This window comes from Cyrtonyx montezumae, unplaced genomic scaffold (assembly GCF_038088225.1).
Source record: "Cyrtonyx montezumae isolate F1298 unplaced genomic scaffold, pur_monq_1.0 scaffold_3, whole genome shotgun sequence".
Lineage (NCBI taxonomy): Eukaryota > Metazoa > Chordata > Aves > Galliformes > Odontophoridae > Cyrtonyx > Cyrtonyx montezumae.
Window position 1 is genome coordinate 71,710,856 of NW_027072034.1, and position 60,948 is coordinate 71,771,803.

The following is a 60,948-nucleotide window of genomic DNA, read 5'->3' on the forward strand; positions in this document are numbered from 1 at the left end:
CCTCTTAGTAGCTCCCCCACAATATTTTCTTGACCATTTTTCACAATGCTGCATAAGAACACATGGAAGTTTGCTGTCTAAAATGCCTGCTTTGCTTAAATTTTCTTTCAGACAAAATCCATGGAAGCACCAAAAGCGTGCAATTAAGGAATGAAGCGTGGTAAATGTGCTCATATAAACTTTCTCAAGTTGATTATTTTTCAGACCAAATTCCTGCGAGAGACAAAATACACAATTTGGACTATTCTTTGGATTACATCCTTGTGCCTTCCCTGTTACAAAACCAGCGTGACAGGAAACATCTAAATGATTTTCTTGTTTTCAAAATATTCAGCAGATCGACTTCCAAATTAAACCCAGGTGGGAAACAAGCTCCTTCTCAGCAGCCTGCCAGAAAAACAGGAACTGGGCAGGAGCCAAACAGCAGCTTACAGCTGCATGGGGAGGGCTCCTGCATCTCCCCTATTGCTCTGGTCCAGCAGCTGAGCACTGCTGCACATGGGTCCCAGCTTCTTGGAGGGAGGGAGCTGACTGAGATGGATTGAGGTGCGAGCCCAGCTCAAGCCTTTCCAACAGATGAGGAGTTGGCTAGCTGCTGAAGTGCTGCCAAATCTTTCCCTTCTTCCCCCTTAAGGTATGCATCTCTTGGCCTTTAGTTGTTTGGTGTGCAGTTCATATGACCAAGAAGAACGACGGTCCTCTATTAAGCGTCAGCAGAAAGGAAAATAACAGAGTCCATGTATAGTTTTGACACTGTGAAAAGAGTGTGGAGTGCTTCCCATATGACAAAAGCTTGTCCTTCACCAGTCAGGATCAGAAATAAAGGTAGCCAGTGGCAGCCAGAATGAGTGGAAAAACCAGTCAGTCACACAGTTAAGTACCAAGCTTCAATAACCCAAAATTGTGCTTGCTCTCAGTCCCTAGCTGTCTTGGTCCCTACTGTCAATTCCCTTCTCCAATCTTCCCTGTTTTCTTCACTGCTTCCATACAGACTTGCTCACCTCACAGAACTGTGTGCCTTGCCCCAAGCACCAAGGGCTTCCTTTCTGAGCATCCTCACAAGCCCATTGCTTGGCTCATCCCATCTTCCTCCTGTCAGTGACTACTCCCTTAGAAGTGCTGGCAGGTCACTACCTGTTGGCAACTTGGATGTGATCCAAAAGCTTCCATGAAACACAGAAAACTAACTTGACACAAATTGTGTATCTGAAACTACTTGTCACTTGTGCTGTGACTGTAACACATTTAAAGGATGAGCAGAAAAAATAAAGTCATAGAATCATAGAATGGCTTGAGTTGGAAGGGACCCCAAGGATCATCAAGTTCCAACCCCCATGTCATGAACATGGACACAATGTTTTACAGCTCTGTCCAACTATTATTCTCCCAAGGGCTTTCCCAACATAATCGTGCCCCTAAATTTTATTTCCTGCGTCTGCATTAAGTCTTACTGTTCAACATTTCATATGGTGCAAAGGAATCATGAGAAGTTCTTGCACTGCACACTAAAAATCATCTGACACATGGTGGTCACTGAAGACAGACCACTCCACAGCCTAACTCTTCAGGTTTGACAGCAATGTCATCCTGAGGTCTAGTTGCAACGGTTCAGCTTCTGAATAAGACAAGCCTAAATCGGTGTAGCTGTCAGAGCCCTGGTTTAGACCCAACTGGGCAAGTTCTCTAAGAAGCAAGAGATCTTTCTGCTGTTTCAGAGCCTTCCAGACACAACTAGCTCTATGACAGTACCCTGCCTGTGAAAGGTCCAGGCTGATGGGGAGAACAAAAAAGGATGCTGAATTGCGCTAATTATGCACTGCCAACTACAGGCCAGCAGAACTGGGAAACCACTTACTACTAAAACAACGCTGTCAATTTCACTAGAGCTGTAATATGCTTTTCCAACTAGCATCACTGAGAACCTGTTTTCACCAATTTAAAGCTGTCACTTATTTCTCCTAGAGGCTGTATTCATGGTAAGGTACATCTCTGTCCCCACAGATGACATGAAGAAGCTGTACATAGCTCTGAGGTAGTGACCCACCTCTGACCTTCAGCACTTCATGAATGGCTCCATCTGGTTACCCAACAGGCATGAACGGACTACCTTCTGTAGGCATTTTCCACGAGCAAAGGAGTTGTTCTTCATGCCTTTGTGCTGTGATTGATAGGAAAGCCTGGAGTAGTGTCAGCATGTGCCAACCCATGCCTATTTAGAGCTGATACAGTGAAGTGCAATTAAAAGACACTGAGGGATCATCATTCCTGAGAACTCCTCCAACAGCTAGCAGACAAAGACCATTCAAAGTACACACTTAAGTACACATTAATGCTGCATTATTGTTTCAAAAGGGTTTCAGAAGCCCAATTTATAAAAACAGAAATTATCAATCAGTGTTTTTCTACAACTTAGGGAAGGGAGATGAGAAGAAATAAATGGCTTGATTAGACTGCTTTCAAACGAACACAACACCTGCCTTTTTTACAAACCAGGTTGTAATCTTGCCTCCTAAGAAAATGGCCCCGGAAATCCTTTTAGATAAATATTTGCATATTTGTATATTTATTTCAAAATGAACCTTAGAAAATTTCCCATTGCTATTTCTCCTTTCCACATCAAGTACAAACTCAAATTGGCTTTCTTCTGCCATTAACAATAGGAAGTTAAATAGACCAATAAATACATTTTTTGAAGAAAAAAAAAAAAGTTGAAAAATACCAGATTTTCACCCGCCACATGTAACTATCTACTTAGAACAAAACTCCTTTATTCTTGTATTTCTGCCAGATAGATCATCATGTCCTTTATTTTAGGGTTCCTTGTGTCACTTCCTGGTTTCCATCTTGAAACTGGAAAGAGAATCTGGATGCTAAGGTGGACTACAAAGAAGTGCTACATTTTCACCATGTCTTTTATTCTGTCACAGAAATAAGTCAACTATTGATTTGAGGGAAAATGGCACATACCTCAGAGCCCACTCTCAAATCAAAACCAAAATGTATTTCTCCAACTCAGCCTTTACAGGTTTCATATGTTTTAACAGCTGTACTGATATTTATAGAAATATATATAGAGGAATCAGTGACTTAAACAGGTTGCTCCCCTTGCTGCTTTCACATCAGGAAGGACAAAAGTTTTTCTTGGCCAGTTTACAGTATTCTGCTCTCCTGTCATGCATAAGGTCTGAGACTTGCAAGATCAAGGATACATTCATGTAACTAAGTATAAATAATAGTTAAGCTGGTATGGACTGTTAATGCCTACATTGTTAATAGCTCATTAATATAGCCTGTGGTTTATAATTCTGATAAATTTTCTCTGGTGAGACAGAATGGTCCATCACAGGCGTGTTCATATGCGATGGTGTGAACCTGAAGTTTTCAGTCTGCAAAATAAAGAAAACCACAGACCACTATATTATGTTGAAGAATTTTTTTCAACCTCTATTGAGGCCAACAAAACAATAGAAAAAAAACAGGATCAGAAGAAATCCGGCAGGCAACACCACTTTTGGAAAGGAGCTGTGAAGGTATTTCTCTAAGCTATGCCAGCAAAGGGGTGGGGCATATAAGTTGAAACCTGAGTTGGTGGAGGCACACAGCTGCCTTCACAAAGTCTGAACAAGACAACCTTTTGAATCTCTTCTTCTTAGAGATTGAAAACAAATGTTGAAATGTCAGTATTTACAGCAAAATAGGTCACAATGACCAATGATAACTTCTCTGAAGGAAAAAAAACAAACAAACAAGAAAAAATAAACAGGCAGGCAGGCCATGGGAGTTCCAGTGTAGGCACTTAAACTTAATGGAAGTTTTGACTTTGATATCAGCAGCTTCCACTCCTGTCAGTCAAATTGTGCAGGATACCACAAAAGAGTATATCAGGAAATAAATCATTCTGAATTCAGAGCACCGTTTGACTAGTTCACAACAAAACACATGGCTGTTAATTCCACTGTAAGCAGAAAACAATTTTCAGTGTGCATTAGGTGAGGCAGGAGCCCTGAGAGGAGCATGCTATCATGTTGTCAAATATGTATCAGGACACCCTGGAATTAGAGAGGAAGTAAAACTTGCAGTGGCAAAGTTAACACTGCTGTTTCTTGTCTCCTGCATATTTTTACTACAACTTAAAATACAAAAATTTCATAGCAACTTGTCTTGCTAATAGGGCATAAGGATCTGCATCCTTTTCTCTCGTTGTAAATGCTTCTCTGTTTCCATCACATCTTTAATCACGCAGGTTTCTGTCATCAAGAGCAACACATATTTTTAAGCAGAAGATTGGAGCTAAGATTACATTGCGAAGCAGCACTGTGAACAGACTAATGTTGGGGAGATCTAAAATTCAGCTCGAACATTGGCAATGGAAATGTAATTTATTGTATCCTTAGGCAGGAAATGCACTATTCCGTCCTTCATCTAGAGCTTAAGCAATTACTCAGATACTCTGAGTAATGAAGTTATGGCCACCTAAATAATAGACAGCCTTCCAGACACATCACTCCTCATTCCACTCTCACACAGAGATATGCTGGATTTTTGTCAGAGCAGCTGCATGTTGCAATGACGTTACGTTACATGTTTTGATGAAGAAAAAGACAAATACACACACCCAACAACAAATAACACCTTCCCCCCCAAAAAAATAACAAAGCACAAAAAACAGATCCACTTACCCCAGCCTTTACTGGCCACCGATGTGCCTTCTTCCGTAATCGAGAGGCTGGAAGTATACCAGGAAATCAAAATGGTTTGACGGAACAAGGTACACTGCTGTTATATCCAGAGTTCTTCTCTAGCTGCCCTCAGCATCTGAAGCTTCATTATTTTTGAAATGCTCTCACTGGTTAAGTTCTCACCTCTTATGCTCTCCTCCTGAATGTGCTATTGTTTTATTTTCCCCTTTGCTGAAACATTTGGTTTCCCTGGGAGATGTGGTTGAATTGACTCAGTAAGGTGTACTTTTCTGAAGGGAAATAATGGGCCAAGAACCCAACTAAACACATTTTCCCCTCTCTTTGCCTGCCCCAAAGGAGCTCTTCACTGTGTGACAGCGACGTGCTTCTGTCAGAGTGCTGTAAGCATTGGTCAGTGCCACCACCACTGACAGCAACTGCCCTTCTGTTTCATCTCCTGCCTTATCTGATCTTTCAGTCTCCCTTCATAGTTCTCTCTTGCCAACCCCATCACTTCCATCTGTTTGGACCTGATTTACTAATTACATCTGAAATCTAATATGGCCAGTGGGAGGAATAATATGAGTGACACTGAGCACAAAGAACCCGAGGAAAGCAACAAAGATAGAATCAAGGCAGTGGAGGGGAGTGAGGTGCTCTGGTGCTCTACAGTTTCCCTTTACTTACAGTTCTCCCCCTTCTAAGTTGCCTTCTTCCAATTCTCCATACCCTTCTCTCCCCAAAACACTCTTGCTTTCTCTTGCTCTTGTTGTTTTCTCTTCCTCCAACTTTTAGCCTTTGCTTAGGCTTTTTCTCCATCTCTACTTCATTACAGCCATCTCAAGAGTGGAAAGCATCTTACGAGCTCTCATTAATTTATTCAGCATGAGTTGACCCAGTGTCAATGACAAATACACACACTGAGAAATTATCAGTGTGCCCAGAGGGAAACGTACATTTGACCTATTCTTACATTTGCTCAAGGGAAAGAATTGCCAGGATAGGGTTTGATTGTTGGTAGCTGATTGTTTGTGACTAGCCATTAGACTAGTGTTTAAACTAGTCTGTGAACTCCTCATTCTTATGTATAGAATTTTATGTTGATACATTCAGAATGATCAAAATAATTCTAAAAACTCAAAACCCGCCCTACTTGCAGCAATTATTTTTTTCTTCCTGACTCTTTGCCACATATGTAATGCATTAATAGTATAATAATAATGACTCTTACAAAACTCCAGGGTTGTTTAAAGGTTCCATCCTCCCTTTTGTTATTTCCAAAGGATCAGTGCACCATATATCAACATTTTCCTCAATCCTTGCCTCCCAACCCCCTCTCAACCACAAGGTACACATCCTAGGATCTACACTTAGTCTGCAACGGAATGTAAAACATTTCAAGCTCATCAAATTACTTACCTCTGCACCTTAAAATCAAGTATAAAGTCACTCCAGCACCACTGGCAACAGCAAGTCCAATCAGGAGGTATTGGAGCCTGGAAGAATCATCTAAGGTGAGGAAAGAAAGCCAGTTACAGAGCTAGATGTCCGTATCCACTGATTATATGATGCTGGTATCTACATTAATCAGAAAAAAAAAAAAAAAAACAAGCTAATGCTCTACCCCTATAGCTCCAATGAGAGACAGAATGGGATGTCTAGGTGCCAATCTGCAAAAGGAATTGCTTCACTCACTCAGTCTGTACAAATATACTTCCATTTTCAACCTATATATCTGCATGATGTCTCTTTGTACAAACAATACTAAGAAGTGCATCAGCCGAACTAACCAGACATCCCTCCAGAAATTTGTAATTAATGACTGGTCTGTGTTAATTTCATGCCTCTGCTGAGATATTTTATTGATAAAAGCATTATTTAGATTTCCGTACAAACTTTGCTGTCAGAGGCATATCAGGTCCAGCATAGCCAACTGGGAAGCTAAATTTTACCCTTTGTTACCTTTGTCTCTGGGAAAGTTTGCTCAAGAGTAACACACAGCCACTCTCCAAGCAAGTTTTCTCCAGACCATCACCACTGTGGGGAAGTGAAAAAATTCATCTCCAGGGGTTCAAAGTTTCACATCAAAAATGAATCACAGTTACTGCAGAGGGAACTTCTCTGTCATCACTGATTAAACAAGGATAACTGAAACAGAATAAGGAGCTCTTGTAACTTCAAATGGGGATACAAATAAGCTCCCACTGGAAACTTCCTCATACCATGCTGTGAAACATGGTTTCAGTTGACTAACTCTGAATTACTAATTTCTCTATCAACATGCACAAGAACTTTGGCATTTCACCCCACTAAATAATCTGCCGAGCCCTGGCATTCGGTGAGAACAGCTGCAAAGAAAACCACAGTCTCAAGAGTACGATGAAGAGCAATTACAGAATTATGTTCTTTACATGACAGATCTAGGGAGAGAGTCTGGTTCACAGCTGGGTGTGTAACCAGGCAGGTGACAGTAGGATGTGTGCTGTTGACCCAGCTTATGTAGCTGATCCTGGTCACTGTTCCATTGAGGTGGTGGATATCTTTCTCAACGCTGTGATTACTTGCAGGGATCCAGGAGATTTTGGCAGCTGGTTTCCCAGCAGTAGCTTGGCAAACAGCCACTCTGTTCTTGTCAGAGGTCAGAGTCAATGTAGGAGGGACTGCAGAAGAAATAAAAAGACTACAGTCATTATTTCATGGTAAGATCTCTAACTGAGAAACAGAAAAATTGTACTATTTTTTTAGTTTTTGTGTGGCCAACTTAAGATATTTTAAAATAATTCAGAACATTAGCACCAACTATCCTTAGGGGAAAAAATACATCAAAGTCTAAGTTAAATATCTCTAAAAATTGGTAGCTGCACTTAGAATTTTGTTACCCCAAGTTGTCCAAAAGATGACTATAGTTTTAACAGAAGATGGAATGTTGGATTAAATGAAGATTTAAAAGTATAGCAGTGCACATACTGAGCAAAACACCTCAGCTGTCCAAAGCTACAAGCTAAGAAATTCGTAGTATGGACAGAAAGGAGGAAGTGAGAAATACTATTCTGCCTAAAGCCTAACAATTTATGTTCTGCATTTGACAAAGCAGACTCTGCAAGGAAGAAGGAAAAAAAAAACCCAATAACAAGGGACAAAAAGTAACAGTAACAGTTAGTGATTTACAGATGAAGTTTCCCATAGGCCTTCTGAGTATCACTAAAAATATTAACTAAGATGATAAGAATAAGAAATTTTCTCATAAGTAAAATGCTTCTTGCAGTTTAAGGAAAGCTAGAGATAATCTACTTATCTCAGAAAGAGTGTCTGATTGGTTGAAAATAGCCTGATTTCATTTTTATTTTAGTGAGGCATTCCTACAGACAACTTTCAATGCCTCTGGAAGAGTTGAATATTTCCAGATCATGTCCTGAAACTCTTGCTTCCTTCCTTTTTGGTTCTTATCCAAACAAAATACACGTGTTCGTTGTGAAATTTGGTTTAGCTTTAGGCAGCAATATTTATTTAGTATCATCTATTTGCATTAACTTAACCAGCAGTGTGCACTCCTGTTCATGTGAACATTCAACACAGCATTCAAATTCCACGTTCTGTCCAAAGAACTACATCAGAATCTATCCAGATTGTTCATTTGGAGCATCTAAAAACAGTCCCTGTTCATGAAGCAGAACAAAAAAACACTCAACAATAACTGATTATTTCTCATTAAAACAGCCCTATGCCTTCATATGGCTCCTTCCCCTCTCCAGTCAGACTAAATCAAGTTACATCTTTATCTTTAATCTCAGCATGCATAAAAAATGATTTTGGTATTTTAACAACAACTCAAATCTGTTTTATCTCTACACAACAATGAAAAAGCACCACATGTGTCTTACCTATGACAGTCAGAGAAAATATAAAAAGAAAATTCCCCTCTCTGCTGACAATTTCGCAGGTGTAATTTCCCTCGTCATTCAGGTTCACAGGGTAAATACGAAGAGCGGGGTAACGGTCAGGTGAATAGTTCCACATCATCCTCTCACTGCAGTTTAACATTCTTGTCTCATTGAGATCCCATCTATAAGCCAGAAAGCAGGAAGTGCTGGATTTCATCTTCCATGTCACCATTAGCCAGGACAGCTTGGAGACTGACGGGCAATTCAACACAGCTTCATGACCAGCCTCCACATTCACCGTGCTATAAGCTACACGGGAAAAAGAGAAATTGAGAAAGAAAAAATTAAATATTAAATATGATGCTTCAGGTTTTGTCAAAGCATACGCAGCATTTGGCTTCACCATATTTAAACATTTCTGCTTTCTTACTGTACTGGAAGCCTTGGGAACACATTGTTTTTGCAGACACTTATGAGCACTATTCAGTTTACAAGTCCTGCTTCCCTTTGTCAGTCTTTGAGATCTGGAAATGCAGTGGAGATTATACCTTTCCACTCTATGTGATGTGTGCTGGTGAGACAAGTTCTCAAATATTTTAGCCACTAGATTCCTATCACTTTAATACAGGCTCTCAAAAACTGATGGGGAGGCCAAGATTCGCCCTCAAGGGAAGGGAAACTACCTTTTCTAAGAAAAAAAAAATCATATTATTGAATTAGGTGCACTGCTTACAGTGTAAGAAAAACCTGGGTTAGAAGTGGAACAGGAGTTGGACTCAAGGATCCTTACGGGTCTCTTTCAACTTGGGATATTCTATGATCATATACCAACAAGGGTGAGCCCCAAGATCATCTGACATAGTAGTCAATGGAGCATATATGCTATCTCTCTCTTTCTGCCAGAAAACATTGGTCTCCTGGTGTTTTCTCATCTGAGAAGGATTTGGTTCTTCAGATGATTTGTGTTAGATCCCTATCAGATATACTATCTTATGCCACTCTGCAAAGCACAGGATTATGTTGTCAGCTGATGTGACATCACTCTTTGTACTGGTGAACTGTGAAATTTCAGTGGGTCTGTGAGTTGGCAATACAGAGTATCAAACAGTGCTGAGTGCAGCTTGAATCTTCCTCACTTACCTGACCCTCCAATCAGGTGGATCATCAAGAAAAGGACTGCAGCCAGAACTGCCCATGTCTGTGTCATCTTCAGCGAAACGAATCAGCACTGCAGTAAAAGCAGGCAAAGGAAACGATGGGTATTCACAGGCTGTGGTGCAAGTCCCTTCAAAGAAAACAGGAAGAAAAACCTGTTTTTTCTGTAAAAGTAGAAGTCATAAAAAGGACCTATGTCAAGTATCATCCTTATGTTGAAGGAAGAAAGCAAAAAAGGCTTTGGAAACAAAAAGGATTTCTGTTTATAAGCAAGATTTTAAAACCCAAAATCTCATTTTCCAGTCATCTCCAGCCGCTCACAGTTCACAACCAGCTAGCACAAAGATAACTACAGACATCTTACTGCTGCTTCACAGACTTACCCACAGAAGATGAAAAAAAGACTTTGCAAGAACAAAGATGCATGCATCAAAGTCTTAAAAAAAAAAAAATCAAGGTAATGTCATTAATGGGAAAATTCAGGACCTAGACTGAGCTATTTGAGGGAAGCAACCCAGAGAAATGATTTAAATCTTTGCCCAGCTTTTAATTTCTCAAAGGGTATCTCCACTTCTGCAGTGAAAGTGAAAGGTCAAATAAATTCTTGTAAGAGATCACAAACATGAGCTTGTTTCCTGCTTTTAGAGACACTAAGGACTGAGGAACCATTTAGTAATTACATTATTACACAATTATGTATACTTTTTAACAAACTGTATCTTACTAATTGCTAGCTCCTTTTTGACTAAAGGGCTGTTGCTTGAACACAGACTTGGTAAGAAACATTGCTGGTAATTTCTGTCAGTCAGTTAATCATACATAAACATACACAAATTTTTGTGGCAAACTTGTACTATGCTGTACTGAAAAATATGGATATGTATTCTCACAGTCAAATTACCATCCTTTTCTGCTCAGATTTCCCTACTGCAGCTTGCCTTGGCTCGGTCACAGAAAAAGGATTCCCAGCCACTGCACTGCTGTGCCCCCATTGCTGAGAAGACAAAGCAGAGGTCTCTGTGTGTGCCTCTTTTTTTGACACTGCAGTTGCCATACCCTGACTGGGATTTTCTGATGTTACTGCCAAAGTCTGCATCCACAGTTTTGTCTCAAGAATCCCTCCTACCTGTCCATGAAGTTATCTGATTTCCCTTCACTCACCTCTGCATTTCCTCAGGGTCTTCTTGGTCCTTTCTTTGTTCTCTCCCTCATACCATCATCTGTATGACTTCAATCTTCCTCACACAACTAGACATGATTGGAAAATGGTGTTGCCATCCTATGGGAAGAATTGATATGTCATTCTCATTCCCATGTCAAAAGCCAATACACGTCAAGCTAGCAAGTATCTCTGTGACACCGTTGATTTAGAAACGACAAATGTGTTGCAACAGGACCCTGCTTTTTGTTTGTGGTCATGCACTGTTCACATTTATATTACCCATATTTAAATACATGTTTCATAGTAGGTACTGAGAGGAGGAGGGACATAAATATATGTCCTCCTGTGTATGTAACAATATATAAAGTAAAGAAGAAACAGAACACTGCCACACTTATGGAACTGAAAAAAGCAATAGTGCTACATTTATGATCTGAGCGCAAGAGGCAGTGATACACACATGCAAGATGTAGGCACGTTCTCACAACAGCTTGACAGATTTGCACAATTTGAACAAAACATCAACGTATCTGGATGAAAATCTTTCATTGCAAACTGAAAACACCGATGCAAGCACACTCATTGGTATTCTACAACTAACATGCAAGTAACAGGCAATATAAGTCTTATATTACCAAACTCTCAAATTCCATTTTTGTTCACTTCACATCTTTGCCACAAATGACAAAATTTTTGTGTTTCATGTTATTCACTATCATTGAAAAGGTTGTTTTTTTATGTTTAATTTAGATAAATTACGCATGCAAAAGTTGCTTTCAATGAAGACGCTTAATTTTTCCTTAATAACAACAACAAAAGATTAATTTTGGCCAAAAACATGCCCTAAATTAGACCCAATTTGCAAATTGTTTTTCTACCTCTTTAAAAAAAAAAAAAAAAAGTCCTCCACAATATTTATCAGCAAATTCAATATTCACTAATGTTGATGGATCCATAAATATTCATACACAGCACACTGTGACACTGGAACTTGTCCCAGAGAACTATCATGTTTTAGAATGCATACAAGTCATATACACACGGAGCTTATTTGCTCAAAAGAACAGACATTAATGATTAAAAATGGGGCCTTACGGAAAGAATAGAGAATATTACTCTGCTTAAATATTCATGCATGAAACAGTGAATTTAGATTGCAGTTTTTAAGGTTCACAATCCTCAACTGCTTACGCCTCTGAGCAAGAAGTAAAAGTCGAAGAAGAACCCCCAGAAGGAGAAACCAAGCACAGCTGAATCAAATTCATTTAAAAGTAGAAAATGAATGTATGTAGATAGCTTTGTGTCTTTTCCTTTGATGGAATTAAAATGCCCCAACAACTGCATTAAAATAAATTAAAATTTTAACTCAGACTTGATGATGGTGGCTGGCTCAAGACCCCGCAACACGTACATCACTACTCTCCCATTACCCTCCACATTGCAGCTGGGAATGGCACCACTCACGCTCAGTTGCCTCTCATGAATGCTGTGGGGAAGGAAATCACTCGGTGTCAGCCTGGAGAAGGGACCACCAGCTCCAGAAGCCTGGGAGATAAAAGGCAGCCGTGTCAGCACACTCTGGTCCTCAGATATTCTTAGTCCTGAGGAGGAGAAGGAAGATGTTAGCACAGATGTTTGGTCCAGCTGGGATGCTGGTTCTAGCTCCCGCACACCAGGGAATGGCACTGGTACAACTGTAGATCCCTCCTGGCTATCCTCACGAGAACAGAGAAGTTAGAAGTGGCTCAGCTAAGGACAACTTGTCCCAGATAGTCCCTGTTCTCATTGCACTGTTCACGAATTTCTTTCTGCTGGTGCTCCCAAGATTGTAGCATGCAGCCTATTTGTCTCACAGACAGACAGAGCTCCTTGCCCCTTGCGACAGCTCAGTGAAAAGAAACCATCTGGTGGTACATTCCCTCAGAGGAGGATGTGACACAGTTAGAGCTAGGGAAATACCGCATTCAGACATGAGGAACAAACCACAGCCTCTGGTTGCCTTACACTACACATCAAATACAAGCTGCAAGCCTTGAGCTATGCAAAATGACAACTTAAAGTGGATTAAAAACAGCCAAGTTCAACGTAACAAAAATATATTTAACACAAAACGAAGAAAGAAAAGGTGCAGCTCATAAAGAACCAGTGCAAGCAATGCGTCAGTCATCACCACAAACCTTTGTAAATGTCACATGGCCATTGCCACGATTACCTGGAAAATATGACTGCTTTGCGGTGGAATCACATTTTAAAGCGTAGCAAAGACCTTCAGAAGCCTGTTCCTTCCTCTGGGCAAAGGAGGGGAGGAAGGGATGGTACAAAGAGTTGCACACAGCTAACAGCCATACCACAATGAGTCAAAAGGCAGAAGCCAGCCAACGCTGTCTGACGCGAGAGGTGCAGGGACAGCCCCAGGTCAGCCTTCACCTTCAGCTGCTCTTTGGGGCCTCAGCAACTCTGTAAGATGGGATACCTTCTGATAACATACTGCAAAAAATAAAAATAAAAAATAAAAACAGAGCAGTTCAAATGGTAGTCTCAAGACTCTCCCTTTTCTCCTCCAAGTTTTCACAGCAGTCATCAGACATGACAGTCATAGCAGTTACCTGGGGAGAGAAAACAGCAATCGTGTCTGTGCGTCTGCATTTTCTGTGCATCTTAGCCACAGGCTATTTTCATGCAGACTATTTGCTGCATGGGAAGTTTTGCAGAAGGTCTGAGAGCAGCCTGCAGCCCCCACTCAGGGACAGACTCTGCTCAACTGGTGTCTCAAGCTGCTCCCAGGCTATGATGCACCCTCCAGGTCCCACAGATGAAAATAAAGCTATAAAATACAGGAAACCTTTGAATACTCTGGAAAATAGACAAATCCCACAGAATTATAGAATCATTTGAGTTGGATATGACCCATAAAAGTCATCTAGTCCAACTCCCTTGCAATGAACACTTACAGCTAGATTAAGTGCTCATCCAACATGACCTTGGGAGTCTCCAGGGACGGGGGCATCCACCACCTCTCCAGCTAACAAGTTCCAATGCCTCACCACCCTTAATGTAAAAAACATCTTCCTTACATCCAGTCTAATTCCCCTCTCTTTTAGTTTGAAACGATTTTCTCTTGTTCAGTCACCACATACCTTGCTGAAGAGTCTGTCTCTTTCCTTCTAACAGACTCCGTTTAGGTACTGAAAGGCTGCCCTCAGGTCTCCCCAGAGCCTTCTGTTCTCAGGGCAGAACAGCCCCAGCTCTCTCAGCCTGTGCTCACAGGAGAGGTGTTCCATCCCTTAGGTCATTTTTGTGTCCCTCCTCCATATGCACTCCAACAGGTTTATGACCCTCCTATACTGAGGACTCCACATCTGGACCTCCAGCTGAGGTCTCACTCACCAGCAGAGCAGAGGGGCAGAATCACTTCCATCAATCTGCTGGCCAAGCTTCTTTAGATGCAGCCCAGGATACAATTGGTTGTCTGGGCTGTGAGGACACATTGCTGGCTCATGTCCAGTCTCCCATCCACCAATTTCCCTAGGTCCTTTTTGTCAGAGCTGTGCTCAACCCTTTCATCCTTCAGCTTCTGTTTATTCTCAGAACCTGAGATGTATTGTGGGGTTAGGGGAGGTTGCTCTGTCCTTAGCTATCCTCCATATCTACCTGCTGCTGGCCACTGCGAATGGCACCGTGTAGATGGGTCTTTGATTTGATTTCATAGTCTTCTGGTATTTTTGTTCTCTGAAGGATATCCTAACACAGAAAATGCATCCATGAAGCCCTCTCCTAGAACAGCAAAATTTGTTAGTACTCTTAGAGAATGGAGGAACTTTATCTTCTGGTCTAACTCCCTGTTGGTCTCATACTTGCTGGCATCAATGGAAACCACAGATAGTTCGTAGCTACAAAATTCAGCCCCTCTGGTTCATAAGCCAGCCTCATTCAGTTCCAAATAAGCAACACTGAATGAACTTTCTCTATGAACTGGGAAACAGAGGGTAGGTGGCTTCCTGAAATGGAGAGAACTGCCTAATAGAAGGAGCTGTCAAAAGAGTTATGAAGTATTTCTACTGAAATGTAAAATTACTGTTTTCCAGTAACTTATGTCTGGAAGTAAATAGGCTTGAAAATTCCTCCTCAGCGGGGTAGATGTTTGCAGTGTCTGTGTGTTCAATTTGTCAAGATATTAACAATTAGAATAACGCTAATACTAACATTACCACAGTGTTTTTTTTTCCCTAGCTGGGATAAAAACAAGCTAAACAGCAGATGAGTGTATTTCCTGTTTGTTTGCTTTCATATTTGCCTTTAGTAGTTGTAATTCAACAAAACAGGTGCAAATTGCCTCTCCTTTCTGAAATGTTTACATTCTTAGCGCCTGCCAATCTAGAAAATAGCCTAGTCCTGTGAAGTTATTACCTGAGCTAAATTGTACACCTCATACCCATAGCTGCCTCGCAGCCAACCTGTTCAGAATGCACAGTAACCCCATGTTGGGAGCAGGACCAAAGGATGAACAGCAGTAATAGCCTCTGGTAAGCTTACTCTCTTCCTTGCAGGAAAACAGATGTTTGCCTTGAAGAGGAAAATATAAAAACATATTCCTTGTATGTAACACAATTTTCCTAGGTACAAACATCCCACTGATGTCAGCAAAAGTACAGTGGGACAAATGCTGCTGATTATAAAACCTTTAAAACCTGAAACTTCCAAGTTAAAATGTCCAGAGGCAATTACATTGCTATTTCCAGAGACTATGAAAAGTTATTTATATTATAACTACAGCTAATCTACACTCACTGGACCACCACAGTCATGCTCAGCAATTTCTGATCCTGAACCCATCAAAACCCCCTTACTAATTTTGGGTCACAAACCCATTGTTCAGAGGTTTCTCACTTGATCCCAATGCTCCAGCAAAAATATTATATATATATATATATATATATATATACATATCTTCAAGAAAGATGTCCATTATTTTGGCTACTTTAATTCCTGACTCTTGTGGACCTACTGCACCACTTTGCTCATTTCCTATGAAGAACCAGGGAACTGACAACTCAAAAGTACAATTACCAACTACCAAACTGTGGGATAATCCAAGAAATAGACTCCTAAATATTCAATAGCAAACAGAAAAGAGATTATTCATGGGCGGAGACAGCTCACAAAACCCTTCAAATAAGGGTAGGCACATACCTTAGACTCTGAATGAAAATTTCTCTCCCATCCCAGACTCAGGGATTGGTCTTCCCTTCCACAGCCAAACATTACCCAATGTACTAGACACCCTGAGCTTCTTTTAAAGAAGACTTCAAATTTTTTATTACTTCAAATAATTCCCACTTTAAAAAGAATACAAATAGCAGCAGAAACTGACATGTAGCAGAAACAAATTAGTCACTAATTAGTCAATCTTCTGTCTGGGTTCACTGACCACTGTTTAGGTAGTTCTGAGCATGGGTAGAGCAACGAAATTACTAAGCCTCTCTACTTCAGTTGTTTGCTCCTCCAGTTCAGCTTGGAGAGGCTTACAGGAAGGGAAAACTTTGCTGCCTCTCCTGTGTTTGTAGAGCAGTTAGGCCAGCTCTGCCAAACATGAAATCTGTTATCACATAGCAAAGGAGAAGGTTCAAAAAAATACATATATATATATTAAAAGAAAAAAAAAATGTGGTTTCTTACCAGAATGGAACAAATGAGTGGTAAAAAAGAAGCATACAAAGTCATCACACCAGTGTCACAGTGATGTTTATCACTGCCTACAATCTTCTCGTGCCACCAAATAAGATGAAGAGGATGCTTCTGTTTTATTTGTTTCCTTCCTCACTATACCAGCTTCTCTGCTGTCATAAACTCCCCCTCTCATGAACTAGCCTAATGCTCATAGCTCTCTGTGTCACTCAGAGCAGCTTCAGAAGAAGCTGGTGGCTTCTAGTCCAGCCTCATATCCCAACTCTTGTTCATGCCTTTAGCAGTACTTCTGGTAGCATTGTGTTCAGGGTGCAGACGGGTGGTACAGCCTACAGCACATCCTCGTTCAGGTTTATGTTGCTGGAACTGCCTGACCCTTTCACAGCCCAGAGATTTGCAGGTGGAAAATATGACATGAATTCAGGTCAGCCCCCACAGATGTTGATGCTATCAGTATCTGTGCTGTGGTTGTGTCTATGCTTGTGCTGTTATGTATATTTAAAATAGAAATAATAATAATAATAATATAATTCACACAAGCTATTAGAGCTCTTTGCATTCAAGTGGCAAAGCATTTAGGGATGTTCAGCATTGCAGAGGTGCTGGGAGCTCAGGGTTTAGCACCAAAATGAAGGTAGGAATGCAAAATGGTGCTGGCAGTACTTGCCCACCAGTTTTCCTCACCTCTTTTCCTCCTCACTTGGAGAACCAATAGATGCATACCTCACAGGCCGCCTACTCAGCAAAAGGTCCTTGGGCTATTTGCTGAGTCTCCATCATCAGAAATCTGGGTTGCACGTTGTCTCTACATGGTTTATTGTCAGAGTGAGTTTATGACCCTCTAGCTAAAGGAATTTCAAAATGCATCCAAAGGGATTTACTGTGTGTGCCTTTGAACTGCATAGAGTTTCAGCAAGCTGCTGTCAGATGATGATTTTCCTGAATGCACCCAGTAAAAAGAAGGGAAGCTGTGGACATGCAGTGCAGTTTGCATGGGAGTCCTTGCAACTGAACAAAGAAGGAAAGAAAATTCCAGATTCAGTATTTTGGAATGTAGTACTGCTGCTCAACCAGACCTACACACTTGTGCTGCAAGGCTGGTATGGCTGCAGCATGTGTGGACTTCTCTAAGCTAGTGTTAATGCAGTTAATGAGGGCAACAGTGATCTCATTATGCCTATAAGCAATCCTGGCTGAATGCATACTTGGTCTACTGGCTTGAAAAACAGTTTTTTGCTGAAGAAACAAACAAACATCAAAAGCTTTAAACAAGAAGCCTGCAGTTCTTTACAGGTTCTAGAAATTTGATCTTCACTGTCTACTCAAACTTGCCTCTTTCCTCCTCACACAGGGCAGTTCTGAGAAAGGAAAAGGACACTACAAATTTCTGATCAGCTCCTCAGGTAAAGCCCAGCTTCACTGTTGCTGAGAAAAGGTCATTTTGCCCTGTAAAAAATACCATTTTCTTATTTCAGAAGGGCATTTACCTTGCAGAATGCCTACAGTCTTCTATTCTCTAGACAGAATGCATAGCTGTTACAGAGACTGAGAAGTCATACTGACTGAAGCGCATCATAAGTGTGTTCCTTCTTATATACTGTGGAAATACACTCATCTTCCCTCCCTCAATATAAAATGTCTGTCTTCTGTCTTAACTGCCTACAGTCCTGCTGCAAGCCCCTTGTATTTATGACTTCCTTCGGGTCAAGCACTCATATTAGTTACAAAGAGATTCTGGAAACAGTTTCTATATCCTGTTTTTATGTAGCACAGGAAACTGAACAGCTAAGCTCTTTGAGCTCAGGAGAAGCGCTTCTTTAAAATTCCTACTTCTATCTTCTAGTGTCTTAACAAAAAAAAAAAAAAAAAAAAAACATATTTCTCATTAGCCTCTTTTCAGTTGTTCCTTACATTTGCCAGGAGGTGGAAACATAGCTACACGGACGAGCAGGAGAAGCATCATGTTGGTGTGTAATTGTACAGCATGCTGCCTGCTGAATTATAGCTCTAAAAATATCTGCAGCCTGAATTGGCTCAGTGGAGCCCAAAATGCAGGATTCTACAATGCTCTTCCTGGCACCCTCTGCTTCTCCCTTTCCACCAGCTCGCGAGACATCCACGCTGCTTATTACTGCCTCTCAACATCAAGGATGCCCTTTAAGCAGCTGGTTCTGTCAGATGTGGCATACATTTATTTCAACAAGAATCCCAAATCAGGCTGCCTTTGATGGATAGGCTCACAAAGCAATAGCAACTGCAGTCCTTTACAGCTGATAAACAATCAGATAGCTGGCAAAGGGACAAGGAGATAAATGACCACTTGACTTATTTATTTAGAAGATCCTTGTCTGCTTTTACTGTCAAAAATATTACACACACATTCAAATATGAAAAAAAAAATCAGAAAAGCTCATCAGATAAACTTTAGTCACAGAAATAATTCCCAAATATACAGATACAAATATAACCACATTCCAACTGATAACCTGGAAGGAAATTTTAAAACTCAAGATGAAACTGCTTACAGAATCACATAATCACAGAACCGCAGGGGTTGGAAGGGACCTCTGGAGATCATCCAGCCCAACCCCTCTGCTAAAGCAGTTCCCTATAGCTGATCACACAGGAAAAGTGCCCAAACAGATCTTGAATACCTCCCAAGGAGACTGCACCACCTCTCTGGGCAGCCTGCTCCTGGGGTCTGTCACCCTGACAGTAAAGTTCTTCCACGCTTAAATGGAACTTCCTGTGCTCAAGTTTGTGCCTATTGTCCCTTGTCCTGTCACTGTGCACCACTAAAAAGAGTCTGTCTCCATCCACTTGACTGCCATATTTCAGATATTTATAAACATTGATAAGATCCCTCCTCAGCCTTCTCTTCCCCAAGCTGAACAGTCCCAGGTCTCTCAGTCTTTCCTCATGCAGGAGATGCTCCAGGCCCCTCATCATCTCTGTGGCCTTCCAGCAGTTCCCTGTCTTTCTTGAACTGTGGAGAACTGGACACAGTAGCCCAGATGCGGCCTCCCCAGCGCAGAGTAGAGGAGGAGGATCACCTCCCTGGACCAGCTGGCTACGCTCTTTTTAGCGCACTCCAGGATACAATTATCCTTCTTGGCCACAAGGGCACAGTGCTGGCTCATGTTGTTCATCACACCCAGGTCCTTCAACACAGAGCTCCTTTTCCGCAGGTCAGCCCCTAACTTGTCCTGATGCATGTGGTTATTCCCCTCCAGGTATAGGACTCTACACTTGCCCTTGTTGAACCCCGGCAGGCTCCCCTCTGCACAATGCTCCAGTCTGTCCAGGTTGTCCAGGTCTCACTGAAAGGAAGCACAGCCTTCTCATGTGGCACAAAAGGCAGAAAGGAAAAGGATAGAGGGGCACAGTATTGCTAAAAGATGTAGGCAAAAAATAAATGAGTCCTTCGGTGCAAATAAGAAGAAACGCACACAAACCAAACAAACGCTATTGGTATTCAGGAGAAAAATGTCCAGATTAAAATTTATAAAATTCATCCTTCTCCCAAGAAGTAACTAATGCAAGATTACATCTCAGAGGTGGTATTGAAGGATCATCTGGACAACAGAGACTCTCACACATCTAAACCAACTGCCTGAGCTCAGGCTCAGTACTGAAGCTGCAAGGCACCTGATGTCATATTAGCACTGATATACACAGTCCCAAAAGGCCATACCAGCTGCACGTCAAGCCCATAACACAAGGGCCCTGTGCTAACTCAATGCACTCTGCCTTCACATGCCAGAAATCAAATAATGAGACAGGTGGTTTCTTTTCATATTGGCCTGAACTCAGCTCAGCAAAAAGCTGCAAAATCTCTCAAATCAAAACTCATGCACGTTAGTTGGGATCATTTCACTTTCCTGACTAGCAAGCGTTAGCCTCCTAATTTCTAGAGAATTATTATAACGGGAAAAGGGGGATCATAAATATCAGGACCATGCCAGAAATCCACCTGGGTGAGACTTGTGATTTTATAAAGCAATTCATAGTCTTTATCTTCACAGAAGATGTTTGCATCTCTCTTACCTCTGACATACACAATCATCCAGGTTAGGATGACCACAACACAGATCTTCTCCAACTGAGAATCCAACCTCAGAGTTCCTTCCCAGGTTATCGCCAGTCCTTTCTGTGGCATCAACAATGCTCAAACCTGGTATAACTGCAACGAATCAGCAAATGAAAGTCTGCAGAACTGCACCTTCCCATACCAAAACTTGATGAAAGCCCAGTTGAAGGGGTAACAAAATATGCTGAAGAAAACTTGAAGGCAGCAAAATAAATACATAAAATAAATAAATAAAAAGGAATATCAATCCCTATGGTTTAATAACACTGGGAGAACAGTTTGGAAGGAACAGGAGCTGGTTCCTCAGCTTGCCCCTCATCAGCACACACCCATGAAGCTCCAGTAGCTCACCACCACCACAGCTAACAGATGAGAACCTCAGCTATTAAGACCAGTTTCCTGCTGGAAACTGAGAGCTGTAGTCACCGGATGCAAGCAGAGGGCACCATACCATGCAATCAGTTCAGAACGTTGCAAAAATGATTGCACAGGGACACTGGCACTGTGTGTTTCAGCCCTCAAGCTTTTCTGCACAATATTTTTTTTCCTCCTTAGTGCAATGAAGCAAGAAGAAAAAAAATTGCCTCAATACAATCCACAGTGGTGACTGTTGTACCTTAAGCCTCACTCGCCCTAAGCACCAATTCCCCCTGGAGCCCACACATGTTACAAGGCATTCAAGGGGCAATGAGATAAAAACGTTTGCATACACAGACGTCTCCATTTAAGAAAACGCACAGATCTGTTTTGAATAAAATAACTTCACCATCCGTGAATTTCACTATGGTTATAAGCCTGCAACAGATGCCTGGCAAAATGAGACAGACTTGTGTCTTCCTCAAGACTAATACTCATTTTCCCACGCTGCTTTTGCTACGCAGTTCCTTTCAGCTCCAGGAGGGTGCTAGGAGCAGAAATCATGTGGGAAACTATTCACATTAGCTCAGAGAAATCTGCAGCCAATCGGAAACAACCCCAAATATATTTCACATTAGTCACACATACAGCACGCATAGACTGAGAGATGGTGGAGTATGAAACTTATTCCACGTGTCACGAGTGTGGCAGCAATCAATTTTAGTCTCGCACCCTAGAAGGAGAGGAAGACACAACCTCACCAACACAGTTTTTATCAAGAAAAAATTCACATAAGAGACAGCCATGTGATCTCACAACTCCCTCTGCAAGAAAGCCCATAAATATTCAAAGCTTGCCAATTACATTCACTACAGTGAAGTATAACTCATTTTGGCCATGTACTGACAGTGGCCACTGAGTAGACCTTTCTGAGTAGACCTTTGCAATGGGATCTGTTCTTTGGCATAGACATTAAGTGATCCACCTCTTTTCCAAGCCCAAACTCATTGTGTTGACTATTTGTTTTTTTGTACCAGTAGGCCTCCATTTGGGAAGATTAATCCTGTTGATGCCTCCTGGTGTTGTTCAGGCAGGTTCTCACCTTCTCTCAGGTATTTTGTGGCAAATGAATCATAGAATCACTCAGGTCAGAAAAGATCTCAAAGATCATAGAGTCCAACCACGACCTAATGATACTACCCTAACTCTAACAACCCTCTGCTAAATCACGTCCTTGGGCACCACATCCAAATGGTTTTTAAACACATCCAGGGATGGTGACTCAATCACCTCTCTGAGGAGCCTATTCCAGTGCTTAACAACCCTTTCTGTAAAGAAGTGTTTCCTGATATCAAGCCTAAACTTACCCTGGCACAACTTATAGACATTTCCCCTTTTCCTGTCACAAGTGAGAAGAGACCAACCCAACAATGAATATATTATTTCCAGCATACTGTGCTAGGTGGTGGGAAAGAGAAGGTATTAACTAAACTAACCTTTGTGCCAGGTCATCTCCCCATTCCCTCATCATACTTCCTCTTACATTCATGAGCTGTGAATACAGAGATCAACTCCAGATAATGACACAGCGTGCAGAGTAACAGGTACCACAGTAAAAATAATGACTTTTCCCTCTTGTGAGGCAATGTTAGACCCTCTTTCCTCTGTCCTCCGGCTTGCTAAAAAGGTATGAAGCAAACAATATTTTTTCAATAAGCTTTGTTGCTTTTATAAAAAAAAAAAGAAAGGTGGTAAGAGTATTCTATCCTTCACAGAAGCTTTGTTTGTGTGTTTCTCCTCAGCTTGCAGGTTTTTGCTATTTTACGGAAAATATTCCATGGAACTAATCCATGGAAAGATGGCACAAAATGTCCACTGGCTCTCAATACTGTTCTTCTGGCATCAGATTTCACCTTATAGCTGCCTAGGAAAAAATCAGCATGGAGAAAACAAAAGAATGAAAAACATGCTGTACGCATCATACTAGGAAATTTAGTTCAACAGATATTTTTTCTTTTCCATAACCCAGGCAGCACCTCTCAGTCACACCAAGTAATTCCTACGCAGGATTAAAAAGCATCAAGAGCACGTTCTTCCTCACGTCAGCTGCCCCTAACTGGTACCTGTATTGCCAGCATGGCAATTTGAACCACCAAATGGGGCTGTTGCCTCCAATCCACTGGGGAACCTTGTGATAACAATCATCTTCAGCACAAAAAAAGGGAAACGACTGAATCACGAGAGCATGACTTGAGCAGATACAAGCTGAAGGACAGAGGCTTGAATAAATGTACGCTCAAAAATGAAACCCAGGAGGCGGCTACAGAGGTTGTTGTCAAGATAAGAAAGTAAAACAGATGCCCTGTTTTTGAAGATAAAATGGCAAAACAGATGCCTCAACTCAATGTAACATCAGTGGGAACCAGTTCAGGCTACCCCCCCTTAAAGGGTTGGAAATTTACAGCAAAATGACCAGAGATGTAACCATTTCTTGGAATTTCTGTCACGTCCTTGGAATGTAATTAATATGTAAACACTATGCCTTTAAATATGTAGTTGCTTCTCTCTTTGGTGTGCAAGTTAGGCAGGAGATTATCCCCCTCACACCCGGCACCTTAATAAACATACCTGCTTTATAACCTTATGTGGGTTATAGAGTTCGATACCGCAGATCAGGATCAAAATCATAGGCAGTGGTCAGTGTGTTCTGCTCAGGGTACAAAAGAAAGCTAATACCACTTTGCTTAGCACATATCTGCCCTGGCACTTAACTGAGCAATAAAAAGTACAGAGACTCCCTGAAGCAGTAAGCCAGTAAATGACATAAAAGAAACCCTCCACCTTTACATCAGACAAAGAGACGTCATGAAACAAACCAACCAAACAAACAAACTAGATGACATACTACAAACCAAAACACCCCTATGCACTTATTATCTCTACACACAAGAGGCTGGCAACGGGTTACTGAGGCCAAGGGGATACTAGCTAAAACAAATTGTTGGATATCAGGAAAAACGTGCTCTCAGAGAGAGCAGTAAGGCAGAGGCACAGGCTGCCCAGGGAGGTGGTGACACCACTGTCCCTGGAGGTGTTGAAGAACCATGTGGACATGGCACTGAGGGACATGGGTAGTGAGCATGGTGGGGATAAGCTGACAGTTGGACTGGGTGATCTTAGAGGTCTTTTCCTACATTAGTGACTCTGTGATTCTAGGAAGTTAGGACTTAAGCCACAATCACATAATTATTTCTGGATTCTACAGTGAATTAAGTCAAGAAATACTCACTGTTTACTAACCCCTTAGATCAAGACATGGAAGAAAGCTATGACAGGATTAGGTTGTCCCATATTGTACAGTACCTGTAATCTGTGTGACATTTTTTATGCTCTGATCTTGTTTGTAGTGAAGGGCAGAAAAACTGTGGTAGAGAAAATGATGAACAAGCATTTATCTACATTTTCTACTCTGCAGATAAATTCCCATTCACGTTATATCTGCAAAAAAGTTGAATGTCGCATTGTTGACTGTGTTATCCTAACTGCAAAATCTGTTCTTCACAGATTCTTATCGTTCAGCTCTTTACTGGCTTTATTGTGGATCCTTTCAGAAAGTGTCCCCGTACAATTTTTGGTGTCAAGCCCTCAGTTAAGAGTCAGCTACAGAGCATCATGAAATTTTATTGGTTTTATCAAGCCAAATTCAATTTCAGTAGCATTTCCTATCTTAGATGACCTAGTAATTTTTGGACACTTAAAACCTTCAGAAGCAGATTTAGAGCCAAGGGAAAAAACACAAGTTCAGCTGCTCCTTTAACAGCTTTAGAGACAAACAAAAATCTACTTGCTGAATACATCTGAATAGATACACATTTGTTTCAGGATGAGTGAAATCTTCTCAGATGTCTCAGGGTTAGTAAATCCATCAGATTCACTATAACAGATGACAATTTCTCATTATAAGTTTACATGGCATATGTCAGAGCTGAAAAAAAAAATTAGATGCAAGATGAGAGCACCTGATCTCCAGTGTCCTGATATATCAGATGTATTTCCTGCTTTACAAACCTCTGAAAGAAAGAGAAAAAAATGCTTTCAACTCTTGTTTATGTTTATCTTAAATCAGAAGTAAAATTCAGAGGTAAATTTTAGCTAATGGAATTCTATTTTCCCTCTATTTTGTTCAGAAAGATAAAGACAATACTAGAGAAGTATATGCCCTAGAAAAAAAAAATAAAAAAACATGTCCCAAGGCTTCTTCAGACTGTTGCCTTCATGTATACATAAACATCTGCATCAATAAAAAGAAACATTCAAATACAGAAGATTCTACTATTTCTCTTAGTGGTGTGGAAATGATGTTCAAATAGCAAAAGAAAAATCAGGGTTGACTTAAATCATCTGTTACAAAGGGAGAACAATATAGTCAAGAGGAAAAATATATATGAAAGATATGCAGGTTAGATTAAGCACACTGATCTGTAACTGGATAATACCACATTCTGTATTTAAAACAGGTTCCAAGAATCATTTTAAGTCTGTTTTTTGTTGTTGTTGTTTTTTTGTTTTTTTTAGAAACAATCCCATGCAGCTTTAGCTTTCAGCTCTGCAGATAACATGGTGGGAAAGCCTGGTCCTCATGAAATCTGTCTTTTATCACTTTGGGTCAGAACCGCATTGGGAACAGGCACGGCACAGCTCTGGATTTCCAATGGCCCTCTTGTAATATGTGCTAGCTGCTGGTCTCCATCCTGATGACTCAGTTTTGGATCTGTTGGTTTACCACTCAGTACCAAAAGGCATCTTTTTATCCTCCTCCTTTTCCACACTTTAAGCCCCTGTTTGATGGATCTGTTTTTGTTTATCCATTTCAACATTATATATCTTAACACACTGGTTTGTATAAATGATAAATGGTTGTCATTACTGCTTTCTCATACCTAGAACAACAAAAAAAAAAGTTATATACTCAATTAAAGCATAAGGCTTCATGCTGTGAAGCAGTACAGAACTAAATTTGATGAGAACACACAGAGTTTGCAAATGTTGTACCTCAAGATGCAAATATTTTGTAACTGTAAAAAGAATAAGTCCATGTGCTGATAACTGAAAAGATGCACCTTCTTTTTTTCTGGGGAATCTGGTACGTTGGGGGTCAGCCTCTTCTCCCAGGTAACAGCAATAGTATGAGAGGGAACGACCTCAAGTTGTACCAGAGGTAGTGCAGGTTGGACATTATGAAACATTTCTTCCCAGAAAGACTGGTGAGGCACTCAGCAGGAAAGCTGAAGCAAAAGTTAGATCCTTGGCATGCAGGAGTGTCAAAATGATTCTCCTGACTTCAGTGAAGCTACGTCACTTATACTTGCTGAGGTCAATGCAGAACAACCTTCAAGATGTTACTGCAGTCTCAGCTTATGGCAACAAAGTACACCTCTAATGAAAAAGTAAAATAAAATACTCAGTAATATACTACAGAAATTAGGAGTATTTCCTGGATGTATTACAGACTCTGGTGGCTGGTGACAGTATTCAGACATCAGGAAAAGGAATAGAAGGTGGAAAGAGATTCACATTTGTTATTGCCAGAGTCTTAGATGTAGATACTCTCTGTCCCATGGAACTATTTTTTGAGGAAGAGCATACAGATTCATAGGATCACAGAGTGGTGTGGGTTGGAAGTGACCTTAACAATCACCTATCTTCAGCCCCCTGCCACAGGCAGTGCTGTCAACCACTGGACCAGGCTGATGTTTCTGTGTGGTACATATGTACTTCTTCTTCATGCGCCTTGTACAAAATAATGAAGTAGATAAACTTATTATCTGTAAATTTCAAAAGAAAAGGAATACAAGTTACAACCAACATCAGAAATCCATCTCCAGAGAGTGACAAACATTCATGCAACCAAGATCTAGATAACTTATTATGTTCTTTAGATCAGAAGGGAAGGGAAAAAATAATAATAAAGCCACAGTTTTATCAGGGCATCTACCCTAAGGAACAGAAAGATGCATGTGCTGAATGGAAAAAGCTGAACTAGACTGGTAGAACTACATTATTTCTTATGTCATGGCAAATGATGTAGCAATTAGAAATCAGAAGGGAGGAATGACTTTGCAAAAAAATGCCCAACATACAGAGCTAGAAAGAAAAGCCTTCCTACTTATTATGAATGTGACAGGGAAGAAGAGATTGCCGAAGGCACTGTCCTTTGAACAGCATTAATTCAATCCAGTTGTTTTTATCCGCAGTCCTGTAGGCAGTCTGATTTCTGTGCATGCATGTAAATACATACACACACACACACATCCATTTTGCAGGATGCATGCCTCCACCAGAAAGCCTACTCAACTCACACAACTCCTCATTTTTAAGAGCACTGAATTCCTGCTGTAACAGAAATTTCTGTGTTTGAACATTGATTTCAGCCTGACAAAGCAACAAAAGAACCTGCACAAGTACACTTCGTAGTTAACTCTAAAAAATTCTGCACCTAAAAGCACCAATTCACTGTCAATAGAGAGCATTTATGGAATAACTGAAGAAGGAAAGCTTTGCTTATAGTTTAGGCAGAAAAGACATTGCAGAAGACATTTCAAAATTTAAAATGTGAAGAACAAAGCCTGGGGGGAAGAGGACTGCCACTGCACCTCCTCACAAAAGGCCTCATGGATAACTGAACACCTTTTTTTTGCTGTACATGAAGAGACAGCCATTGATTTATTTATCCATTTGGGGAAAAGCCCAATACAGTAGGAAGGTTATTCTCCCCTTCCTCTCCCGACACCAGCATGATAATGTCACTCCTGTTCGCTTCTCCATTTTTTCCCTGGCTCTTTTCCCTGATTAGTAGCATGTGGTCACCAGAAAAGGATTTAATTACCACATAGCTATGTGCATGACTAATGAATATTCATTTGGTGTATCAAATGGACCTTGCCTCATGATTACAGAGGACTTCAGTGAACGAAATATTCCTGTTATCAAATCACATGATGTTTTTTTATAATGCTCGCCCAACCAGAGTGGAAGAACATCGCTGTAAAAGCAAGGAGCAAAGGGACAAGGGCTGTACTGATTCTGAACAAATATAAAACATCTTTGTATTACTCTGTGAAGATCATAGAACATTCCAAGGCTCTGATTCACAGCCTCTGTCAGACTTATCTGTGGAAAGACTTAGCTGAAGAAGCTACTGCTCTCTTGCATGGGAAAACAACTTCTTCAGGTACCTCTGTGTGAGAGAACACTGCCTTCCACCGTTAACAGTTCACAGCCTTGCATTTTGGTATAAATTGGAAGCAATATTTCCTTTTCTTAATACATTGGGATGTGGTGGCTTAGAGCTGGCATCTCATTTTCCTGGACCCCAGCTACAGGGGCAAAATATTCTGCAGGGAGCAGGGGTCAACTTCACAAATAGAGGATATAAGAGGCCTCATTCTCCCAACATGCTACATTTGAAAATTAAATTTGTATTAACTAATTTGTGTCTGCAGAACCCAAGAGAAGGTTGGCCCTGTACAGAGATGAGTGAGATTGTGTTTTGCTGCTTTTACTGGTGGAAAGCCAGGAAGTTTTGATTTTTTGGCCTCAAGGGATTGCTAGTGTTGGACACACAAGCACACCTTTCAGGCAACTCACACTTCAGACGTGAAGATGTGCTCTAATAGTTGTATGGTCCTTAGCACACATGGAGATACATCCATCCCCCTTGCACCCTACCACAAAAATACTATCCAACCTCCTGTCTAGCACTAACAACCTGCCTCAACACAAAGAATCTTCCTCTCCCAAACCTCATTTACCAGCCTATGTATTTCACCATGCCAGAAGCTCCCAAGTGTTCTGCTGACTGCTAGGCCTTCTTCCCTCAAATCTCTCTTCCATATCTTTTGGAACAGGTATATAACATCCATCTCCCTTCTTCTTGGAACATGACCATACTTTCCCTTCTAAAACCCCCAAATATTTCTGTTTCACCAACATTTTAAATGTGTAGCACCTTAACTCTCAAAAACAAGCAAACAATCAATCTTATCTGGATCCAAGATGACCTTAAGCAATGACCACAGTGGCACTGAAATGAAAAAATACCTTCTGACATCTTGTTTCAAATGCCATGTTGTTTCTTTGAATGTTGACCTGAAATCCTTGCATGGGTTCCCATGCTCCCTGTGCTGCGAGCTGCAAACTGCAAGCTGCTGGGATTCCCCTTCTCTGCGTCCCTCCTTATCCAATCTTTGTCTCACACCTCTGAAAGGCTGTAAACCACCCTAGGCAGGGTCTGACTATACTTGTCTGGTGCTTACAACACTGGGGCTCACTTATACAGGTTTCTAAATTGCTATAGAAAGAAGAACATCTTATAGTCACAACAGGCTTGCAAATCCACTTAGAGTAAGTGGATTACATTAAGGCTTTTATAACACTGATGCCTGTTCCATTACAGCCCCATATAGGTTATGCTTATTTTTATTACCTTTCCTTTGAATTAAACAGTTGGAGCAGACAGCCATGAAAAACACAGGCATTATTTCTAATAATCCAATTCCACAGCAAGCTAATGAGGGAAATCAGTCACTTTAAAGCTTTCCAGAACCGAATGAGACTTTGGAACAAGAACTTCACACTATCATTTCAGCAAGTATTTTGACATACAAAGATCACCAATTTGGAGGCTTCCCCCAGTTCAGAAATACCATCGGTTCAGTCCATGCCTATCAGAACATCCTGAAGCTGCTTATGTCTGGTGGATAAGACATGTTCAATGGGTTGACCTCACCCAGCAGCCAAACATCCATCCTGCCTCTTTCCTACGGGATGGAGAAAAAACAGAAGGGAACGCTTTGGGGGCTGAGATAATGTCAGATTGGTGCACAGAAAATGTTGTGCATACATGCAACACAGAGTGATTAATTCACCCACTACCCCCCACCAGACTACTCACTGGGAAGCAACAGACTTAACAGTTGTTTGGGAAGTCAAACACCTTCTTTCTGCAAGATTTAATGCTGAGCATGATGTTAAATGGTACAAAATTTCCCTTCAGTCAGTCTGGGTCAGCTGCCTCTGCTCTCTTCCTCCCCAGCATCTTGTTCACACCCAGCCTACTCACCTGGGGGTGGGGGAAGAGGGATGGAAAGAGTAAGTCTTGGTAATTTGCACACCATTCAATGACAGCCAAATCACTGGTGTGATTTGTTTCAGACAAATGGAAAGAACAGCACTGCACAAGCTGCCATGAAGAAAGTTAGCCCTGTCCCAGGCTGATTAAGTATAACCTCACCCCCTGATTGCATATAATTTGCACCAATCTTAGGTTCCACATTATCTGATGCATCTACATATGCTCTGGACTTTCGTCCCACTTGTCAAGGCCATCACTAAGGATCGCTAGGCACCAACACCAGCTTGGGCTGGGTCATCACTGTATTCATACACTTCCTTGTGAAACTCGCTCCCTTTTAGCTCAGGAGGTTTCTGCTGTGGTACCACTTGTACTATACAAGTCAAATCATGCACTGTTTTCCAGCAAGCATGGATCTCCTTGAGGTACACAACAAATGTGTTCATCCTTCCATACTGACCACCAATTACACTTTGATCCTTGAGCAAAGACAATTCCACTAGGGGATCGTCCCTTTCCAAAGGGACAGTGATCCAAACTGTTTTTCCCAACCACTTCCCTACAAGCAATGTAGGGACCTCACCTCTTCTCACTATATGAATGGGCTTTCTTTGGGCAGGACCAGGTCTGTTAGATCCTCTGGTGTTAATTGGTCAATTAGAGGTTTGGGATTCACCTAATTGAAACATTCACTCTTGGCCCAGGGATATACGAAGTTAGTTTTGGAAGTGACTATAACTGTCTGACTCAATTCTTTCTGGGGTATTGATCTGCAAGGCTCAGGATGGTGTTTTAGATGATGGCATGGTTTACAGGGTATGCTTCCAGCTACCCTTTAAGCATGTAGTGCTTGCAGATTCACCAAAGTGGTCCTGTACAGCCAATTGGCCAAGCCTCAGCACATCAATACACCAGCCTCCGTCCTCTGTTCCAGAGAGGCTTTACTCTCACGTGTTCCTTTATTGCAGTGCATGTTTCACATCTGCACGCGGCCCGTGGGATGTCCTCAACAGTCAGGGTCTACCCCTCAATCAAATCCACTCTGTACATTGCATCTCTCCCAATTACTGTCATTATTTCAGATTCTCATACTTTTACATGTCATTTTCTTCCTTCATCCTGCTGAGGGGAATGAGAGAGCAGATAGGTGGGCATCTGACTGCTTGCCAAGATAAACCCATCACAGTCTTTCGTTTGGCACCCTACATGGAGCACACGGGTTTGAACTGGGAACCTCTTAATATGCAATCAGACACTAGCTAGCCATGGTCAACACACGACAACCGAAACATGCTCCTTTAAGACACTTCTTATAGCTGGAGAAGGCTCTTGCCCGGAACAAAGATCAGGCTTCCCTCAGATCACCTCCTTGACTCGGTTTTTAAGTATAATTATAGTAGGATAGAATTCAAAGCTGCTGAGAAATGCATGTGATCTGTGCTTCTGCAGGCAAGGACAAGGCAGCTTATCAAGGCATTGAGCATATTCAGTGAAACTTGGTTAAATAAATCATCTTTTAAATCAACCTTTGCCCAATCAAAGTCCAATTCTACCTATAGGTACAGCTACAGGAGGGACGGCAAGAGAGAATTCCTGCAAAGGCTGCTCCACACAGGCGTACAGGTAAGTTATTCCCTTTTTTTTTTTGCTATATAAAACTGCGTTTTATGAGCCTGATAATCTTGCATGTAAAGCTTTCATGAAGTGAAATGCTGTTTGCAGCCCACTCTAATCTTTCCTCCATTTCTACATATGAAGAAATAATCCCTCCTGTAAAAGCTTACTGTTCCTTCAGCTTTGTGTAAACTTCAGGAATTAACGAAAATTCCCAGTGTTGGTCAAGAAAAGCTGCTCCGAGCTGTTGTTGAGATCAATACAATGTCCAAACAGCAGTGTGGGACATCCCTACGTGGGCTTATTCCCAATGCCACTATGGATAGACTCAAAAAACTAAGTACCTCACCAAAGGGAGTGAGCAAATTATGATCCACAGCCTGCCTATCCATGCATGCTGAAATACCCCATATTCTCCAGCTTCAGTGACATCCCTGCCAGCTCCCCACTCCTCATCCATACTTTTCCATATGCTGCCCAGCTAACCTTGACAACACAATTTTGGCGTCAACAGAAAGTAGTCTATAGCATGGGTAGCCAGAGGTACTTGATAGCAGTAGGCTGCTATCAAGATCATGGAGAGATTTAACTGCTACCTACTTCTAAAAAAGAGTAAAAGAAATAAAAAGGCCAGTTTCCACACACATTAGTTATATAAGCGATATACAGAAACGGATAAAAGAAAATACAGAACTGTAAAGAAATCATGCAGAGAGATGAAATGTCTTAGTATTTATTAGGCTGAGATTAACGACCTCTGCAACAGATTTTTGGTCTTTTCACAAACTTCTATCAAGAAGGAGGAAAAAAAAAGATCTATCCAGTAAGACTCACATCAAGTATGCTAACCACCTGAAGGGAGAAAGTTGCCATCATTTATCTTGTTCTTATGTCACTGTGGATCTTTGGCAAGAGTTCCTAAGATAGCAAGATAGCGAACTTTGGAAGTGTTCCTTGATCACAACTATTGCTTACTTTCTGAACATAATGTCTCTCTTAATGATATGAACCACCCAATAAATTTTCATTTTATCATAAAAGCATAGAATATTTTAGGTTGAAAAGAACTTCTGGAGGTCATCTGGTCCAACAGCTCATGCAAAACCAGGCCAACCTAGATCAAGTTTCTCAGGGTCCCATCCAGGTAAGCACCTCCAAGCACAGAGATTCTACAGCCACTCCAGGCTCTTGTTCTAGTATCTGAAACCACCAGAGATTAAAAAGGCGTCCTTACATCTTTCTATTTACAATTTCCCTTGCTGTAACCTGTATCTGTTGCCTCTCATCAGTATTAACATCCAAGAACAACACGGATCTGATTTTTCTACACCATCCAATTAGGCTCTTGAAGACGCAGATTAGATATTTTATTTACTTTCTTTTTCCCAAGATTGAACAAACCCAGCTCTCTCAGCCCCTATTTAAACAAGTTGTGCTCCAAAATCCAGCCCACCCCAGTGGACTAGCTCCAGAATATCACTGACATGGAGAGCTCAAAACTAAAAACACCACTCATACTTAGCCTTAGAAGTGCTGTAGGGAACAATCCCTTTATTGACTTGCTGGATACATTCTGATATTGCCTACTACACACTGAAAAGCTACAAAGACTCATGTTCAGTTTTGCTCAGTTGTGTGTTGCCCTGCAAAACTGTCCGCTGGCCAGCCAGCAGCCAGGCCATGCTGTTATTATGTGTGGTTAAGATACAGATTTTTTCCACTTTGTTAAATGTTGAGATATTTCTGACAGCTCCTTTCTGCTGCCTGTTGAGGTCCCTCTAAACATAGCATCCCTATCCTCCAGCCTACTGATTGTTCCCCTCTAGTATTATCTACCAGTTTGTTGAGGATGTATTCTGCCTCACTGACCATGTCATAAATAAAGATGTTATACAGTATCAGTGTCAGTACCAACCCTAAACACTGTCACTAATAATCTATGCCTTTCACAGAACCAGTCCATTCATCTTGGAGTTAGCAGGTAAAAAAGATTAATTTCTTCTCCCTTTCCACAGCTGGATTTCCCAGGAAACCAAACCCAGGGATTTTGAAGCACACTGTCTCAATATGTATTTACAGGGAACATACAAAGGTCAGCTTACTGTTTTTACTCAGTTGCCTTCTCCATCCCATTCTGTAGAGATGACTTCAGTTCTTCAGCCCCGAGAATGCAAAGTGACAAAAAAAAACAAGAAGAGCTACGGATTCTTCCTGCGCGTGGAGAAAGATACAGCAGGACATCTCATCCGGAATGTGGAAAAGAACAGCCCTGCTGAAAAGGCTGGCTTGAAGGATGGAGACAGAGTCCTCAGGGTTAATGGTGTGTTTGTAGACAAGGAGGAACATGCAAAGGTAAAAACCTGATTATTCTGGGGTCTACATCACCTCCTGTGATCCAGACCCACTATCACTATTGGAAGCTTTACCTTCCATTGCTATGGCATCTTCATCCAGGAAGTCCAAGAGCTGAGTCAACAGCTCTAGATACCTCTCTGCATCATTTATGATCTATCATGGGTATGAAATGCCTTTGAGGTGCCACTGTAGTTCATAAGTGGAGAGATGTGACAACAAAACCAGTAAAGAGTGCAATCCTTCCTGGGGAAAGCTTTTAGGTCGGTCACTCTGCTTGCCATTTCACCTTGTCCATTACAGGTGGTGGAGATTGTGAAGAACAGTGGGAATTCTGTTGTATTTCTTGTTCTGGATGAAGCATCTTACATTAAGGCAGAAAAGGAGGGAGCAAACCTGGAAGAGCTGGGTCAAAAGGTATCAAAAGGAAAGAAGAAAAAGCAGCAGTCCACACTGCCCGTGGCCAACGGAGCAGTCGCTGCAGTTCCACAACCACGGCTCTGCTACTTAGCGAAGGAGGAGAAAGGCTATGGCTTCTCCCTGAAAACCACAGAAGGTGAGAGCCTGGGGAGGACAGATGGCATGCACATGACAGCCACAGCTTGGGGGGAGGGGAGGGGTACAACTGCTCTTGCTAACTGAGGGGAAGTAAGAAGCAGCAAGATGGTTTTAGACCCATCTCCAGTCACTTTCTGTACGGCATGTGGTTTCCTGAGGACCGTATTTGTAATGGGGTAGAAAAAAAAAAAGCCAAAAAAAAAAAGAAAAACCACCAGAGCAGTGGTTTTCATTTACCAAAACCACTTCCACAGCTCATGCTTGAACACCAGGTATACTCTGAAACTGCCGCTTTAAGTCCCATCCTATTCCTCCAAATAACTTCAAAAACTAGAACACAAACCTCTTGTCAGCTAGTCAGTAACAAAAAGAAGACCAAGTGCTTCTCCCGATTCATTTTGTTTAGAAAGTGAGGAATTTCCAGTCTCTTTCCCACCTGCCCTTTCTTACAAGGCTGGTCAACAGAGTAGGAAAACCTTCAGGAAATCATCAACTACGAACAGGATATTTCAGAATATGGTATAACTAAAAGATCAAATATCTTTCAAACACAGGAAACTCTGAAGCACGTAAAATAACACTAAACAAAACCAAAAAAAGTCCCTTTCAGCCATCTTTGTCAGCCCCTTTGGCACCCTTGGTAGATAAGTAAGATTGTTTGAGTTGCTGTGAAATAAAATCACCACCTTCCCCCCACTGAAGTGATATTTTCTGGTCAGGAGAAATAAGAGACAGAGGTGTGTCTACACTGAACATTTGTGGTGCCACTATAATATGAACATAAGCAGAAACCAAGAGTGTTTAAGGATATCGGTGCTGAGTTTTCTTAGCCACCAAATGCAGCAGGTCCTGGTGAATTACTCCGTGTAACAAGTTATCATCTATTTTAGGTCAGAAGGGGTTGTTCATAGTGGACCTGGCATCACAAGGAGCAGCTGCAAAGGCAGGTGTCCAAAATAAAGATCGCCTGATTGAAATCAATGGAAAAAATGTAGAAAACGACACACATGAGGAGGCGGTGGAAAAGGTATTTGCACACTGATTTATCTCATGTTCTAATCCATTTTCACAGCAACTTGTTAGGCTTACTGAGGAGGCAGGTCTGGCTAGTTTGAATGCTTCACAGCAGATCTTGAAAGCTACTGTTTGCTCACGAACAACACAGCAGAGTGAGTGCCCCTCTGCTTTAGCTTTGTTGTCATACAGCCTCTTGAACTGACTCTGAATGAACACTGCTGTCAAAACAGACCAAAGAATTTTAAATACAAGAATTACATAAGTGCCAGAAACTGTGTTAAATAAAACTTGCGCTGTTCGTAGAGATCCTGGAAATACTCCCAATAGTAAGAGGACAAGTCATTAAATGTGGCTTTTAGGGCAGGAAGGAGAGGAACTCTCTGATGATACAGGCAGCATGGAACAGGGTGAATTCATGATTTTCGACAGCAGTTCCTTTATTCTGCTAAGAAGTCCAAGAGTAATGAAAATTACTCTGCAAGTAATTTTGCTGCCTGGCCGCAGCTGCAAAGAACATTGCTAATGAGACTTTCAGTTCTCCACTAATGGCACTGCTAAAACACAGCTGGAGCCGCAGTGATTTCTGAGGGCTGGTCATGCTCCCGCATTCCAGCAACACAGTTCAGTGCATGCAACTAAATATGGAGCTGTGCTACGCCTGTGTTTTTGGGGGCTGCAAACCATCAACCGCAGTGACATTCATCCAGATGAGTGAAGAGGGCACTCACTGAACTAAAAAGCAGTTGGAGAAAGATGGAATTACAGGGAGAGGTTGAACTGACTGAAAACCTTCGGAATTGGTCATACAGGTACAATGAAGAGCACCTAGACTGTGACAGACACTTAACACTAGGGCAAAGACAAGTTATCTGCTTGTTGCTGCTATACTCCAAAAGAGCAGTACAGGTGACATGACATGTCCATCTTATAGAGTTTCAGGTTTAGATGAGAGTCAAGCACTATCTACTGAGGATAACTGGATTTTACTGCCACTGCACACCACTCTTATGGCTGTTAGGTGACTCGATTCTACAGCTAATTATTTGGAGACTAGGAAAACAGTAAGAAATACAGAATATTTCCTCATACATATATGCAGGATATCGTGTGTCTAAGATCTTGACATGGTTCAAATTACTAAGAAAAAAAGGAAGAACAAACCTACAGTAGCCTCACCTAGATCTTTCAGCTGATGCATCAGCAGTACTCACACCACTGGTGTATCAGTAAGCCAGTTAATGATGTAGCTACAGCTGTTCTTAAAGGGGTCATATCTGTGACTGTACATGTACTAATGCAGGTAAGGAAGTCTGAAAATCACATTATGCTTCTACTTTCGAATGAAGAAACAGACCACTATTACACAAGCCAGAAGATGGTGCTGAGCAAAGAAAATGCCAACTTAAAATTCCTTCCTCTTAAACCAAGACTTATTAAGCTTCAGAAAGGAAAAAATGGTTATGGCTTTTGTCTACGGATGGAACAAAACACTGGTGGTAAGAACTGAGTTAACACATGATATTTGCTACACCGTTTACTTCTTTATTCCTCTGCAGTTTGCAGACCTCATTCTCCTTGTCCAGCTTCTTAACAAGCCTACCTCAGGGAAACTGTTTCAACTTCAAGTGTAATTTCTACAATAGTTTTTTCCACACAAAATACTATTAAACTTACCATAGGCCTTCACATCCATCCTTTTTCCTCCTTTTGATCTTAGATCACGTAATCAAAGATGTTGATTCCAAGAGCCCAGCAGCCAAGGCAGGTCTCAAAAATGATGATATCTTAGTAGCTGTCAATGGTGAGCGAGTGGATGCATTGGATCATGAAAGCGTAGTGGGAAAGATTAAGCAGTCTGAGGAAAAAACCACACTGTTGGTAGTGGATAAGGAGACTGACGCCATGTATAAATTGGTAAGTAAATGCAAGCTACTGCTAAGGATTCATAACTTGTCATTAAAAGAAACAGAAGCACCAATGAATCAGCGTGCTCTGACAAAGACTTGTGCATCTTGCAGCAAATGTCCAAGATATGCCAAGATTTCAGCAACACTCCTTGCAATTGTATACCAAATCCCTAAACATTTTTGTTCTCTTCCAAGTTTTTAGAGGCACTGCTGGAACCATTCTAAATTTGAAGGCACCGTAAGAAATGTTAAGATAAGACAGCAAAATCAGAACTAAATTGCTGTGTAATCTTTTATGAGCAATACAAAGCTTGCCACGTGGATCAACATTGTAGCTTTCTACTCAACCAGACATTAACAACAAAGAGAAATTCATTGCAGCTTCTATCTGAATCATCAAAAAATTTCAAGTAAAACATATTCAGCAAGAAAGCTAGATTTCACAACAGGTTTTATATTAAAGTTTTCTTTGCCTATGTTTTTTCAGGCTCAAATTTCCCCTTATTCATATTTCTACAAAGTACAAGACCCAGCTCCAACTAAAATGGAGGAAAGAGTGGAGTCGCACACTGAGCAGAACATGAACCATAAGCCAAGAGTCTGCAAGGTGGTGAAAGGGCCTAATGGATTTGGCTTCAGTTTAAACATGGTCAAGAACAAACCTGGACTATTTATCAATGAGGTACTAATGTAAGATAATCAACAATGAAAAGCTTGTGTAGTACCTTGGGCAGTCTTCTCCCATCCTGTAAATGCACTCAAGAAAAAGTGCAAGAAAAGACACATCTCTTCTCCAGCTATCTTAGATAAGTTGTAATTGTTAAAAGTCAGACTGATATCGTAGGACCAATATGAGCACAGACACCAGAAAACCTCATTCCTTCAAAAAAGGAAGGGAAATCCAGGTTTCTTCTAATTTTTGCTGTTATCTGTAAGGCTGGTATGCAAAAATCAATATCTCAAAAACAGATTTTTGAACTCTGAAAATGTAAGAGAGAACTTTCCACTTCTCTAAATTTCACAAGAGTGAATCTTCTGTTGTCTCAAATTAGATCTGTGCCTTTTGTTTTCTTGAGGGGAGGGGTTTCACACATTACTAGAGAATATGTCAGTGTAGTAAAGTTAGATTTAAGTTATACTATCTAGGCCTGTTATCTCTTGCTGTTCAATTCTGCCCCACAGATCTCTCTGCCATGCTTATTTTGACAGTCCAGTGAAGCATCAGTTGCTGATGCATCTTTTCATTGCTATGCTAATATCGCTGTTTGAACTTGCCTTGAACAGGTACAAAAACAGGGGCCAGCTGACATAGCAGGGGTAGAAAATAACGACGTTTTGGTGGAAGTGAATGGGGTGAATGTGACAGATGAGCCCTACAATGATGTCGTGGCAAGAATCAGAGAGAGCGGTGACAAAGTAACGCTACTGGTGTGCAGTAAAGATGCTTACAAATACTTCCAGGACCAGAAAATTCCCATCACAGACTCTATGGTAGAACCAGTCCCTGACACTTCTGAACCTCCTGCTTATACAGAAACCTCAGCAGCAGAGTCAGAGAGAGCCTCACCCAAACCAAGAGAAAGGGTAAGTAATACTGTATTAAGCAAATACTGAGGGATCATTGAGGACACATTAAAAGAACTTCTTATATATGCTGTGTAAAACTGAGCTAGGATTTTCAATTTTCACAAGTCAGTCTAAGCTATCACCAGGGAAGCTGTGGTCTGATAATTGTAAACAACTCTTCCCTTCCACAGGCATAATGCAGATAAGTATCTTTAATGCAAGAGCAAATCACAGAAAGAATGCACATACAAGAGACTTCATGGAACAAGACAACCCCCACACTGCAATCCTCAATGAGGCAACATCATCCTTTAAGTGCAAAAAAAATAAACATCCAAAAAGCATAACCTGCTTTCGGAGAAATTAGGTGAAATATATCAAAGCAGGTATTTTTTTAGAAGAGCAATTGATAGGTTATGTGCAGGAAATGTGCCATTTAAAATTATTTTGCTCATGATGGCAAAAAGAATCTGAACAGAAGTCAGAAAAAGCAGCAAAATACTTCTTCTTGAAACAGTCATTTCGAACCTTCTTTGTGGGTCAGCCTTAAATGCTTCTTTCTGATCATGCACGAGACACAGACAGAATGAATAAGACCAACACTGCCTCCTGTCTTCCTGTCTATTTTTCATGACCCTTATCTACAAAAGTACACAGCTGCCACATTTTTCAAAAGTTCTGTCAGAAGATTAGCACTACTTTTGTGTGCAAGTTCACCAGATACAGGAATTAAACAGGAAACTTCTATTAAACAAATTTCTCTCTAAAAACTATCTAACCAGAAAGCACTTCAATGACAAAAGTCACATTTACTGGCTCATTATGCCTTCCAAACAAGTATATCATTAGTGCAGATTAAAACAGGAGTCCTTCATAACACTGCAGACTAGCTTGTTTACAAACTAAAAATAACCAGAACGTATTTTTTACTCCTCTGCAGGCAAGCTCATCTTCCTCTTCACAATCAGCTGCCTCAGCAGGAGCAGACAGCAACAGCAGCGATGACACAAGGTTCTGAGGATCCAAACTATGCTGAGAAACAAAAAGAAATCTTCCAAATTCTCTTTCTTCAATCATTCTTAGATATTGCAACTCCAGGACTTGACTGTCCCTCCAAGTGCCAAACCTGTAAGGGACTGCAATGACCTGCTGAAATGCAGCTGCCTGAAATAAGCACTTCAGTGTATCCTGCAGTCACTTAACATGCTGCAATTGTACTTCATCCACTGCACAAGGCTTTCTGCCTTGTAAAGTGAGGAGTAACCTACTTACTACTGTAAAGGCTTTAATAATTAGAGGTACATAGTTAAATATACTACAGCAAGGGGAGGAAACAGTTCATAAATTCCTAAGTATCCGAGCCTTTTAAGGATGAGCTTTTAATAAAACCAACTGATTTCTCACCATCTCCCAGAAGAGGCAGTTCTCCTTCTAATCCAAACCTATTAACACAATCTTGGAGGTGATGATCTGTGCTGTATTTATGGCAGTACAACTGCTATGACATCTCAAACCAATGAACTCCTTTCTTCTACTAACATTGCAGAAATTTAACATTAACTTAACTTCATAATTCATAACTCAAAACCTAAAAACTTTAAGCACTGTTTTCTCTCCTCTGCCAACATTTGTGGATTGTAGTTTTTAGAAGTCATGCAGGTTTGTCTAATTCCAAGTCAATACCACATTGTCTTGGATATGATAAAAATGGCTCTGCAGTATTGCTATTGTACGCTTCGCCTCCTTCCTGCACACCAAACACAATTAAGAATTAAATTGTTTTGAGTGGCTATTTTTTTTCCCCAGGTCCTAGCCTTACCGCCTACGATTTATGTTCTAGAATGATCTTATAACAAACAAAGCCTGGGAGTGTGTCTATGGGAAGATACAAGTCACATGAATAAAAGTTACTTTTATGCCTTGAATGACACCAAAAAGGGGAAACAGGCCACTGTAGAAGAATACATAGGTTGAGGGGAACACCAAATTTATAGCATGTAAGGTCAACACATTTATAACATGTAAGGTAAACAAAGCGTAGCTGTTATCTTTGACTCCATACTGAACTCCAGCAAACAGGAATCCAAAGTCTCAGTTCCATTTATATATAAAAAAGCTGAGGTTCAGCAACTGAGAGCTAAGTTCCAGCTCATAAGGGCAGAAAGTACTAGTGATATCCTTTCGAGTTCTCTCTATTTCACTTCTGCCAGGTGGTGAATTCCAGCCACTTTCTAGCTCACTTGCAAACAAATCCTTTGAAGTGACAAAAAACAACTGTGATGCTTGTGTGAGGTATTACAAAAGCTTATTTAATTCCACAGACGCTCACATTCAGCTCCAAAATTACCATCCTCTGAATCTCAATTATGAGTTGCTTTTTAAAAGAAAAATCACATTTCCTTGATGCCTTCTCAGAAGATGTTCTTCTAAACCCAAGATGCTTTACCTCAGGCAGTCAACAGCCCCCTAGATACCTCCCTTTTTTCCTTGGCAATATTTGTATTCTCTTTCCTTCAAGCTGTAGCACCTTAAAACAAGCCACAGAGCTTGAATGAAGATATGGAAGTTCAAAGAGCCAGTTACATTGCTCGAACACAGAACTGTCCTGGCTCTCCAAGTTTTGCAGTCCACAGGAGTTGCTACAATCCAGCAGAAAGGACACAAAAGCAGTGCGTGACTGTAGTCCTTACTTAGGGGGCCATATGCTTTTCTGGAGCTTGTTTGTGTGCTAAGTAGAGAAAGAGGATACTGGATAGTGCACTAACTAGGAATATGACATCAAACCAACGATGATAGAAGTTGAACTGAAGCTCTCCCAGAACTTCTGTTATAATAGTGCGGTACTCTGGAGGCATACTCATCCGAATCAGGAGCACCGATGATACAAAGTACATACCCTGTAAAAAGAGAAAGCAGCAGTTGGTTCAGAATTGGCTATGTGGCTAACATAGGTTAGCACGCAAAGACTATTATCTTCGTCTGTATGTAAAAACAAATATGTATGTAAGCACAAAAGCATACCAGTACGCCCATGGTTCTGCACACTCACCATGATCTGTGCTAAAAGCAGAACAATAACATTGGAGGACTTGCTGCTGGAAATGGCATAGAAGAACTAGGAAGAAAAAACATACTGAAAATAAGCAGTTAGCCAATGATGCCTTAGGACACCATGAAAGGAACACGCCATTCAATACTCTATTTCATAAAAAACATGTTTTTTCAGAGAGGTGTGTGTACTCTACTTCTAGAAACATGAACCTCTTAACTCAGTGGCAGGCAACAAGTGGCAAAAGTCATGTATTATTACTGAAGCACAGGTCAACTCAAGCAGTTACACGTCTCTTGAGTTAATACCTTTCCAGTTCTATGAAGAGAATTAGCAGTTCCAATGAGACAATCTAAATTCTTTCAATCATCACCTTAGCAACCTTTACTAATACGCCTTGGCTATAGCATTGTCCAAAACCCATGCTTACACCCAACGTCTTATTGAGCATCCATGCTTCCTCCTGAGAATAACAATAATAGAAAACGAGCAGGGAAATATTGCGGAGAATATATTTTTCCTCTCCCCCTCCCTCTGCAAGGACTTAAATTCAGATAGTAAAAACATAAACATGTACTGAAAACTTACACAGTTTACCTGGTGTAGGGAACCTGCTTTGGCAGGGGGGTTGGACTTAATGATCTCTTGAGGTCCCTTCCAACCCCTGTGATTCTATGATTCTACATGTTCTGTTTGAATTTAAAGACTTGGTAACAGCTTTATTAATTAAAAAAAAAAAAACACCACGTAAAACACCACTGGCCAAACCTACCTTTGTAAGTGTAATTAGCAAGCCTCTGATAGAGGTGACAATGATTATTCCAACAAGAATAAAGGAAATGTGCTGCGACCAGAATTTCACCTGTAACAAGAGGAATGCAGTTAATTCTCTAACCCCATTTTCACCACATTGTAGAGCTGCTAATTCTTTAGGATCCTGATACTTCCTAATCAAACAATATCCATCACAGACAGGTTTACGTAACAGATATTGTCACAGTTGTATTAGTTAAGTCATTACATTAAACACACAAGAAAAAGAGACAATTGACATCAATCATCTCTTCACAGGATCAGAGGGCAAATAGCAGAATACCTATGCGTACAGGCAAATGTAATTCTCTATAGATAAGTGTATTCATCTAAGCAAGACGGCCATCATGTTCCTATATATTTGCCAAACAAACAACCACACTGGTCTCTGGAAAGACCACTTCAGCCTTCCAGCATAAAATTAGTTTGAAAGAAAGGTTTATGGTGTACTTCCTTTCCTCTTTACTGAGTCAGATGTCTCAAGTGCATTCTCAGGGATCTATCATTTCCACATTATTAGTAGTCGTAAAGGTTGTAAAAGCTAAGAGACCAGCATAAACAAGGAGATGCTGCAAAAGAAGGAAAATGCGGGGAAGTAACTCCACAAAGGAGGGATCTCCAAAAAGAGATCCTTTCTCAGTGGCAGTCAGCCCTTAAATGAGGTCTAAGAGGGGTGCAGCCTGGCTTCACCTCTTCCAGTCACGCAGGTGTATCACCTTCACCTGTACTCCCAGGGCTGACCAGATCTTTCCTTCAGGTGCTCATTCAGTGGTTCAGGCTGTGACTCAGCAGTTCCCATACAGTAGTACACTATTGTTTACATGGGGTAGGACTGAATGAAAAGGCTCTAAGAATCAATACATCTCACATCAAACTGGATTCCCAAATAATTTACAGTGATCTCAATTCCTCTTGTGACTGGATCCGTCTTCCCCACACGGTCAAACACAATATTGATGGTAGCCTGCAAGGCAGAGATGGATTTACAATCAGACAAGAAAATAAAAAGCACACCTCAGTGCTATATGTGAGACTCTTACTCTGCATACCCAAGGTTGGGGGGAGCAGCTGGATTGTCTAAGAAGGTATAAAAATACATACATTAGAAATGCTTGCCTAAGGTTCTGTAAAAAGACAGATGCAGAGCTTTATTACAGACAAGTGCCATTTTCATTCAGAATTTCCAGAAGCAAGATTATAAGGAGACTAGAGCCTTACTTAATACACTACACGTACAGTATAATGTGAGCAGGGGGTGACATTTGCATATGTGCACATAAAAAAAGAATAAAACATTTACTTACCATGAAGATTTTCCAGACACAGTAGATGGAGAAAAAGTAACCCAAAAAATTGAAGTATTTTCCTTGGAAAGTTTTGGAGTACTCTATTCTCTCCTGTAGAAAGAAAAAAACAAAAGCAAGAAGGGAGAAACAGAATACGTAATGAAAAATTCATTACTGTGATTAACCCACAGCATAAAACCATGCATTTTAATGGTGCACCAAGAGCAGCAACCACAGCTTTATCCTACAACTTTTTTTAATTCAGAGGCTTCTAAACAGCTTTAGAAACGTATAGCATGTTCCAGCATATATCCAAACTGGAAGTAACCCACCCTCTAGACCCTAAATTAAAGAATCATAGAATCATCATAGGACCACAGAATGGCTTGGGTTGGAAGAGACCTCAAAGATATCTAGTTCCTCCCTGCCATGGGTAAGGTTGCCAACCACAAGCACTAGATCAGGTTGCCCAGTGCCCCATCCAATCTGGCCCAAAATGCCTCCAGGGATGAAGAACCCACAGCTTCCCTGGGCAACTTGTTCCAGTGTCTCACCACTCTCTCAGTGAAAATTTTCTCCAGACATCTAATCCAAATCTTCCCCTTTTTAGTTTAAAACCAGTCGCCCCTGTCCTGTCTATCCATGCAAAAAGTCAATTTCCCTCCTGTTTACAAGTTCTCTTTTAAGCAGTGGAAGGCCACAACGGATTCTCACTCCATTACATCACAACATTTACCTGCTAAACAGCTTTCAATTTCTGGCAACACAAGTTCTCATTCAAGCTACTCTGGCCCACAGTACCTATCTGGGCAGTCATTTTGTTTCATACCTTTGTTGCATGCAGGTCAGCAGTTTCGAGAAAAAGCTGCCGGCTCAGCTCTTCTAGGGCATCCACCTCTTGCTGGATAAGAGACAGATCTGGCAAACCAGCATAGTCAAGGCTCAAGTACATCACAAATTCTTAATCAAAAAGAAAACATTCCCCACCTTCACCTCAACAGTCTAACCACTTTTTTAATCCATATCAGTTTTCTGATGCTGTCTTAGTGCTCTTGTTAATAACGCATCCAAAGAAATCTCAAGGGTACCTGTGTTGCACAGTACTCTACCTAGGGAACAGACTGCAGAACCAGAGCTGTCAAGGACTGCTTCGCCACTTCAGTCAGCATCCCATATCATCAGAGCGCATAGTATTTCACTCTCCCATCACCTTCATAAACAAAACCACTCAGTAACTGCCCCAGGAATTAGTGCTTATTATCCAGTCTAGTCAAATAGCCAAATTCTAATTTTAACAGCCATTGGAAAAGGACAGGAAGAAGACTCCTCAGACTTAAGCAAACTGCACATTTTAGGTGGTCTGACACAAACTGTTGGTAGGTAACAGCAAGTTAGAGAAGTATAGACCTTTATAACTGTCCACACATTCCTTCTATCCTTTTTGCATACGCAGGATAACACTTCTTCTCATGTTCCTGTCCACTTTTTTGCCACACTGCTACAGCCAACAGCAGCGAACATACACCATGAGAACACTTTGGTCCACAGATTGCTTCTTGCCCTGAAGAGAGGGACCTGGGTGTCCCAGAAGGTCTGGATACTGGACAACAGGTTGGCCACGAGCCAGCAGTGTGCCCTGGTGGCCATGAAAGCCAATGGCATCCTGAGTCTGCTTCTCTGGAGACATTCAAGACCCGCATGGACACCTACCTGTGCAGCCTGGTCTAGGGAGGTGCTTTGGCAGGGGGTTGGACTAGGTGATCTATAGAGGTCTCCTCCAGACCCTACACTTCTGTGATTCTGTGATTCCTGCCTTTCTTATCACTTCCCAACTCAGCCAAAAAGCCAGCAAGGTAAACTGTTCAGCACTTCAAATAGTGCTGTTGTTTTGCTCAAGTACGTCACACCTTTTCTACCCTGGAAGAGTGTACTTCAAGCAATGGAAAAAAACCATGTATGCAGGTAAGTCAGTTAGCCAAGGATACATCAGAATAGAAAGCTGCCTCCAGCTTCAGTGTTGTGACAGGGTAGACATCTGCGATGTGACACAGCAAGTGAGTACATCTGCCCTGAAACCTGCTGTACACTTCAACTGTGTGATGTAACAGCTCATCTATACAGTATGGCTGCAACATGCGACTCCTGAGTGCCTACATAAAACTGTGAGTCCAATCCCTGGGTAAAAGGTGAGACAGTATAGCACTAGATAGCAAACCTCCCAGGAGACATGAAATCTTTTCCCAGGCTTCTGGACAGTGCTGAAACACAGGTGCTTCACAACTGGCCCACCTAATACTCTTCCTTTCAAAAGGAAGCTGGAGATCACCTCCACATGCCAGAATGCAGATGAAGGATACTTTCACTGCCTGCAACAGACGTCGTAACACTTTTTATCATTCCCCAGAAGCCAGTGGGTTTGTTGTGCACTTCCCCTCTCTGGAACATTGTCCTGTGAGCCACTGCTATCCTGAAAGAATTGAAAACACAAATCTTTAGGAGTAAAGTTTTTTTTAGAAAAATACAAAAGACAAAAACAAACTCAAATCCAACATCCAAAAAACAGTTCCTTAGAAAAGACGATTAAATTAAATTCACTGCAAACAGATGCCCCCTTTCTATTTCCCTAAGCACTAATCTTGCTTCCTAACATTATCTTGATTAGTTCTGGAATACAGCCCAGATCTAATCAAGCAAGATTCAATGAGACACTTCCTAAGACTTCTATTTGGAATTGTGCTTCATTCCTTAGAGGGATTTAAATCCAATTAAAAGTAAATATTCATATGGCTTTCTCAGTCACGTGATTACTTTCATCAAACATACGACTGTGCTATCTCAAAATCAGGAACTAGAAAAACTTCTCATTCCCCTTTCTCTCCTTGGACACCTCTTTATCACTGCACATTTGGCTTCCTCCACAGAAGTGTGAGCACTGGGTGGTATGCAGCAGCTCTCTCATATGCTGTCACTCACTGTTAGGCTGCACGACAAGCTCTTCTGAAGCAGAAACACATAAATCCATTATTGGACTGAACCACGAGACACTTCCGGCGATCTGAACGTGACTTCTAAAACTCATCCAATACTACAGCAGCAGCTGCATACTGTCCCTCACACCCCCATGTTCAATGCAGCATAATCCCTGCGAGCACTGCTGGCTTCTGGCCTCATTTCCTCACATGTCTCTCCATTGAAATTTGTGAGCCAGTTATCCACCCTAAGCTGAAGACTATTCATAGTATTGTCAAGGCAATCCATGATTTGACAGCATTTAGGTCCTTTTTTGCTGCAGCAGCCAGCACTGTTACAACTGGTACTGAGCCCTCTCCAAGGTTGCTGATAAGCAGTGTCATATAAAATAATAATAATATAATATAATAATATATCACACAGTAGAAGAAGTAATACCCTTGGGGCATTTCCCATAGAGAACACATGCCCATACAATAGAAACAATGAAGATCTTAGAATTATCTAATTCCTCCAAATAGTTGTCAAATATAGGCAAGAACTGCATTTTTAATGCTTGTTATCTCCCCGTTACCCAGTTCCCACACTCCATTCCAAATGAACCACAGCACTGCAAAAAAAAAAAAAAAAGAAAAAAGAAAAAAGTATCTACATCATGATGAAAATGCAAGGCTGCAGTTCAAGTGCAATTATACCAAGGTAAATCTTTTACACTGAGAAGTGGTAGGGATTACTGTACCTACACAATGGTTAGAGTTCTGAAGATGTCAAGGAAAGGACCCACAAGTAAAAAAAAAAAAAACCATGTAATTTTCATTTGTATTTACAGGTGACACATCTATTTCAGGCAGTCTGCTATAATTCTGATATGAAGCAAATCAAAGCAACAGTGTCACAGCAACAGTAGGTATTTTAACTACAGCCTCAGATATGTAATATAGAATCACAGTACCACCAAGGTTGGAAAAGACTTACAAGATCACCCAGTTCAACTGTCCACTTATCACCAATAGTGCTCATTAAACCATGCCCCTCAACACAACATCGAAACATTCCTTGAACACCTCCATGGTGGTGACTCCACCACCTCCTTGAGCAGCCCATTCCAGCATCTGACCATGCTTTCAGAGAAGAAGTATTTCCTAATCTCCACTCTGAATCTCCGTTGCTGCAACTTGAGGTCATTCCCTCTAGTCCTATCACCAGTTACATGAGAGAAGAGGCCAACCACCAGCTCACTACAGCTTCCCTTCAGGCTGTTTCAGAGAGCAATACGATATCCCCTGAGCTTCCTCTTCTCCAGACTGAACAATCCCAGCTTCCTCCTCTGCTCCTCATATGCCCTGTGCTCCAGACCCTCAGCAGCTTAGCTGCCCTTCTCTGGGCACGCACCAAGGCTTCACTGTCTTTCTTGCAGTGAGGGCCCCAAAATATCTGCAAGGATGAGTATGAAGAACCTGTCAACCTTAGAAGGCAAATTTCCTTAATGCACTGCGTACACTCAGAAAGGAGAGAACCATTCCTGTGCAAAAAGCACCAGCAAAAATAACTTTCAGCAGCTGTCTCCAGGAAAATGCTAGCCAGTTACAAGTCCCAGGCATCCATACTTTCAACCCAACATGACCTTCCCTGAGATCAGAGGTCCAAAACTACACAACATAAAAGGGCAGTCTCAAAAGCAGTACTCCACAGTAATCTTTCAACTCCAAGGCCATCATGTTATTTGTCAATTACATCAGTCAATTAAACCTCTCCGATTAAATGCACCTTCTAATTAACTACAAATCACCACAAATACTGAGTTAACATTTGTCCACCACTTCACATTTTCAAAGGGGAAGAAAGAAGACATGGTTTAACTACACTTTCATGCACTCAGCATATCAGTTCAATGATCAGCAGATATGCCTGCTGGTGACTAATTCAGCAAGGCTATTCTACTTTATAATACACTAAAAGGTTTCACTACAACATTAGTGCACCTAAAGTAAAGTTTTGAGGGTTTCTGCAAGGATTCCATGTCAGACAGACTTTTGAAGTGGCATGGGTAATTGCGTTTATTCTTTATAACTGGTAAGGCATGAAATATGCAATTTGTAAGAGCATGAAAAAATCCTTTCAGTGTAAACACAATGACACTGTTTCCTGAAAGCAGCTTTTTCACCTGGGGCATGTGAAATAAGCTAAATCAACAAAAGCAGAGCTCTGATGTCATGCATATGCTACCTTCTGATGTCACACTACACTACCACCACGCTAGCAGTGTTCCACGACTCGACAATACCTTTATCAATATTCTTGCAATTGGCAAGGTTCACACAGCTGTATCCACATCAGCTCACTAGCTTCCTTCAGTTTTGTTCAGGAAACACCAGATCCACAGAGCAGAAGTGACCTCAGTAGGTATGAATTCAACTGCTGTACCAAAACTGCCAATAAGAGAGTTAACTGTGGTGGTTTAAGAGGCATTCATTCATCGGGAGAAAAAGGTGTTTATCTTAGACTAGCCAAGTTGCCATCAGAGAGTTAGAACTTGTCCTGGAAGCCTAATCTATACCACTACATGATAAACGATGCTATTTAAGGTAGAGGCCTGGGAAGAAGCCTAAGTTGCATGTCAGGCCAGAATGAAACACCATGCAGCACTAACCTAACTCAGCCACCTGTTTCACTGGAACAGCTAGCCCTGAAAAGAAAATTTGGGTGATTTCGAGATCATCTTATACCGTACTGACTCCAAATCCTTGAGATAATTCATTTAATGCAACTGCTCCTTTCTCACCTTTTTTTCTTGCTAATAATCATGTCCATAGTCTGAAGGAGTCGTCGCTCTAAAGCGAGAATATCCGCGTCTGTCACATTCCTGTAGAAAGAAGACACCCAACAATCAGGCCTGCTATCCCATTTCAGAGGGAATATAAGCATCTCTCTTCTTTGTTTCATGAGGATGTGCATATGAAGAGGTGTTTCAGTGATGAAAGTGCTTCTGGTGTGTACAGCAGCAATAGCTACAATATGCTTAGAACATGGAAAACAAAATTCATCACTAACGCCATCAGGATGAGAAAAAGGCAACTTTAAAGAAAAAATTCAATTGATTCAATGAGAAAAGCAGAAGAATAACCTCAAAGGCAGACAAAATCTTTCACAAGGCTGCAATTACCTGAGAAAGTAGGACATGTAAGTATACGGACAGTTGACAGCACCAAATCCTGACAGCAAAGCCATGAGTGTCACCCCAATCACACCCACGCGGCTGATGAGCTGCTCTATAGACAGGATTCCTGAAAGATAAGGAACACAGCATCAGTAACTGGCTGCACCCTTCATACTGTTCCCCAGTTGGTGTCTTCACAAACCAGTACACATACAGAGCTGCCTAATGAAACCAGCCACCTTCACAGTGCAATGACCAGAGGTAATATGAACTATAGACAGGGACTACGAATAGAGAAGAAAGTCTCCCTCAGAAAACACATTATCGTGCTTAAAAACAGGGATAGGATACTCAGACTGTGAAGTATGTTAAGAGACTTGAAGGAGATTAACAGTCAACTTTTCAGTTCTAAATTAATAAAATGCTAGTGGCTAGACTTTACTGAGGTTGGAACATAATATCCAGCAGGTTCCATAAAGCAGACATCTTCAGCAAAGACACTCCAGCTATAACCAGGAATAGTTACCAAACCAGTTACCCCCAGCAAACTGGTCCAAAACTCTCTAATCCTAGAGAAGAAGCCCTATCCTGTCAATCATTAGGAGTGACCCTCTCATACCAGGTGCAATTTGTACAGCAAGATAGCAGAGTTAGTTATGACAGGAGAAGCATGAGCTTCCCATGCTATCCGTTCAGTATTCATTCTGTGGATACACATGAGCAGTTGAGGTGACCACCAAACAAGCATTCTGAGCATCAGGTGAACTCTAAAACATGCATTCACATGACATGGCACAAATGTCAAGCCTGTGTTGTATCCAATACCAAGCAATAAGACTGCATTTATTCCTCCCAACCATGAAGAACAGACCTCAAACCATCTTCTCAGGATACAGTGCCATGTATTATCAAACATTAACTTGCTTTTTAGGGAGATAGTATTAGAATAGATGCTACACACAGCATATTTGGAGCTTACATGATTGTAAAGCTGAGATGGCCAAGTGCCAAGCCACATTTCATGCTTCAGAGAAAGGGAATAAATGATGAAAACACAGCAAAAGGACTTCACAAAGGGAAACTGAGACAACCCGGTCATGTGCAGCTGCATAGAGATTTACACCAGCTACAGAATGTGCTACTATATCCTGGCCTTTTGCCCTACACACTATCAGATAGCACCAATTAAAACAGAGGTGACTTCAAACCGACATGACATTCCACTGTCTAAAACAACATTCAGCCATAACATTCTCAGCATCTTTACTCTTGTGATCAGCTCACATAAAACGTGTGCTTTATGAACTCCCATGAATATAAGAGTCTTAATAGAATACTACTAGGTAATCCAGTACAGAATAAATCTCTCCTGCAATCAGGTTCACAAAGTCATACTTAAACTGGAGACCATCCAGGACTCCCAACAAAGAGTCCTGGTCACTGGTGCATTTCAAAGCTGCTGCACCTGGTAGCATAAGAAACTGTACAACTGTTAGGTGTTAAGGTACCATTCTGCAAAGCAGAAGACAAAAATGGGGAAAAAAGAAAAAAAAAGAAAAAAAAAAAGAACTACCATCTCTGGAAATTCGCAGTTGTTACTCAGCTACACAGAACTTTTTGAGTACTCTGAAGAGGACTGCCTGAGCCTGATGGCTAAACTCCCTTTGGATCAACATATTATGCAGACTCAAGTGGATCTAAGTGGATTCACTTCTTCCTTGGCAAGGAAACACTGTGTATAGTGATCTGACCTATTTACGTGCTACTGTATTTCATGGGTAAATGACACAATTATAAAACACAGATACACACTTTCCCTTAGCAATTGGTATCCTTCAATTTTTATCTTGTAAGGGAGTCCAAAATAAAGTAGTTTCAAGGAGAACAGAAAGATTAAGCTGACGGTTATCTATCTGGACAGATACATTCACCAGTTGGAAGTGAAGTGAATCTCTCCTGCTGAGAAAAACAAACAATTCTCCAGCGCAGGGGATAATGGAAGGGTAAGTTACACAGGAAACCCAGGTGACAACTAATCCTTCCTACAGTGTTTTAAGACATACTAGGTGCCCAAAGGATACAGAACAGTTACGCACATGCTGACAATGTCTCTTGGATAACAACTATTTTAAGTCTACACAGTATCTTCACATTATAAATACTCTTGGTTCTGCAAGTGCAGGGCAGAGATATCCAAGCTGATTCTGCAAATACATAGGTCTGGCATACAGCAGGAGTTCACAACTTACACACTAGTACTGTGCAATTTTGCTGCCTCTGGACTCAGGTGGAGTGCCAAAGTTGCACCGAAGTTAATTCACCCTGCCTGGCATGCTACTGGATATAGTTTAAATAAATCTGAGTTTGGAAACCCTGCCATGTTTTGTCAACTGGACAGCCACCTATGCTAAGCTGATCTGGTTTTAGTCACCAAAAATAAATAAATAAATAAAATCTGACTGGCAAAAATCAGATTAAGGATTGGTTGTCAATTCTCTTCTTATAATACATTAGTCTCCACAAGAACATAAACAAGCGAATAAAACTTGTGATCAGCTTATAAGTGCAAAACGTCATATTTTGTGGAAAATGCAAGAAATATTTTCTCTAGTCCCAAATGTGGAATAAACATAACACAATAAAAGCTCCAATATAAAGGTAAGAGAGCAAAGACTACTTTCAGGATGGAAGGAATAAACAAGTACAGGAAACTCACCATGTTTTGGGCTGAGGATGGGAAATGGATCCCCCAGCTTCCAGAAGAAATACATAAACGTCAACCACAGAACACATGCAAAAAGCAGCTTCTGTCTGTGTACTAATGGAGAGAAAAAAAAAAAACATAGTATTAGTATTGAAGATCTTCCTTTAAGGCCTCCTCTGGCTTATAAAATTACTCCAACAACCCAAAAAACACTTTTAGCAGAGATGGACAAAACGGTTGTATTCTGACAGAGCTGGAGCTAGCAGCATTCACCCCTTAACTTCCTACCAAGCTCACTATTTGAGACATCATTTTTTGCAAGAGCTAACCCAGCAACACATCATTTTGGCTTTTCTCTAAGGGCTGCACTGTGAATAGGGAAGTACTTAGTCACATCTCTCTTCTGTGATCCTGAACATAACTCTTGGAAACTTCATCTCAATGTCAAAGCTACATGCTTTGGCATTATACTATACTCCCAACCTACATGCCTAAGCTTAACACGTAAGAGTGAAGAATACTGATAACTCAAGGGTAGATCTGTACTAGTACACAGAATAGGCCTCAACCAAATAGTAGTAAGCAAAAAGAAGCAAGGGTAATTTACTGAGTTTCTCTGCCTTGTTTCTTTCACCCCTTAACAGAACAATACAGGCTGGCCAAGGTTTCCAGGACTTGGGTGAAACTTAAAACTCCAAAGGAACAGTAATATTACTCCAAAGCGTTCATCTTTGTTGAAACCCACAAAGAAAAGCTACATCCTGGAGGCCAGGTGAAACAGCTCCTAACCGTTCAAGAAAAAATTAATGTTCAAGCACTAAACACCAGCCAGGGGAAGGAAAAAGATGCAGGGATAGTGATCAGCAGATCTCTTATTTCAAAAAAAGTTATTTCTTATTTGTATGTGTAGTCCCAAATTAGTAGGCCCAATAAACCAAGTACTCACATAATCTGATATTGCTCACAACAAAGTAACCGATGTAGAACGGGACCATGAAGACTAAGATGAGCAAAATGACACACAGGTTCAGCTTCCAGTGAAAATATCGAGAGCTAAAAGAAAGCCAAAAAACAGATCAGCATGCTACATCACAATGAATTGTTACACCAAACACTGGATAATACTGGCCTAGCATATAGCATATTCTGCGTTTTGTTTCATGTACAGCTCATGGATGTGTATTTCAAAACTAACAACAACCTAGAAAATTTATTTTCTCAAGTGCTCTGATTTTTAATATGACAAATGCTGGTTGGAGCACGATTCAGTTAGATTAGATAAATAAGAAGTACAAGTAATATGAGGCTGGACACCACGCATCCCAGGGTTCTGAAGGAAGCAGCTGATGTGGCTGCAAAGCCACTCTCCATCGTATTTGAAAAGTCACGGCTGTCAGCCAAAGTCCACATTGCAACAAGGAAAACATCACTCCCATTTTCAACAAAGGGAGAAAGAAGACCTGCATAACAACAGGCCTCTGAGCTCAGGAAGATCATGGAGAAGATCCTCTGGGAACATATGTTAAGGCACATGCAAGATGTGGAGGTGACCTGAAGCAGTCAGCACGGCTTCACCATGAGCAGATAGTGCTTGACCAATGTGGTGGCCTTCTGTGACAGAGTGACAGCATCAGTGAACAAAGGAAGGGCAACTGACATCGCCCCCTTGGTCTTGTGAAAGGCCTTTGACATGGTAACATACCACATCTTTATAAATTGGAGAGATACAGATCTGAAGATTGGACTATTTGGTAGATAAAGAATTGGCCAGACAGTTGTTGGCAACAGCTCTATGTCCAGATGGAGGTCAATGACAAGCGCTGTCCCCTAGGGGTCTTGAGACCAATGCTCTTCAACAACTTTATCAATGACAGGGACAGTGAGATCAAGCGTATCCAAACTTGCTGAGATTACAACACCAAGCTGAGTAGTGCAGTTAACACAACAAACAGAAGGGACACCATCTAGAGGGACCTGGACACACTTGAGAAGGGGACACATGACAATCTTAATGATGTTTAACAAGACCAATTGCAAAGAGTTGCACTTGGTTCTAGGTAATCCCAGATGCATATATATATACATATGTATGTACGTATGTACACGTGTGTAGACGCACACAATCAGCACTCCTCTGATCAGAAGAGATCAGCCGAATTCAGAAAAGATTAATCCTGGTTGAAATGACTTTTCATACAGCTTTCCAAGGAAAACACATGCCTTATTCCCAATACTGACATATATCCTGCTTGTGTTTTGGGGAAGAAGAACCCCTGAGGATCCATGTCACTTCTTCCTAGCTAATTCAGAGGCAGACATTTTCATTTATGATTTCCAGCCCTTTATTAAAGCTTATAAAAGCATTCTCCTCAGTGATCTCCCTGACTGCAAGTTCTACAGATTAGTAACATACAGTCAAAACTATCAGTATCTTATATCCATTTTGAACTTCTTGCCTTTCAATTCCTTTGACTGCTCTCTTAGACTCACATGATGAAAGACAACAAATAGGAAACCTCTCCATAACCTCTCCATGTTACTGTTCTATCTTCTCCTTCCTGCTGCTTTCTGAAGTAACCACCTTTTAACATCTTCTTTATGTAGGAGTCCTCATCCTATGTCAAGGGAGGGCTTGCCTTTGATTCACAAATACTGTTCTACTACAGAAGTACAGTTTTCACTTCACAACTTGCTTCACATCTTATTCACTGCTTTGACCAGTACTGGAAAACAAGGGCTTATAGTTTTTATAGTCCTTAACATCTGAAAAGAGCTTTTCAGCATGATCTGAAGCTTCACAGCTCTCCCATGGAACTGTTCTTTTAGTTCACAAATGAAAAACTCAAAGACTAAGGCTTTATTTTTAGGCCACACTAACAGCAATTATGGAAGAATCAGGAACTTAAGGCTTTTAGTCTTGTGTTTTGTCATATAAATCCTGCTGCTCAAACACCTCTGTTAAGCTATTAACCGTTTTCTCACATAATTTCCCCAATACAAGTCTAATCTATACATTAAGCTTCTACAGAACACAGTGCATGCTAGCCCTTCAGTCAGCTCCCAAACTCACCTGCTGTTCAGCACTCCCAAAATCTCAAAGATGATGAGCTCAAACATAGTACAAGAGAAGGCAAAAGTCACAGAGAAGATGACCTGGACAACATACTGTCGTACCTGCAATGGAGAAAATAAGACAGAGGTATCAGGCATTTCTGTTTGCAGAATGGCATCCTGATACCCTCAGGTAAAAAATAAATAAATAAAACACATGATACAACTGCACACAACTCCTGCTACAAGGAACCCTGTGTTTCATGCAAAAGAGAAGAAACAACAGCCTGTATTATACTGACTGAATCTATCCAATTTGAGAGAGAAGTCTTACACAGAAGGCAACTTGATTAATGATAGGCAATTGCTAACAGAGTTCCAGGTTCTTGGGTTTGAACTTGGATCGCGCTTAAGCCATCTCCTGCCCAGACTGTACTTCTAATACTCTTCTTGGAATAAAGGAATGCCCCAATCTTTATCCCAACCATTTCTCACAAACAATTCACTCCTCTCAAAATTTAAAGCTGAATTTGATTTTGTCTCCAAAATTCCGCAATTACATGTCAAGCCTACTCAAGGGAAAAGGTTTCTGTTATACCTGCTCCCCCTCCACCTGTTTTTTTTTCCAACGGGTGCCAGTATAGAAACTGCAATGGTCCCAGAAGAATCCATTTCCCCAAATACCTACGAGTCTTTTAAATAAAAGTACAGGGGAAATGAAAAAGAAAGTACACGTACGAAAGCTAAAAATAAAATAAGAGAGCTTAAAGAACAGAAAAAGGACAGAAACAGTTTTAAGAATACTGCAATATCTGGGAGTGATTTTAAGATAAAGAATCATGATGAAAGTCCCCTTCCTACCTCGTAATCCTTGAAGAGCTTGCGCATGAAGAACAGCCACCCAAATCCAAAGAAAAGCACCTGCAAAAGAGATTAAATATCTAGCATTTGTGTCCACTGACTTGCAAAATACGAAGCTGCTTCACTGTTGGCTGTAGGTGAAAGAAATTGAAGGAACAGAACAAGGCCAACGTACCCAAGATATTAAACTTGAAAAGAAGCATGGAGAGGACATTTTGAATATTCAAGAGTAACAGACATAGAAGCCTAGAACTTTATGGAAGATTGAGCAAATATAGCTTTTTTTCCTGTATTCCCAGCTTCTTAGAATAACTCAGTTCCTGCCTGCCAGAATCCTTTACGCTGTTGCTTCTTCTTTCACTCTCCTAATATACAGAATTAAAGCTGTTGGTTTTTTTTTGTTTGTTTGTTTTTACAGCAAACACAGTTACAGACAAATATAAACAATTTACCTGAACCTCTAGGCAATGGTCAAGTGAGCAAAATCCACCCCACAGTGAGAACAGAGCAAATCTGAGAACACCTCAGGAAGCTGAACACGTACAATATGGGGCTGGACACCACGCATCCCAAGAGTCTGAAGGAAGTGGCTGATGTGGCTGCTGTGATTGACAGCAGGTGGCAAAACTGCTTTGAGGAGGACCTCAGACTTCAAAGCAGCTGATAGCAAAAATATAAGAAGAACAAGATATTCCATGAGCCTCCTATTTACAGGCCAGGCTGTAAGTTGAAGTATGAGTCCATTAACAGTGGGGAAGAAGAAAGCAGAGACAGACTTATCAAAAGAAATAAACAAGTAAATCAGAAGAAAGAGATGAGAAGATATTCAGGGACAATAATAACAGAGGAAATTATATATGAAGATTAGATTCCCTTTGTATTAGGGACAGTACAAAAGCACATAAAAATATTATCTTATGTTCACACTCTAAGATACCTCAGGTGAGCATGAGTTTGAGCACTTGACAATTACATACAGTAATTTAAACATCCAACTTCTTACTATTGAAAACAGCTGGAAGACGCAATGCTGCCATCACAAATAAAAGCGATTAGAGTAGAAGTTGGAAATCAAAGCAAATGATGGGAAAGCTTTTGTTCTACAGGAGCTATTTACAGCATCAAAGCTGCATTCAAACCACTGACAGTGAGAAGGCATGTTAGAAACAAAAATCAAATCTATACCAAGCAGGAGGAGATTTTACCTTTAAGAAACTGCCAAAATCTGTCCTAAAAATTGTCAGAGGAACTGCAGTTGTAGATGAAATACTGTGTAAGGTAACCAGCTGCTGTTGAGAGGGGAAAGGTGCCATTTCCTTTGCTCATCCCTCCTCATTACAGAACACAGACTTTAAATCAGCTCTAAAGCTTATCAGATTCCTCTGTGACCCAGATAAACCCATTTATATGGCAGAAAACCAAATATTGGAGAAGGCACGAATAAAAAGTATGACTGTGCAGCCAAGTGGAAGGGGCCAAGAAGGGGCAGAACCTTTCACTTTTAGCAAAAGCAAACAGTTGGACCACCTCTGCAATCAGAGCGGGAAGGAAGAAAGAGTATGCAGATGCTTACTGAATTGGAAGGAGAGAAGTCAGAGACAACACAATGACAAGACAAATTACTGGTTAAGGAGGTTAATGAAGAAAGATGGAGTGTTTCCTCCCACAAAACAAGACAATCTCAAATGTGTTAAGACCACCACCCAGTTTGGAATGACAAAGACAGGATGACACAAGACAAGGTTTAACTGGGTGAATTAAAACCGTCACGGGGTGGTTGAAAGGCGACTCCAAAGGCAGCAGGAAGAAAAAGGGCAAAGGAAGCCCTGAATCACACACATGTCAACACAGAGAGAAGCATTTCAGATAAAACAGCAGTGCCTTCCTGAGATTCCTTAATGTAGGCCATGACAAACTCTGCAGAGCTGTAAACAAGCAAAACACCTCAATGGCACATCAGCACAGAGGCCACGAATTATGAGACCACTTGAAAAACAACAAAGGCCAAGTCAGTACCACCTAGAGCACAGTGAGATGAGCCTTTCTGGTGCTCCCAACAACAAGACCTAAGTTTACAGTAACTTTGCAGCGTTACTAAATAACCCCACTCCCTACAGCCTTTCTCATCGATTTTTTGCTGTGTGTTATATTCTGATAGGACAGCTAGGCGAGGCCAAGGGTCACTGTAACACAATGAAGCAGATCAAAGAGGCAATATAGCCTCAAGCAATAGAAAACGCGCTGCCTAACACTTCCGAACTGGAAATTGGTTGGTTTTATTCCTATCTATTTCCTCCCGAGGAGCAGCAACAGTCGAAGCCTGTTGACACACACACTGACCCACTCGCCCTCCCCACGTCGGACCCAACAACGCAACCGAAACTCAGTAAGGCCGAACACCGCTCCACCGCACCGCGCATGCGCGCCCGCAAGCCCCGCCCACACACCCCGTAGCCCCAGCGGCCGCTTCCGGAGGCGCGGCGTGCCGGCAGCCAGGCCTAGCCGAGCGGCTCATCCCACCCCGCCTCACTCTCCCTAACTCCCGGCATAGCCGGGCCCGCTCCGCGCAACACCAGGCTACCTGGGAGGTGACCATGATGCTGGAATCGATGAGGAAGCTCATGGCGGGCCCCACGCCGCAACCAGCGGCCAGCCCGCGCTCACGCCGCTGGTCGCAGTGCGCAGGCGCAGCGTCCTCCCCTTGGCGGGGCCGGCACGAGGAGCACCGCCCTTCCCGCTCACGGGGCGGCCCCTCACGAGTGCGCCCCGCCCCGCCCTCCGTTCCCCTCAGTGTGTTGTGCTGGAGCGGCTGGGAGCAGCTGTCATGTATTGAAGAGGGGTGCGAGAAGGGAAATGAAAGTTCAAACGGGGTTTCCTGATACCTACCACTGCGAGACTCAGTCCTTCGTGTCATAACCCTGCCCCCGTTTGAACTGAGCGGTGTCTGTATCTTTTTTGCCGTTAAAAATACACCTAACCTTTGCCACTCCTAGCTGTCTGTATTTGGAGTAATAAACCGCATGGGAAGTGAGAGAATAAAGCAGAACTAGTCAGGACTTCAACAAAGCACAAACCTCTTGCTGAGTGAAAATCAGGATCCTTTATTCATTACAACTCATTTCACTAGAAAAACGATTCTACGAGCGGTTGTGTTGAGTCATCGGATTAGTCCCACAGTCTCTTCTGATGGTTTGGCTTTCTATCTTGCTGTCAGTCATCATGTTTTGAAATCTGTCTCCTTGTCTACAGCATTGCACAGACAAAAAACATTCAGTTTTCAAGGGCAAAAGAACTGAGGGAGCAAATTACTGTGTCTGATCCGAGGCCCTCTTTTACAGCTCCTGGTACTGCTGCCAATTAACACAGAGCTGAGATCAGAGCTTCCCTCCCCACTCATTCTTTCTGTGCCTACTGCTATAAACTGATCTTTCATAAAGTGATGAGCCTGCTGAGTTTGGGGGACCTGTGGTGGTTCTGTTCTGCAGCAGTAGCTCTTGGAGCAAGGTAGGTTGGTTGGTTGATTTTCAGAGACAGAAGTTAGATGGGAATCCTGTCAGGATTAAATTGTTCAAAGCCAAATTCTGATATATTGTTTAACCCTGACAACTTGGCTCATGTCAAAAACAAGGAAAAAACGAAATAAAACAAAAGACAGAATTTGGTCATAACTTTTTAAACTTTCTTCACTGCGTGTATTTACAAATAGGCTTGAAACATGCCTGTGCTAAGCTATAAATTACTGATCCCTGATTCTTGCAAGAAACACACAGGGAAAAAGATTGATTCCTGTCGGAAAACCTCAGATCCACCCCTCACCCCCAACCCCAAGGCTTCGTATTCAGGGAAGACAAGAAGTGTGATAAGCAAATGGAAAAAATATTCCATATTGTTCCTCCTGAGG

The 60,948-nt window shown here is 41.3% G+C and overlaps 3 protein-coding genes across 5 annotated transcripts; 1 reads left to right on the forward strand and 2 right to left on the reverse strand.

Annotated features, from left to right (window-relative positions):
• Positions 1-3,205: 3,205 nt before the first annotated feature.
• On the reverse strand, positions 3,206-9,779 carry LOC136052056 (cell surface glycoprotein CD200 receptor 1-B-like). Of its 2 annotated transcripts, none has more exons than XM_065741862.1 (6): positions 9,701-9,779; positions 8,561-8,742; positions 7,091-7,339; positions 6,099-6,188; positions 4,680-4,726; positions 3,206-3,386 (listed from the first exon to the last, which is right to left on the reverse strand). In XM_065741862.1, the coding sequence occupies exons 1-6, from the start codon at positions 9,754-9,756 to the stop codon at positions 3,270-3,272; spliced, it is 741 nt and encodes a 246-aa protein (XP_065597934.1). In that variant the 5' UTR covers positions 9,757-9,779; the 3' UTR covers positions 3,206-3,269. The 2 variants fall into 2 exon arrangements, with proteins under 2 accessions (XP_065597934.1, XP_065597933.1); XM_065741861.1 differs by having other exon boundaries at positions 8,561-8,869; positions 9,701-9,768.
• A 21,904-nt stretch (positions 9,780-31,683) lies between these two features.
• On the forward strand, positions 31,684-40,677 carry PDZK1 (PDZ domain containing 1). Its single transcript, XM_065741913.1, has 9 exons — positions 31,684-31,765; positions 33,897-34,108; positions 34,412-34,664; positions 35,557-35,693; positions 36,984-37,179; positions 37,401-37,597; positions 38,078-38,272; positions 38,875-39,174; positions 40,097-40,677. The coding sequence occupies exons 2-9, from the start codon at positions 33,899-33,901 to the stop codon at positions 40,172-40,174; spliced, it is 1,566 nt and encodes a 521-aa protein (XP_065597985.1). The 5' UTR covers positions 31,684-31,765; positions 33,897-33,898; the 3' UTR covers positions 40,175-40,677.
• GPR89B (G protein-coupled receptor 89B) lies at positions 40,670-59,709 on the reverse strand. Of its 2 annotated transcripts, none has more exons than XM_065741916.1 (14): positions 59,629-59,709; positions 57,048-57,107; positions 56,206-56,309; positions 54,082-54,188; positions 53,148-53,249; positions 50,438-50,558; positions 50,057-50,137; positions 46,662-46,771; positions 45,134-45,222; positions 44,323-44,415; positions 43,887-43,982; positions 42,978-43,067; positions 42,206-42,271; positions 40,670-42,053 (listed from the first exon to the last, which is right to left on the reverse strand). In XM_065741916.1, exons 1-14 carry the CDS (start codon positions 59,668-59,670, stop codon positions 41,847-41,849), a joined length of 1,368 nt encoding a protein of 455 aa, XP_065597988.1. In that variant the 5' UTR covers positions 59,671-59,709; the 3' UTR covers positions 40,670-41,846. The 2 variants fall into 2 exon arrangements, with proteins under 2 accessions (XP_065597988.1, XP_065597989.1); XM_065741917.1 differs by lacking the exon at positions 59,629-59,709 and adding an exon at positions 57,500-57,543.
• Positions 59,710-60,948: the final 1,239 nt, after the last annotated feature.

Bases quoted from the DNA above. Each gene is read 5' to 3' on its own strand.
- GPR89B (XM_065741916.1), bottom strand. From the start codon at position 59,670: ATGAGCTTCCTCATCGATTCCAGCATCATGGTCACCTCCCAG. The intron at 50,138-50,437 runs GTAATTGCAGCC...TTCTTTCTACAG, and splicing joins TACATGTCCTACTTTCTCAG to GAATGTGACAGACGCGGATA. The intron at 42,272-42,977 runs GTAGGTTTGGCC...TTTTCTTCCTAG, and splicing joins TGCTAATTACACTTACAAAG to TTCTTCTATGCCATTTCCAG.
- LOC136052056 (XM_065741861.1), bottom strand. From the start codon at position 9,767: ATGACACAGACATGGGCAGTTCTGGCTGCAGTCCTTTTCTTGATGATC. The intron at 8,870-9,700 runs GTAAGTGAGGAA...TTTCCCGTGTAG, and splicing joins CCACCTGATTGGAGGGTCAG to CTTATAGCACGGTGAATGTG. The intron at 7,340-8,560 runs GTAAGACACATG...TTTCTTCTGCAG, and splicing joins ATTTTCTCTGACTGTCATAG to TCCCTCCTACATTGACTCTG.
- PDZK1 (XM_065741913.1), top strand. From the start codon at position 33,899: ATGACTTCAGTTCTTCAGCCCCGAGAATGCAAAGTGACAAAAAAAAAC. The intron at 34,109-34,411 runs GTAAAAACCTGA...TGTCCATTACAG, and splicing joins ACAAGGAGGAACATGCAAAG to GTGGTGGAGATTGTGAAGAA. The intron at 37,180-37,400 runs GTAAGAACTGAG...TTTTGATCTTAG, and splicing joins GATGGAACAAAACACTGGTG to ATCACGTAATCAAAGATGTT.